The sequence below is a fragment of the Marmota marmota genome, unplaced genomic scaffold (genome assembly GCF_001458135.2).
Source record: "Marmota marmota marmota unplaced genomic scaffold, marMar, whole genome shotgun sequence".
NCBI lineage: Eukaryota > Metazoa > Chordata > Mammalia > Rodentia > Sciuridae > Marmota > Marmota marmota.
The window spans coordinates 1,450,782-1,522,623 of NW_025999899.1; the positions used below are offsets into that span (position 1 = coordinate 1,450,782).

At 48.4% G+C, this 71,842-nt stretch overlaps 1 protein-coding gene across 1 annotated transcript; it reads left to right on the plus strand.

The window, feature by feature from the left end:
* Positions 1–2,591: 2,591 nt before the first annotated feature.
* Wscd1 (WSC domain containing 1) lies at positions 2,592–45,854 on the plus strand. The gene is given in 11 exon segments (XM_015506010.2): positions 2,592–2,613; positions 12,193–12,659; positions 12,661–12,716; positions 12,718–12,833; positions 19,318–19,432; positions 20,918–21,102; positions 25,374–25,495; positions 37,930–38,089; positions 38,969–39,133; positions 42,169–42,369; positions 44,841–45,854. Coding segments are annotated over 10 exon segments (1,656 nt in total). The 5' UTR covers positions 2,592–2,613; positions 12,193–12,476; the 3' UTR covers positions 45,194–45,854.
* The last annotated feature ends 25,988 nt before the right edge of the window (positions 45,855–71,842 follow it).

Here is a 71,842-nt window from a genome sequence, read left to right on the forward strand (position 1 = left end):
CCGCATGCTGATGGGCCACGTGCTTCTTCACCCCACCACAAGTCCCTGGCAGGGGGGATAGGGCAATGTCCTGCAGTGACACCCACACTGTCCCTCAGGGTCTCCCTGGTGGCCGATAGAATCCTATGGACAATAAGATGACGGCTCCATATAACAGGGATCTATTTTGTGACCAGAGCAAGAGCAAGAAGACTCCGGAGTTCTTGAAAAGAAACATGGGATCCATTGGGAACCTGCCTGGGTTCATTAAAAATATTTCATGCTAGACACATTGCATCTTAAAAATCAATTATTTATTTAATAAATGTTTAGTGAGCATGCCTATGTGCCAAGAATAAGCTTAGCACTAAGGATATAGCTCTAAATGAGATGGAAAGTTCCCTGGCTATGTGGGGGCTCAGAGGACTGAGGAGGAGAAGACAGACAATAAACCAGTATATGCACAAGGTGCTGGTGGGGGGGACAAGTATCATGAGGACTGAGAACTGGACAGCAGGGTGGGTGCTGTAGCTGGAATGTCAGGGAAGGCCCCTTGGGGAGGTGGCATTTAGAGAAAGAGAAGGTACCCTGAGCCTGGTGGATCAGCATTGGGATGAATCCCTCTTCCCTAGCAATGGTGACAGGTAAGAGGACTTTGCAATGTATGAGGCATCTGGATTTCAGCAAAGCCTTTGGAAGAACCCCTCCATGTAATATTTACTAAAATATGTGCTTGCTCTGTGGCACATGCTGTTTTATTTATGCACTCATCAGCTCAGACTTTGGGTCTGTTTTATGACCAGTTCTCTACCCTGGGAACTCCTTAAGGGTTCTGGTTCTTCCCATCAAGAGTCTCCTGTGTTTGTGGCAAAATATGACACACAGTGGGTGCTTGCTCAGTGAATAGATGGAAGGATGGCTGGAAGAAAGGAAGGAGGGAAGGAAGGAAGGAAGGAAGGAAGGAAGGAAGGAAGGAAGGAAGGAAGGAAGGAAGGAAGGAAGGAAGGAAGGAAGGAAGGAAGGAAGGAAGGAAGGCAGATGGGCAGGCCAGCCAGCAGATGACCTAAAGTTAGGAGGTAGTGTAAATTCTTGAGATCCAATGATCAAGGTCCACCAAGAGATGAGATGATGAAGTCAAGAGCCAAACAGAGAGATGGACGTGAGGTAAGATCAGATCCATCTGATTCTTAGACCCAGACTTGCAGGGAAGGCAGTGATGGGTACATTACCCATTTGTTACTGGACATATCAGAACCATGGTGGGACCACTATAGAAGCCCTGGTGACATTAGAATCTCTTCCCACAGGAGCTTTTGGGATATAGACAGGGGTAATATGCAAATGGTCCTGGCTATGTAGAGAAGAGATGGGGTCAGGGAGTTGGTGTGGCTTGGGAGCAACTCTGTTATCAGCCTGGCCCATGTGTCCTCCTCACACCCTCTTACCTGTCACCATCGCTAGGGAAGAGGGATTCATCCCAATGCTGAAATGCTCCTGACCATTTTGACACCTAAGCTACCTTTCCCAAGCCCTTCTCAATACCCCATGGGTCCCTTCATGTGTCTCCTCTCTCAACATCCCTCCTTTACGGTCAGCAGGTACACCACCTGTCTTCCACACAGAGGTCTGTGCAGGTGCTTCCCTGGAGGACTTTGCAATGCAGGTGAAGTGGGACATCAGGTTCTGTCCTTGAGACTTCTCTCTTTCCCTGGTGGCAACCCCATGGACTCCTCAGCTTGAGTCCTATGTCCCAGATAACTCTCCAAGGTCTCCTCGCCCAAGTAGCAGCCGTGGGGCTGCATCTGACCTCCCAGAGAAACTGGGCTTCAGTTACCCTGGGCTGTCTTTGATGCAAGCCTGGGGCCATCATCTAACTTTGGGTGTCAAAAGTTTCATCTGTTAAGTGGATACACCAAGACAGTTTATTGTGAGTTTTAAGTGGAACAATGGGAATAAAGTGGTCAGAGATGGCTTCATAGGAATGAGACTATGCAAGGCACAGGAGTCTGCACTCAGAAGGATCCTGCACTTTCATATCTTGAAATTCACGATAATTTTTTAACATGAGCCCACATTTTTATTTTGCATCGGGCTCTGCAAATTATGTAGCTGGTCATAGAGAGGGCTTTGAAAACCCAAAAAGCATTGTAAAGCACAGTTAGTGTTATTGATTACAATGATACAAATATGTCTGTAAAGGATATGTATATTTATGGCAGGGAGGGGTGTGTACATTTCTGCAAGCCTGGAATGTTGGGATAGCATAGAATTTGTCACTGTGTCCTCACCCAGGTCCTCCAAGGACTCCAGAAAACTCAACTTTCATTCCCAGGCCATGGACACTGTTCTAATTCTAGATTTGGCTTGATTAGCTGTGCAAACTTCAGCAGTCTCTTCCCTCTCTGAATGTCACTGATCTGCACCAAGCCAGCTCCCACTAGTCCCATCTAATCCTCTCCCTGCTGCCCTGCACCTGTTGAAAGCCTGCTCTAAGCCTGGCTGAGCAGCTCTGCCCCTAGTGGGAGTTGGAGGCATGAAACTCCCTTTCAGGAAGCCCCGAGTTAGAGCCACACCACCTGCTTCTCCACCTCTACTGTCCTCAGACTCTGGGAGCATCTTAACAGCCTGCCCTGGGTGAGATCTGGGCCCACTGGTATAGCTGGTGCTGTGACTTGAGGGTTCTGGGGAGCTGTAGGGGACTCCTTAATGGGGGTAATTCCTTAAGAGTGGATCCAGCCTTTATCTGAAGAGAAGGTTGTCTAAAGAACTATGGGAGTGTTCCACATCTGTCCATATGTGTGTGTCTGTGAGGCAATGCCCAGTATGTCCCTCTATACAAGTGCGTCTGCTTGCTAATGGACTCCATTTAGTATGTGGCATTGCTTCTGTGGGTAACTATATCAAGGAGTGAGTGGGTCTGTCACTGTGTGTCAGTGTGGGGCAGTGTAATAATAAGCTAATGGCAGAGCCCTGAACGCATAGGCAGATGGTGTCAGTGATTTGTCTGTGGGGCTATCATTCTGTGTGGGACTGTTTCAGATTCTGTGGGTGGGTGTGTTGTAGCATGTGCTTGTTTCTGAGTGTTTGTGTGGGTCTGTGCCCGTGTCTATGCCTGTAGATGTGGTGATCAGTGTCCAGCTCTGCATGGGACAGTGATCCAGCTTGTGCCTGACTNGTGCCTCAGCTGGGACCCCCGCGCGGGCTGCAAGTCGGATTTCCCCCAGCCGTGGGCAAACAAGTTTTTGTAGCCCGGACTGGGAGCGCGCAGGGGCTGCACCTGCTCGGGCTTCGGGGCGGGTTTTCGCGGGGTGCCTTTCCCGGGGGGCTGGGGAGCGGGAGCGTGTGCGTGTGTGGGGAGCGCTTGGAAACAATCGGGCTGAGCCGGTGGTGCTTTAGCCAGTTGCACAAGACGGGTCCCTCGCCAGGGTCCGGAGAGACAGTCCGTTTCCCAGGAGGGCTCCGCGGTCCGGGCCCAGGGAGGGGGCAAGGGCAAGATTTGGGGTGCGCACTGTCTCCCTCCTAGTCGGGGACGTTCAGCAGAAGCAGCTCCCTCTCGTTCCGCTACCAAGCCAGGCTTCCGGTCAGCGGAGGTCCCCCCCACCGCTGCCCCCAGCCCCGTTTCTTGGTGAACTTGAACAGAGACGAAGCAAAGGCAAAAATCAATCTAAACGTATGTATTTTGTCTGGAAAATTACCCAGCATAGAGCTTTGCATCTTCCTAGGTGTGGACGGAGACTCACGACTGGACGCTGTTTATTGCGTCTTTCTTTGATACTCAGAAGCATCCCAGGTTTGGGTCCCCTGTCTCAGGACAACCCCGATGACTGCTTTACATGAGCATATGGGCCCCACAGAAGATACCTGGTCGTGGCTGGCTCACTGGTGGGGAAGTGGGGGCAGGGACTGGGACCTCTGGCCCTTCTTCTGACTCCTAGGAGAGCTGATGAAGGGGTTTCGCCCCACAGCCCTGCCCTGTGATCCAGTCTCTTGAATGACAGGTCATTCTTGTTGTCCCAGATGCTCCCAAATGGACAGACTCAGAACTCCACCGTACTTTTGTGACCCTGGATGCTAGCAACCCTCCTGTTGCTGGAAGAGGGAGGCATTTGGGCCAACCCATGTTGGGACCCATGGTTGGGATCAGAAGTAGGGGCATTTTCTCCAGAGAATTACTGGGTTATCCGACACAGGAAGTGAGGGCTAGTGGGTAGTTAAAGAATTAGAGGAGGCCTCAAGCTGGCTGGCCCTGCTCTGACTGCAGCCTCCCCCTACTTAGCTACAAGTGCTGGAGGAGGGCAGGGGGAAGGTTTCTTTGGGGTAGGAAGACATTTATTTCTCCTAAGCATGCTCCCCCCCACCACCACCACCACTACCACACACAGTCAGCATGGCCCCTGGCGGTTGTGTGGAGAAGGTGCCTTGCGGGCTGCCAGAGCTCCGGGTTTCTGTAGAGAAGAGCAGGACCTTTCCAGAGTGCAGTGGCTGAAGCTAACTTGGCAGGCCACCAGGCTGGTGGGCTGAGCCTGATTCCCTCATCTTACCCACCAGAAGCCTCTTGGCCCTCATCTGCAGCTGCACCCTTCAGGTCTCAATAGTATGATTCCCACAGCTCCTCTGGAAGACCTTATTTTGGGGGTGAGGAGGTCCTTCTTTTCAGTGGGTGATGGAGCTCTCAATGGTTGCTATCATGTGGCCTGCTGCCCATCTGGTCAGAAGTGAAGAGAAGCCTAGATTGAGCAGAAGGCTGGTCTCACCAGGCAGAGGGGATATTATGGGTCACCAGTTGGCCTCCTGTTAAGCCTGAGTCTCCAGCCCAGCTGGTTCAGCCCAAGCACTGCAGAGCAAGTCAGTGATTCGCAGAGCTGGGTTCCTTGTAGAGTCAGCTTAAAAATGTGACTGAGAGCCTCCAAATTCAGAGCCTCCAGGCCCAGACAGAGTCTGGCCTCTCAAGAAGGTGTATTTCTCTTTGTGGACATTCTCATCTGGCTTAGACACTGGTCAGTCTTGTTGAGACCAGATCCTCTCCCTGGAGCTTCAAAGAGTTCAAGTTCAAGGACTTTGGGGCAGCTCTGAGTTTATGCCTTTAGGGCTTTATCCATAAGATGTGAGTGGTAATCCTGAGAAACAGCAGGGCCAGAGCTGGGTCCTAACATCTGGGGCCAGGCTGGGCTAGAGGCTGTTGCTGCTCATTTGGGGAAGGAGTGGGTGAGCATGGCCTTCCACTACCTTCTCCCTGGGCCTCACAGGCACACCTTCTCATTGCTTCCCCTAATCTTTCCTCCTCTTGGCTTTTATAATCACCATTGTTGATTTATGGCCTACAAAATTATCACAGGTGTGCCACTTTGAGGGGAATGTGGTCAGGGAGGAGCTCTACTTCTACACCATCTCCTTGCATGACTGTGAGAAGTGTGTGAAGGAATGGGCTGGATTTATTTTGTAAGCCATACAATACGGTGCACCTCTTGGTGGGTGTTAAGACCCTTTCCCTCCATTTGGCTTCCCTTTCCTTAGAAAGTCCTGGGGATATGAGCCCCCTTGGCATGAGGGGATAGGAGGCTTCTGAGGACAGGAATGCCCAGGGTTTCTTGGCCCCCATTCAACAGCACCAAGCCCTATCCCAGGGGTACGAATGGAGCCAGGGAAGGGGAAGCCTGACTTTGATTCAGTGTTCCACTCCCTGGTCCATATTGATCCAAGTCACTCAAACACCTGTTTACCTGCTACCCTTTGAGCTAGACCCAAGACAGTCTTTAAGGATTCACCACCAGGTGGAAGAAACACAAATGAATAAATTAGGATACTATTAGAGGAATAGTTCAGCAATAGTTCAGAAGAGATTATGATTGGTGGTTTTAAGAGTGGACTCGACTCCAAATCAATCAACCCAAACAGGGAAACGCCAGTCCCCAGCCCCCACAACCATTGTCAGCCTCTAGCACGGTGCTTGAAAGTCTCCCCATCTGGTATTGAGCAATGAAGGCCCTATGATCCAGCAGATCATACCACACACTTGGAATCAGAAAACTTGAGTTCAGTCTAGCAAAAGCTGTTTCTTTGTTCAAGTTAATTGGTTTGCTTTCTTTCTCAGATTCTGCATCTATATAATGGGGATCCTAATTCATAATATAATAACTTTGTAAGTTTATAGGAGGATTACTCATTTACTGTTCTGCTCATTCATTCACGCACTTGATAGTACATGAAAGTGCCTTGCGCTCTTTAGTGTGGTATAAAATATTTATTATTTATATGAACTTCAGCAGTAGGTTTACTGAAGGGGTTTTCCAGGTTGGCATTAAACGTTTGGGCCTTACTATAATTTATTTTTATGTTTTTATTATTTATGATTGACAAAGCATAACTGTATACACTAAGGGGGGGTGCAACTTGATGTTTGATACCTGTACACCATGAGGAGTGGTTACACTTATTGACTATTATGTTTTGCATCTCTTTAAAGCAACATTTAAAAAAAATTGAACCCTTTCTTTTTAAGTTTTAAAGTTCAGAAGATCAAAGATTTGACTCTTCAAAGACAGGGACCCCAAGCCATTTCCGTTTCCTAGAACTTGTCCCTTTCCAGGGTCCAGCAGGTTTATATTTAATAGGTTCCTTGTTCCTTTTCTCAGCCTTTAAGACCCAGGGGTGTGGACCCTGGAGTGAGGGCTTCATACACAGAGGACAGAGGCACCTCTGTGCCTGCAAGGGTCTGGGCAGGATGGGGAGGAAGTTGGGATGACAGCAGGAAGCCTAACTCAAGGGAGAACACAAAACCCAGGCACAGGGCAGTATCCAGCTCACCATCAGCACTGGGGAATGGCTCTGCTCTGGGGACCAGAGGAGCTTCATGGAAGAGGTGGCATGGGGGGCTGAGCCTTGGTGGCTAGAAAGCATTTCAGAGCTCTGAGATGAGGCACAGTCAGAGGTGACTATGGGGAGAGCATGCTTAAAAGGGCTTGAAGCTTCTCAGGGAGGGAGCAGGAGCCTAGAGCAGGTGGGACTCAGAAAATCTGGGTCTCAGGGAGGAAGAGGTTGAGGGGAGGCAGGTGGTACCTGGCCAGGGACACAACACTGGTTGGGACACAGGGTTCTAGAAGGAATAGTCAGGGAAGACCACTGAATACTGGGCTAAGGAGCTTAGATTTGTTCATTCAAGCCCAGGGCACTCACTATAGGCAGTAGCAGTATGATCTTTACATCAGAAAGATCATTTTCTTAGGCTGCTGGAAGGGGACAGTCTCTTAGAGAGGAGATGAGGTCTGATGACAGGCGGTGAGCTTGAGCAGGTGCTGAGGCAGGGGATGGAGAGGAGAAAGTAACCAAGGACCCCAGAATCCAGCTGGAGGCTCCCATACATGGCTTTACTGAGGTCCCAAGGCTGAAGACTCCCTGGCTGCCTGTCACTGAGGCTGGGGGCTCTAAGCTGTTGGGACATGGGTGCCCATTTTCTTGTGTGGAGAGCAACAGGCTGGGCCATGTTCTTTGTCTTCAGAGTCCCTGTCCTGCTCAGAGCTCTGAGTCTTAAGAGCTCTGAGCATTGCTGCAGTGGCCACCATGACTGAGATCCTTTTTGGGGAGCGGGGGTGTCAGGAGTGTCATCTCTGGGCAGGCAATTGAAAGGAGAGATGGTCACGTGCCTGAACTCCAGTGGCCACTGGTCAGCCAGCTGCAGAGACTGGCTCTTGTGCTGTCTTCTCTTCCTGCTGCCACCCCTCAGTCTCTAACTCCCAGCTTAACTGTCGAACACCTGTCCCCCACCTCCTCCTTCCTGGGGCTCAGGAAGGAGACCCACTTGTTCTAGGCTCCTTCTTACTCCTTGAGGTTTCCAGAAACTCCTCTGTTTGATTATTCTCCCATTCCTAAGAGGGAACTCAGGGTGTCCCTCCTTAGGCCATGCTTGAGTAATCTGAGACCTCTAGAAGACACTAATGGATGGCAAGTGTGCATTTTCGTCCATTCTGGATGTCCCTTCCCAGCGGGGCTGAGCCTCAGGCAGTGGGGGGAGTTGGAGAGAACTCACCAACCTCCTACCGAAGCACTTTGCATGGTTACAAACGGGAGTGCACCTGGAAGGCGGGCCTTGGGGAAGAAGGATGGAGACTTCCAGAAGAGGGGAGAGACTCTGAGGCTGTCTCTCAGCCAGCCCCAGAAGGCTGGAACACTTACCCACATGGCTGTGTCTGGAAGGTTTGGCTCAGGAGATGCCATGTGTCGCATCATCTCCAGGAGCTTTGGCCTGGCATGATTTCAAAAAGGTGCTGACGGAGGCACACTAAACTCCTTTCAAGAATAAATCTTGCCTGGGCAAAGCCAGGACCGAGGGGGAGAAAACAGGCAGGGAGCTCAGTGGTAGCCAGGTGGGTTCTGGGAGCTGGTGGGCTGAGCCTGTAGGCTGGCCCTGAATGTCTGCCCTTAGGCACTGAGCTTCACCTGGTTGACATTCAGGGACAGATCTGAGCTCTCAAATGTGGGGAAGCAGAGCCTCTGCCTTGGCAAGCGGCAGGGAGGAAACGAGATGGTGCCGGTGAAGTACACAACCCATGTAGCCTATTTATTAATGCTGCAAGGGCTTCATAAGTGATGGCATTGAGAAATAAAGCAGTTGCTAACGGCAGTCTTAGCTGAGATCAGCGTCAAGCTAGAGTGGGATATCGGGCCCATCTCGGGGAGCAGGGGGCTAACAAGGAGACTGCCTGCTACTTGAGACTGATTCTACCAGTGACAGAGCTGCTATAGGCCTGTCTTCCAACTGCTCCTTTTTTGCCTTTTTTTTTTTTTTTTTTTTTTGGTACTGGGGACTGAACTCGGGCACTCAACCACTGAGCCACATCCCCAGCCCTATTTTGTATTTTATTTAGAGACAGGGTCTCACTGAATCACTTAGCATCTCACCATTGCTGGGGCTGACTTTGAACTCGAGATCCTCCTGTCTGAGCCTCCTGAGCCACTGGGATTGCAGGCATGTGCCACTACACCTGGCCTTGTTCACCTCTTTTGCATTCATAACCAGAGCATTACATAGTCTGTAGGTAACAGAAGTGTCACATCCATTCCCCTGCTTCAGTCCCATAGCAATACCATCTACCCACATTGAACAAATGAGAAGCCTGAGGCCCTGTCCTGGGCAATGATTTGCCCATGGTAGATGTGCTCCCCCGGAGGGCCCGCTGGCTCTGGGATGCACTGGGCACCGCCGATAGCCTCACAGGCCTGATGCAGACAGGCAGTGGCCAGACACCTGCCCAGGTATCTGCTGGTTTCACTGTGGCTCACCTGTGAGCCCCCTCTTTGGAAGTTAGTCCCTCAACAAACATTTCCCATCACTGCCCTGCTAGCTGTGAGTTGGGGTTTGGGGGTGTGGAGGTCTATTAGGCATGATCCGTGTCCTGAAGGGGCTGTGTCCCTGTGGAGAGGTGAGCGTGGCAGAGTGAGGGACCATTGGCAAATATTGTTGGTCAAGGATGGCTGAAGTCTGGGGTAAGGGAACAAGTTTCTGATGCTTTGGGCAGAACGTCTTCATAGCCCACCTTCAGCAAGCACCCTATCCACCTCATAGTGCCCAGAAGCCTCTTCCCCAGGCCAGGGGGAGACCTTGTGGGGTGGAGGAGTGCCGGGGAGGGTGCTGTAAGGTCTTGGGGAACTGAGAGTGAATCCTGATTGGTTCTGAGGCCCTACAGCACCCCGGTCCTTCTTAGTGCCCTGTATCCCAATCCTATCTCTAAAATGCATGTGCAGTTCATGCCATACCTGGCCTTCAGAATTTGAATCGTAGAGCCATTGCCCACCTTTCTGCTCCATCGCCCCAGGAACTTCCTCTCCACGGCCAAGGTACCACTTCTCGCCTTTTATTTTAGTTGTGTGGGATTTTTCAGTGATCCCAACCTCCTTTCACCAGAACCTTTTGCATACACATCTGGAAAGCCCTGTCTGTGGCATTAGAGCAGATAAAAGGCTCAGGTACTCTAGTTCATATGCCTGTGACCTCAACTCTGCAAAGTTGCATCCTTTGATGACCCATGCAACATTCCATCTCTCCCACCTTTCAGCCTTCATCTCTGGCTCTGGGTAGGTGGAATGTGAGCTTTGACTGCTCCAGGATCCTATAGGAACAGGTTTCTGGTAGTCTATCCGTTCATCTAGCCTCTTGCTTAGTATAAAAAGTGTATTCATAAACAGGATCACTGAGCAGTTACTGTGCCAGGCTTCTGGCTGGGGACCAGAGTTACAAAAATAAATAGGAGACGGCTTTCCATCACTGAGGTTGATGGGAAAACACAGGAACAATGCTAATTGTCACAGGATGGTGAATACTGGGATAGGGGTCAGCACAGGCTGTGAGAAGACCAAAGAACTCTACCGGTAGGTGGGTGATGGGCAGGGAAAGCTGCTTGGAGGAGGTGACATCTGGGCTGATCCCTGGAAAAATGCAGGGATTCTCCAGACATAGAGGGAAGAGAAAACAGGCAGCATGTGCAAAGGCACTGGGGCTCGATGTGCTGTGGCTACTGAGGCTCTGCTGGAAGGTGATTGTGTGTGTGTGTGTGTGTGTGTGTGTATGATGGGAAAGCGGAAGTGGAAGAAAAAGGCTTGGCAGAAGATGAGTCTGGACAGGCTGGATCACGAAGGGGGCCTTGTATGTCATGCTAAGGAGCTTGGAGTTTATCCCCAAAGCCTCGGGGAGCTATTGAAAGGGGTTTTAAGCAGGGGAGTGCCGTGATGAGATTTGCGAGTTAGGAGGATCACCCTGGCGGCCTTGTGGAAGATGGATTGGAGGGGCCAAAGCTGGAGGCAGAGAGATCAGTCAGGATTTGGGGGGATTTTCTCTCTGGTTTTACAAATCTGACGAGAGAGACTGGGTGGGGTGGGCCTGGCAGACGCACCAGCTTACAGAGAAAGGAAAGGTTCTGGGGCATCGGAATGGCTTCCTGACTCAGGGCTGACCCCACCTCCATTTGCTGATTACCCCGATCTGGCAGCCCTCACCACTCCATCAGGAAGGGCCAGGCTGGTCTGGGCCCCTTTGAAGTTTCCCTGAGCCCCCAGCCTCCCGGGGCCTGGAATGCAGGCCTTGGAGCCCAGACAATGTCTCTCTGCTCACACCGGCTGACTGTCCCAGGCACACAGATAGGCCATTGAGGGGCCCTGGCGGACCTGGCAGGAGTCCTAGGCCATGTTAGTTATGGGCAGTGGCTTAGTCATGCTTCTGGGGGCCTTTCTTCTGGGACAAGCCTGTCCTTGTGCTAAGGGCCTTCCTCACACGCAGCCCAGCCCAGCTGGGCAGCTGCAGAGCCCTCGGCCAACCCTAACAGAGCACTTCAGAGGCACCGCCAAGGGGAATCAAAGCCCGTCGGGAGCGCCCGCGTCCCTGGGAGTGGAAGGCACCATGGAGGGCTGCTCAAAGGCCCCTCCACCTTCTCCACACCCCGTGCCCTGGCCTCTGGTGCTGTCCCCGCCCTTTGGCCCTGGAAGGAAGCCAACTGAAACACACTCCCTCCCCTGGGGCCCCTTCTTTGTGAAAGGCAGTGACCAGCTCTGCAGGAGCTCCTTCCAGAACATAGTTCACAGTCCCATGGCACCCCTGGAAGTCAGCTGAATGCATGCATGCATTGAGTACCTGCTGTATGCACCTACCCAGGCTAGGTGCACTTTATATGACGGTGACTCATCACAGGTTGGACCGTGTAGTAGTTGAGGGGATAGGATCTGAATAGAGACTGATCAAAGGCTTGGCTCTTGTGTTTGCCGACTGTGTGACTTTAGGAAAATTGCTTTGCCTCCATTTGCCCATTTCCTCACCTGTAAAGTGAGGATGTTACAATATCCCCTCTATTGGATGGATGCAAGGTTAAATGAGATAATGCACAATGAACTTTGCCGAGTGCTTGGCACATAAGGACTCAATAAAAAGCTGCTGTTGTGTTTCCTCCTGCTGTTTATTGCTACTGCTATTATCTCTGGATCTTCACTGCTCCTCAAGAGCAGAGTGTATCCCTATTTCACAGAGGAGGAAGCTGAGGCCAAGAGAGGTTAAGCAACTTGCCCAGCATCACACAGCTGGCCAGTGGCAGAGCTGAGGACTGAACCCTGCCCTCTGCCATACCTACAGCCCTTCTGATAAGTTAGTCCTAGGGTTGGGGGTATCCTGGATCCCAGGGAAGGTAGTGGCAGACCCTCCTATTGCATCTAAGTGCCCTTTCTCCATTTTCCCAGATTTCCAAGCCAGGAGAGGAGGGTTGGTAGCGCTCAGCGATGGGGAAGACGGTGCCATCCGCACAGAAGCTGCAGCCTTGGGGCCCTGTGGCTGCTGGAGATAAGTGATGGCGCCATTTGAACACCTGCTAGAAATGGTGCAGAAACCGTAGCCCCAGGAGAGCACGGGCAGGTGCTGGGAGTCAGGATGCGAGGATGACGCCTCCGGAGGCCCCAGCCTCCCTCCTGCCCGCGCGCTAGGAGCCGTCCCCAGGCCCCAGCCGGGAGCCCAGCTGCCCAGGGGCATGGCCAAACCTTTCTTCCGACTCCAGAAGTTTCTCCGTAGAACGCAGTTCCTGCTCTTCTTCCTCACGGCCGCCTACTTGATGACCGGCAGCCTGCTGCTCCTGCAGCGGGCCCGAGTGGCCCTCCCACCGGGCCCCCGGGCGCCCGGCACCCTGCAGGCCCTGCCGGTGGCCACCGTGGCCGCTGGGCGTGGGCCTGCCCGACGGCAGAGCCCTGCGCGACCCCCGTGTCAGCCCGGATCCGCTGCNGGAGGAACCGCAACACCGAGCTGAGCCAGCTGCGGCGCCGCTGGTTTCACCACCAGGGGTCGCCCACCCTGGGCCCCGAGGCCCCCAGGCCGGCCGCGCTCAGCCGAGGTAGGTGCTCAGCTGCATCTTGGGGGGCTGCTCCTAGGAGCCCTGCTCAGGCTTCCAGGTTTGATGTTCCCTTTCTCTGTCGCTAAGGCAGCTGGAGAAATAGGTCCTACCGGCTTATGGCCTTCCCAGATCACTCCTTTACTCCTGCAGAGCCCGAGACAGAGAGGAACTGTGATGTGAAGTCCTTTAGCATTTTGCTCACTCACCAGCCGGGATTTCATAGGGCTCAAGGTCGAGATGTGTGAACCCAAAGCTCCAACTCTGGGTTCAGAATAACTTTCTCTATTGGCTCAGTCGCACCCTGCTGGGCACCTTGGGCAGATCAACTTAACTTCTCTGGATCCCCCTTGAAATGGAGATAGACACCCACCCCAGGTTTATTGTGAGGATTGTGGGTGTTAGTATAGAGCAGCGGGTCCCACGCCTGCAGCACCAGGCACCTGGATACCTGTTCCTGACGCAGATGCTCAGGTTTTCCCACACTCAGTGAGGCCGGCCATCCATGTATCAGCACTCTCTCTCTGGGATCATTCTGATGCATGCTTCAGCCAAGAGCCACTAAGAGAAGGGGCCTAGTATATCCTTTGTCACTCTCCCTCGCAGCTTTTGCTATTCAGTAAAACTAATTTATATAGCGCTTCCTGGGCATCTGTATATCTACCATGTACAGGTACTAGAATTATCTCCAGATGTTCTGATGAAGAAATTGAGGCACAGGGAAGTTCATTAAGTCACCAAGGTCATTCTCTTTGCTTGGGTTCCCTGGAAGCAAACCCTGAGACCGGGATTCAGATGCACACAGTAGATCTGGGGTGTGATCCCAGCAAACACTGGTAGGAGAGTGGGAAAGAGACCAAGAAGAGAAGCAGCCATAAAGGTGCATTATTGAGCAGGTTACTACTGGGCAACCAGAGCTTGACCAGCTCGGAAGGGTCTGGAGTCAGAATAGATCACACAGCTCCTGGTGACCTGGAAGCAGCAGGCCTGAGAGACAGGGGAGGCACAGCAGGATTGGCCATGGTTACAAGGCTGGGTTTCCCACCTGGGGACACTGAGTTATGCAGACTGTCTGTGCAGGGCTCAGTCAATTGTTGGGTGCTTGGTGAGTAGCCAGTAAGTGCTGAAGTTGCTCTTGAATGGTGACTGGGCTCAGTCATTTTCTCAGCATCTCTGATGCCTCCTCATTTGGTCCTGTGCCCTAAGTTACAAGAAGAACTGCTTTCTTGACTGTAAAAGGTGTAGTTGGAACATCAGGTCCTATGTGGAAGCGTGTAGAAGGAGATAGGTCAGGGTGGGCACCAAATCTGAGTTAGGAGAGCTATGAGTGCCAGGCCTTGGAGTTAAGCTGTATTCTTTGGGGGAGGGGTGCTGGGGTCTGAGGATGGTGAGAAGGGCCCAAGAAAGAAAAAGGGGTCCAAGGGAAAGAAAGGAGCCCAAGCTTCTCTTGCCTTAGGAAGATGATTCTGGTAGCCCCAAAGATTGAAAACTAGAGGAAAGAAGTTTTCTCAGAAATCATCTATAGGATTTAGGATTTCTCCACAAGGCTTGCACATTAGAAGAAAGAAATAGCTGATGGTTCCTCATTAGCTTATTTTACACAGGTGTGCTTTCTGTAAACTCACCCAAACACACCAAGAATCTGTCTCTATGCAGTTTTCACTGATGCAACTTGTTTAGACTAAGGTGTAAACGACTGACAGACGGCAGCATAGACTTCTTGAGAGGAAGTCATGATAAGAGCATAATTCTGAAAACAGACCTGGGTTTCTTTCTTGGTATTGCCATCCATTGATCCTGCAACCTAGGGAAAATTGGCCTTAATTCCTCTATTCATTTCTCTCTGTTCTCACTGTGGATCTTCTCTATGGGTCTACACATGTGTTTTTCACTGTGCCCTTGAGAGCCCAGTCTGGTGGTGGAATCAGACTTGTGCCCAAGTGATTACTACACACCATGACCCAGGTATGATAGCGGCATGGCAAAGGGCTTGCAGACTCATTAGACAAAAGTGACCTCTAGCCTGGTGTGGTGGCATACGCCTGGAATCCTAGCAACTAAGGGAGGCTGAGGCAGGAGGATCACAAGTTCAAAGCCACCCTCAGCAACGTAATGAGGCCCTAAGCAACTTAAAAAAAAATGGTGTGGGGATGTGGCTCAGTGGTTAAATGTCTCTGAGTTTAATTCCTGGTGCAAAAAAAAAAAAAATGTGACCTCTGCTATTGACCAGCAGAAAAGAGGGCTCAGAGTGACCAGCTATGACCCTGAGTATAGAATATGTATATCCAAGAGAACCAATAAGCATTCTTTAACTTACTTCTAGTAATAAAAGCTGAAGAAATTGTGGCTAGATATAAGCAGGACTGATGTTCAACTGTTATCTAACAGCATGGTCTTATTGAGGACTAAAAAAAATTGAAATACTTCCATACCTATTGATAGTTACTGCCCATAGCCTCTGGGGTGCCCTCTGTACTCTGGCTGCCTCCCCCAGTGACCATCAAACCTCCTCATTATTCAGCAAAGAAAGGATTAACTCCTGGGACAACAGGAGGTATTCGGAATCCAGTTCCAGCAGGATGGTGACAATTTTGAATGGTCTGCCCCGCACCATGGGTTGTTAAATATTTTGAATATGCCCCACAGTTTCAGGACTCATTTGCTCTCCCTGCAGAATAACAAAATCGTCTCTGTTGTCCCTTGGCTGGAGGTCTTCAGTGAAAGCAGGGGAAGCCAGGGCACTGGCCCCAAGGCTCTCTGGGAGCCCCTCCTGCTCCCTTCCCGTTGTAGGGCTCGAGAGGGCCTGCAGAGCCAGGCGGGCCTCACTGATGGAGAGTGGTCACAGTGCAGCCCTCTGGACAGCCGCTGGGGCCACAGACAAAGCAAGCATCTCTTTGCGGCCTGGGCATCCCGCCATCCTCCTGAAAGGGGATCCTGCAAGGCGCGGAAGCTGCAGGAGGCTCCATCAATCACTGAGCATTTCATTATACCTTGGACAACATCCATAATGGAATAAAATGTCAGTAAGTTTACTGGGGGAAAAAATAGTAACTTCTCCATAGCCAGTTTGTTTTTTTATTGATAGTAATTTTCAAAGACATTCCAATATCTCCAAAGCCATCGTTAATAGCCTCACGGCTTGTCCATTTTGATGTGCAAATGAACAGATGCAGAGTCACAGACAATAATGCATCGCCTCCATTTCAGCCGAAAGTAATAAATCCGCGGCAGGATGTGTCCCAGCACATCCCTCGAAAGTTCTCTTCTTTCCTGCACATTCTCGCCTCTGTCGGCGAGTTAGAGAAAACATTTGTGGTGTTTTGGGGATGAAAGAGCTCACCTGCTCCTCTCAAACCAGAGTGGCCATCTGCATCTGAGGCCGGGGCTTCCTCTCTACGTTGATCAGGTCCATAACTGGCCAGCTGGTAACTGCTAGCCACTCCTTGTTTGAAGAAGAACTGGAGTCTGACTCCTGGGAACCAGTTTTTCCCCTCCTCTTTTAATGGCATGCTCATTATTTGGCTAATATTTATGGATCCATTGTCACGCTAGGTCCCAGGTTAGAGGGGAGGATCAGAATGATAATAGCTGTTGCTTACTTGAACATCTGTCAAGTACCAGGCACAGCTCTATACAGGCTACATCTGTTTTCTCATTTAATTTAATCATAGCCTTCTGATGGCACCCTCACCGTTTTCATGGCAAAGAATATGAGTTTCAGGAAAGAAAAGTCATTGAGAAATTTTCATTATTAATAATGATCTAGAAACCTGGGTAGTTCCTGTGTCAGGCCTTGCATTTGACCTTTCATATGTGTTATCTTCTGCAATCTTCAAAACCAGCCTGTGGAATTGCCACCCTGTGCCCATTTTACCGATGGGAAAGCTGAGATTCAGAGAGGGGAAGCTGCACATCCCAGGTCACATAGCCAGGTAGTGGTGGAGCAGGGATTTGAACCTAAGTCAACCCATTGCCCAAAGCTGTTTCCATCCGGTTGCCCAGAAACCTTGGAACCTCAGCCTTGGAAAGTCTTGAGATGGGCCACTTTTAAAACCCTGTGGCTAATGTCCCAGCTACAGTGATAAATGTTTAACATTCCCTGAGCTCATGTTTTGGATTTTTAATTGAAAGCTTTAATGGACGTTTTTCTTTGCTGGGCAACACATCAAAAATTTCCCAGATAAGAGATTTCTTTTGCTAAGTAGGTGGGCAGAGGAGGGAAATTCATGCCTGCTGTCCTGGGAGAAAGTTCTCTGCAGTGAAGCATGATGGTTGCAATCGTCCTGAGGCTGACAGGACAGAGAAGCTTGCGGGGCCTGGGTCTCAGAGAAGCACGCAGTGCCCGTTGCCAGGGGATGGCCTGCTGGGAGTGACCGCGGGAGGCTTCTGGCTTGGAAGATGGCCAGACACTTTGGCGGACATTGAAGATGCCTGTCAGCTTCTTCCTCAGCCCTGTGTCCTCTGACCCTAAGGCTCTTGGGGGTCCTGGCGTGGTGAGGAGTGCAGTCTACTCTCGTCTTGGTCATTCTCTGCTTCCTCTCTCTTAAACTAGAGCCTCAAGAATTGCACCTTGGTGCCGTCAGCAGGACCATCCCTCCCTGTATCTGAGCTCTCAGCTCCTGTTCTTGCACCCATAGGGAACATCCGTGGGTTTTTAGGAGCCGTAATCCACTGTTGAGAGTTGGGTGTTGACATTGTCACTGTGCCTAACCCTGCTGAGTCAGGGTGGGTCATCAGTGGGGGTCAAGGTCTGGCCCCAGTGCTCCAGGAGGCTTCAGTCATGTAGAGACAAGACCCACTGGCTTGCAAGATGGTGAAGGGCAACAGTTAATGACAAGAACTTGGCTAACAGATGAGTTTTCCAGGTACAACTTGTAAGAATCCAAAGAAGCGACATGTCGCAGTGGGCTGGAGTGGGCAGGTGTGCCCTTGGTCTTCAGGACAGGCAGGGAGAACAGGGTGGATGTGTCAGGGGAGCAGTGATGGAGTGGGGCAGGAGAAATGAGCTTGAATAAGGGGAGGCAGCGAGGGTGGGTGACTATCCATTTGACAGTTGGGGAAACTGAGGCCCAGTTGAAGTGATTCAGCCAGATCAGAGATGGACAGAAAAGCCACTTTGGGTTTCAGGCCTCAAGCATGAGGTTGGTGGACCCATTTCTCCAGATCACTTAGCACAGGGCCCCTGAGTCCCTGCTTTGGACCAGCTCCTTGCCCAAGAATAAAAATGAGTCTCCCCTGCTCTGGGGGAGCCCGTGAAGCAGTAGACCATCAGGACTTTCCATCGGGGAGCCAGCAGGCTGGCTGCTGGAGGCCTTGGGTGTGCAGCTTCCGGAGAGCCTCATTCCCTGGAGGTGGTGGTGCCCGCTGCCAGTGGCATGGGAGAGGAGCAGGATGCAGGGAGAGGTGCAGCTTCTTTATCACAGGTGCCCCATCCAGATCTCAGCACAGCTATTGTGGGTGTGCATTCGCAGCTTGGGGACCGGGCGATGGCGTGTTTGCAAATTCCCAGCATTCTGTTCCTTCAAAACACGGTGGTGTGTGTGACATTCACCTGCCCAGTGCCGCGTTCGCATGGTGTTTTTGATCTCTGTGTTGCTCTGTGCGTCTCTGGGAGGCTTCTCCTTCCCTTAGCGGAACAGAATAGGCTGTCACAGACTCCCACCCACCAGTGGAGCAGTCCCCCAGTGTCCCCATCCAGGGATGTGCCGGAGTGACCAGAGAAGGCTCCGTGGTCAGTTGGTCCCATTGATTGCCACACAGGACACCTAACTTATTACCCCCTTAACAGAGCTGCTTGCACCAGCAGAGGACAGTGGATTTTTTTTTTTTTTTTTTTAATTTCTTAGCCTGTTGGAAAGCTCTTCCTTATGTAACCTGACATCAGATTTTCCTGGAGTCCTGTCTTCTCTCTGGCCTCACATGGAAGCAGCAAAACTTTCTCTTGAGACCTTGTGGAGGCAGAAGGGCCTCTCTGAGCCTAGAGAGACTAAGGATGGGGAGGAGGGGGTAGTGGCCATGGGAGGTCATTAAACTATTCAGTTACATTGCAAGTCAATAATTTTTAAAAAGTTTAATGAGATGGAAATGCTCACTACCCTGATTTATACGATACGTCCTATATGTCTATTGGATCATCACGCTATAATTATAATGTATAATGTATAATTAAAATCATAATAATGAATAAAAACAAATCCACATGTGGGTAGTGGAGAAAGCAGTAGTCAGCATGAGCCAAGCTCCTCACAGGGCTGCCCTGGTGGACAGTGGGCCATTTACTAAAGAGGGGCAGGCGGTGAACAAGATGGAGCTGTCCAGATGCCCACTTGGCTCCTGCACTGAGCGGGCATTGGGCTGCAGCCCTCACCCCCTGCTCTTCCCTGGAGAGGTGACTGAGCCAGACAGGACTAGAGACTCCTTGGCTTTTCCTAAGCATGGCCCCATGGTTCAGACCTCTCCCTCCCTGATCTTATCCTTCCTCCCACAGGAACCTACCTTGGCTGCTTCCGTGACGAAGGCCAGGAGAGAACTCTGAAGGGGGTAGTGTTTTATGACTTGAGAAAGATGACCGTCACCCACTGCCAGGACGCATGCGCTGAGCGGTAAGTGCTGGGACCCTGTGCTATTGACTCCCCTGGAGATAAGGTCAGAAGAGAGTCCCAGAAAGAGTGATGCCGTGGCTGCCAATATATTTAGACCTCAATTGATGAGATCAGATCCCCATCATCCAGAAGTAAGGTGCTGGGCCAGTGTCCAGAGACCTGCTTTCTAATCCAGTTGTGCCAGGGACTTGCTGTGTGACTTTGGTGAGATTTTTTTTTTCCTTCCATGAGCCTCCATTTACCCACCTTTTAAAAATAAAATGAGACGTTTTAATCTAGATTTCTCCAAGGATCTTTCCAACTCCATTAGCAAAAGTGTTTCTATTTGCGTTTATAACAAGTTTTCCTTTTTCGGATACTGCCAGCTCTCTTAATAGTTAGCAGACATTTGTCATGTGCCAAGCAAGGGTCCACTGTGCATGTGTGCTTGTGCACGAGTAGAGGACAGGCAAGGCAGCATGAGAGGACACTGTCATCTATTTCTATCACCTTAGATCCTCTTACAATTTTGATGTCACACAGAGCCCCACAATGCTCTGTTAGGTAGCAAATTAATTTGTCCCCTTTTTCACATGGAGAAACTGAGGCTGAGGAAAGGCAGGACAAGACCCTCCTGCATTGGATGCACTTTGCAGCTTAGATAAAGCTGAAACTGAAGATGGCAGCATCTCATTTTAGTTTCTTAACAATGAAAGAAACTGAGACTTGGAGGTAGGAAGTGATGTCCAGCATCTCACAGCTACTAAGTGGCCAAACAAGGTCTAGATGCTTCTGTCTGGGTTTTTAGTATGGGGCTTTTTATTCCAGGATCCACTGAGAGGGGAGTTTGAAAACACTGACCACTTTCTGTGGTTGCAATCCCATGTGAAACTTAATACATTCCATTTCCAATCTCTTTTTGTTTACAGCTGCAATTACAACGGGGGGAAAGGAGGTAGAGAAATGACCGGAGCCAGGGACTGGGCAGACGGCCCCTTTATAATATGACAAGTGGCAGGTGCTTTGGGCCTGGGACACACTTAAAGTTTTGACTTGTGCAACTGTAACATTGCTAGCTTGACATTGTCTGCAGTGAGAGTATTTACACCACAAAAATGGGCAAGCACTCCATATCAGGGCTCTCCCTGTCCCCTGCTGAGAACTAGGTTCCCAGCACATGGCTGATCCAGCCCCATGTATCTTATGACGTGAGGTCACTAAAGCTCAGGGATGAGGACAGAACAGTGGGGCTAATGACTTATTACAAAGGGAAAATGGTCCCCTAGACTTACCTAGATGACTTTTAATTCTGGATGAACACTGACTCCTCAGGCCAGCCACAGGCTGTGGGCCATCCTCCCTGCCTCCTCACCCAGACCTAACCTCGGCTTCCCGTCCAACTCTTATCCTGGCTCAAGGCCCATCTGTTGATGCCTGACCCGGACCTTTCTGCACCTAGGGCTCTGAGCCAAGGTCTGGACTCACCCAGTCTCCGTGTCCCTGCAGGTCCTACGTCTACGCAGGCTTGGAGGCCGGTGCGGACTGCTACTGCGGGAACCGGCTGCCAGCCCTGCGCGTTGGGCTAAAGGAGTGCAACCAGGAGTGCAAGGGAGAGAAGGGCACCGTGTGCGGGGCTGTGGACCGGCTCTCTGTGTATCGTGTGGACGCATTGCTGTCCAGCTCCAGGAAGCGTGAGTGTGCCCGCCTCTCCCTGAACTGTGCATGTCCCACGTGCTCCAACTGTCCCCTACTTATAGCCCCTCAACCTCACTATGTGGGGCAGATCCTGTGTCCTCCCTTCTCTCTCATCTTCATTATATGGTGCTATGTCATGGTAGGTGTCAGGGCCCATTGAAGACTCAACTGCTTGAGTTCGTGACTGAGACATGCCTTGCAGGAGGGAAGGATTAGGAGGCCTAGATATGCCTCATACATGCTGTGTGACCTCAGACAGCTCACTTACCTTCTCTTGGTTCTAGTCTATTTTGTAAACTGCCACTGAGGAGACCTAGATTTCTAGCAATAGGGCGGACAGAGAATCTCAAAGTTCTCTAGCTAGAAAACATCTGGAAATGTTGGGTAAGGTTAGCCAATATCATTTTAAATGGACAGCTTTCATTAGCAGGAAAGTAAGAACCACGGTGGTAGGAGGAGGGGATGATGGTTGCAGCCCTGGGTCTCAGGGCCCTGGGTCATCAGTCTTGGTAAACTTACTAAGGTCTAGGTTTTTCCTGTTTGAGCAGAGCAGGAAATGAGACCTTGGGCCTGTCATCCAACAGGGAAGTGGATTAAAACCTCTGCATCAAGTGGAACTCCATTTCACTGAAGTATAAACCAGTGGAAATTTCGATGAAAAAAAATAATTATTAATAAGTCACCCACCAGTTCAGGGAGATAGAAAGGAAGCTTCTCTATTTTAACTTGAACTTCAGTTGAAATTAAACTTTTTCAACAAATGAGTCCTTATACATTTTTACAAGTTCTGGGATTCAAATTTATACTGTGTGTTTCTAAAAATTCTAACCTTAAAGTTGGTTCTGGGATGCATGGAGTATCTGGTAGAGACAAATGCAAAATCGAGAGAGAGAGAGAGAGAGAGAGAGAGAGAGAGAGAGAGAGAGAGAGAACGCTGGACCATCACTCAGAGTTCCCACAGGTAAATTCTCACTGAAGATGAATTTACAATTCAAAATTACAGAACTCAAGAGAAAATAATCAACCATAAGGGAGAATAAGCTGATAACTCCAAACAAGAATTTCAAGGAGAGTACTGTCAATTAGAGATGACACCTGAGGGGGCCCAATTAGATAAAGTTGAAACTCAAGGTTGTCCTTATTATAAGATGATGGGCCTCAGATTTACTTAACCAGATAACAAAAGGTTCCTCTACAAAATATAACAGGGTTGTGCACATTCACATGTGCTGGGGGTGAGTCTTTTTTTTTTTTTTTTGGTACCAGGGATTGAACTCAGGAGCACTCAACCCCTGAGCCACACACATCCCCAGCCCTATTTTGTATTTTATTTAGAGACAGGGTCTCACTGAGTTGCTTAGGGCCTCACTAAGTTGCTGAGGCTGGCTTTGAACTTGCGATCTTCCTGCCTCAGCCTCCTGAGCCGCTGGGATTACAGGCGTGTTCCACCGCACCTGGCTCTGGGAGTCATTTTTCCTGTGACTGGAAGGGCCAGGCCGGGAAGAAGTGAGCCTTCTCCCACAGCATGGATGGAGACTTACGTTACCACTGGCCAGGGTGGAACTACAGATCATGGTGGCACAACCCAGACATGGTCTGCTTCTGTTCATGGTCTTGCCTCTGTCCATGGTTCCATGAGGTCAATGGATCAGTTCAGGAATGGACAGAACTCAGGAAATGAGGTGTCAAGTCAAAATCCAAGTCTGTAGAGGGGTTACTGGGGGGATTCTCTAGCAACAATTGAGTTTTCTAAGCAGTTCAGATGCCCATCCCTGAGAACCACAGTGCACCTAAAGGTCAGCCCTGGCCACCTTGTATGGATCAGAGTGTAGGGACAGCAGCCCAGTGTTTGTCCCTGACAGCTGGGGATACTCAGGTGTTCCTTGCATTCAGACAGGACATGTCTGGAAGCCAGGAGGGCCAGACAGAGCAATGGGCACAGGATGGGGAAACTGACAACATGCTCTTCCGCTTAAGGGTCCAGCAAAGAGGCCATTACCTCCACAGGTGCTTACTGCCACCTACCCTGCACCAGGCCTTGACTTGGCACAGAGGTTTGCCGTCACCTGGACATCCACATGGGCTTCCTGAGGACCAGGCTGCCCTAGGCTGGCTTTCTTGGATCTTTTATTTCTTTGGATTCAAACATTAGCCTGACCCCTTACCCTTCACCTCTGACCCCCAGCAGGACCAGTCCTGTACGTGGACTCTAGGATGTGCCACCCACTCTCCTCTCTGCTGTCACTAACTCTCAGAGACAGGTGTTGTACTTCTCTTGTCCACTGGCTAAGGGGCACATGGCCCAGTCATTTGGGCCAGCCCCAGATCTCAAGTCTGCCAGACCTGCTGTCATGGTTCATGTGGAAAATGGTGTCCACACCTCCCCTTTGGGCAGGCTGTGAAGCCCTATGTGGTTGACCCTTGCCTTCCCGCTCCCTTCTTGAGAGGACAGGCTGACAGGATCTCTCTCATAGGTGACCAGGTGACCCCACTATTGTAACTAGCAGCGGTTTCTGGCTAACAAGACTCATGGACCAGCTTCCAGGTCAGACTCAGGGTTCAGTCCTGAGAGCTCATTAATGTCTTCCCCTTGATGATGTCATTCTGTCCTGAGTGGCCCTTGGGTTCTCACCTGGAGAGCCACGGAGAGGCTGTGGAACAGGCAGCTCTAGGCAACAACCTGACTGCTCACAGTCGCATCTGGGGTACCTGGGGACAGCTGGTGTGACCCCTACAGCCCATGTGTTGCTCTCCTGTCATGTCAATGCCGTCCCCTCATGTACCTTGTCTGCTCAGCTCCTTCATTTACTCAGCTCTTCCTGGGAGCCTGCTCTGTCAGGGTCAGCTGGCTGAAGGCCACTCAGGGTGCCAGATGCAGATGCCCTTTGATTCCCTCTCTGTGACCTGGGGACTCACTAGGATCCTGGTCACTCTACCCTCCCTGTGTCTTCCTGTCCTACTGACATTCCCCTTGCCTTGTCCCTGTGCCTGTCCCACCCTAGCACCCAGTGCATCTACAGGTTGGTTCCTTGGGGACCAGCCATGCCACAGGACAGTCTTGTGGGACCCGTGTGTGTCCTCACCCTCCGCCTGGACACACCCAGGGCAGGCTTGTGGGTGTGGGAAAACACGACTCAGCCATGTGGTGCACTAATAGCCAGCCCCAGCTTGGTGGCATGTAGAAGGAAACAGAGTCTCTGGGCCGGTGACACAGGAAGATGGCAGAGCTAGTTAGGAGCAGTGACTGCCCATGAACCCAGGCCTCGGGGACTCTAAGTCCCTCTGTTTTCTCTGCAACAGGCTGCTTTCCTGCATTCATGCCTTACTAGGTCTAAGTTCTGACTTTCCAACCACCGCTGCTGTGGTCAGCCAGGATGGGCTTCCAGATCCCGGGGTTTGATCCTGCTTCGGCAGTTTGGCATGGAAAGTGCTCTCTGCCATGGTCAATGCCAGCGAAAGGAATTCTGCTGCTGGACAGGAGGTGTGGCGGGCAGAGCAGCCTGGTAGAGAGACTGAGCCCTGGGAGACCTTTTGTTCAAGGGAGTGTGGGATGAGAAACAGGATGTTTCCTAGAGAAACTCTGATGAGTTTGGAAGAAATAAGAACAGTTGGTGCCGGAACATTCCAGAAGGTTTGTTCAGCACCAAGGGAGCCAACGAGGGAGCTGGGCTTTTCCACCAGAAGGTCTAGAGAACAACTTGGCAGGAAGCTTCCTCGGTGACACAGGTGTCAGGAGTATTCCTAGAATTCGGGTGGGAGTTCAAGGTCAGAGGGAGGCAAAACTTGCTCAGAAGCAAAGCAGCCTTGTGGTCCCAGTGGCACAGCAGGATTGCGAACTTCCAAGTCTGCTTTTCTTTTAATGCCTATATTCAGAGGGCATAGAGTTTTCTAGAATATCAGCTTCTCAGGTCACCTGTCATGGACTCCGACACATAGTAATTGCCCAACCCAGGGAAGGAAGGAGAGAAGAAAGGAAAGACTGATGGACACCATCTGCAGAGATCTGGTAAAAGCAAACCCTGAGCTTAGCAGTTTCAGCCAAATGGTCCCTTGTCAGTGACCCTGGACAACCAAGGTCCTGTGCCTGGTTTCCTTCAGGATCTTGACTGCACCCTCTCCAGGACTGTCTCTCTGCCTGACTTGAGTTCTGCCCCTCTTGAGTATGCCTACACCTTTCTCAAGATCCAAAGTCAACATTTGCCCTTGTAACAGGCATCAGCACCCGTGGACACCATTTCTCACCACAAACCCATTTCCTTCCTCCCAGGGCGGACTGCTACCTACCGAGGGTGCTTCCGACTGCCAGAGAACGTCACGCAAACCTTCCCCACCTCCCTGGTGGAGGCCAATGTGACCGTGGAGACGTGCTCAGGATTTTGTTCCCAGAAAGTAAGATCCGTGATAATTTCTCAGCCCTTTAAGGATCCAGCATGTGTGGTGGTCTGCGGGGAAAGGACAGGTGCCCGTGCTGAGCTGCCTTTGTCTGCTCTGGCCCAGGTGGGAGCTAAGCAGTGGGTACAGGAGGGAGGCAGGCCACGCACCTGTTGCACAGAGGATGCCAGTTGTTTGAGGCCAGGTAGGGAATTGTCGGTGAAGGCTATAAAGCTGGAAGGAATGTGCCTTTCTGGATTCGAGCTCTGCACAAGTGTCAGATGTTAAATTGACTTGGTTTGGATGCGTGAAGATGCTGGCTTGGGACTTGGGGATAGCTGATGGATTTTCTGTTGTTGGCACCGATGATGTTGGGCTGCAAATCTGACTGCAGGGGTCATGGTCACACCTGCTCCTTTGGTTGGATCCAGACTGAGGAATGGAGGGTGATTCTGCTAGCACTGGACCAAGCACGCAAGGCCACTGTCCCCACATTGCATGCTAGCTCAGGAGTAGAAGGAGTTGAACAAGGACACAGGGGGCTTGCAAAAGGCAGGGCCAGAAGTGTGTGACAAAAGGCTGGGAGACTCAGCAAACAGTGTCCAGAGAACAATGAGGTCTTGGGCTGGGGTCCAGGGCTACCTGGGTGTGCTGCGTTTCAGTAGTCTTGACAGGACTGTGGTACTTAATCTACATAATAGAACAGGACTAAGGAGAGAAAAGGGCTGTGTTGGGTGACTTTTTCATTGCTGTGACCAGAAGACCTGATGAGAACAACGTAGAGGAGGGAAAGTCTATTTGGGGCTCCTGATTTCAGAGGTCTCAGTCCATAGATGGCCAACTCCATAGCTCGGGGCCCAAAGTGAGACAGCACAGCATGGAGCAGGGGCATGGTGGAGGAAGGCGGCTCAAGGAGGCAGAGAGAGCACTTTGCTCACCAGGGACAAAATAAAAGCCCCAAGGGCACAACCCAGTAACCTACCTTCTCCAGCTCCACCTGACCTGCCTACAGCTGCCACTGGGTTAACCCATATCGGTGTATTGATCCCCTGATAAGGTTACAACTCTCATACAATCATTTCACCTCTGGACATCTTGCACGTGAGCTTTGGGGGACATCTCATATCCAAACCTCGCAAGGGCCTTCACTATGACGATGATGGTGACAATGATGATCAAGAGAAGGGGACATTTACTGATCATGTATTTCATGCCAGGTACCATCCCAAGCACTTTATGTGGCTAACTCCTTTACTCCTTCTAAGAATCCTATAGGGTAGGGACTGAGGTCAACTCCATTTTCCAGGTGAGGAAACTGTGGCAGAGAGCCCAAGTAGTCTGCTCAAGGTCACCTAGCCAGTAAGCGGTGGAGCCCAGGCTTGACATCAGCCAGCTCCGCAGTCAGCTGTTGGTTCAGTGGGTACGGGGGAGGGGCTTCAGTGAAGCAGATGTCCTCGGGCCTATATGAGCACATCCTCTGCTGCACCCCACCCCACACGCCCCGGGAGCTGCCCTCTTCCTGCTTCCTGTGTTCCTCGGTTGCCTGGAGAGCTTTCCTCTGAGGCTGCATGGAGAACAAAGCTTCCACTGGGGCTTCCCTCTTGCCTGAGTGTGTCCTTTGAAGCAGCTCTACTGCATCACCAGCATTTCTAAAGCCACTGCCAAGGATGCCTTGGGGATCAGAGTCCACAGGACACAAAAATTCACCCAGCTCTGCACCCAGTTTATTGATTTGCAGACATCTGGCCTGCGGACCTGTGGGAGGCAGACCTCTGGGGGAGGCAGTCGGGATGCATGCTCAGCCGCCAGCTCCTGCCTGTACCCTCAGGGGAACAAACCACCCCCTCAAGGTGAACCTCACATCTGCAGTTCTGAGTAATTCCCCAGAAGGAACCCTCCACTGGGATCAAGGAGCTGCACTGGTCACACAGGCTGAGGCTGGCTCCCTCCATCAGCAGCCCTGCAGGGCTCCTGCTGAGGGCTGGGTGCTGGGCATGAGTCATCTGCCTCAGTCCTCCCAGGGGCTCTGCCAGGGAGACATTCTCCTTTCTGGTTGCTGCAAGAGGCAGCACAGGCTTGCAAGGTGGGAATGTCCACACCCAGGCACCAAGCAACTAGCTTCACAGCCCTGTCTCCTGACACCAGGGCCTCGCTGCCACTCTGTGTAAGTGGCAGAAAATATGAGAAGAAACAGGAGAGGGAATGGGCTGTCACCATGGCTGTGTGCCCTGAGCACTTCAGATGGCTTTGAGTGGATAATCTGTTCACATGTAACACAATAAAAAGATACCAGAGGGCCTGGCGGGAAGCTCCTCACTCCTGAGTCCTTCCACTCACGTCCATCCTCCCAGACAGCCCACAGCTGTCTGCTTTCCGAGACAGAATATTCAAGCAATTGCATCCTCTTCAATGTCATTATGAACCCCCCGGATGGTATAGAGCCCCGCACACGATTCTGCACCAAACCCGTTCCACTGGACTATCCATCTTCAAGATGGTTCCATATCAGCAGAGAAAGTGATTTCTCCATCTTTTTTTTCCCCATTACACAGATGGCCTATAATTTATTTAACCCACCCCTGCCTGTTAAACATTTAGGTTATTTCTAGTCTTTTGCTGTTACAACAACATGGCATTGGCTATCCTGGGGTCATTTTGTCTGAGTGAATCTGTAAGGAAATAAAACAACCCTAGGAGAGTTCAAGAGTGTGTCTGTCATTGTAGTCAAGAGTTGTCAGGTTGCCCTTAGCAAAGGTTATACTAATTGTATCTCCCTTCCAGTGAAGAGTGAGGACAACTGTGCCACCCTGGTAACCCTCATCTATGGGAAGGGTGGATTCCAATCCTAGGCAGATACCCCAGGAGCACCACTGATTGGCCAGCCCCTTAGAACCCAGAGGGTCCTGCCTTGTGGTCACAGGCAAGACTTTCAAGATCTAGAACTCTTCAAACTTCTATTTTCAGCTTTCCTTCCTATTTACTGGCACAAATCCAGGTTGCTACAATTTCACAGCGGAGCCTGTGCCAAAAGATACCCACAGGCTCTTGGGGATCTTAAGCCATTTGAGACCTTAGCACCTTGTCCAGTTCCCCTTGTGATACATTTCAAGGACGAGTTACCTGCTCAGCTCTGGCACATGTGGCTGGGAATCATTCTGGTCAGACCGTAGGGAAAGGCATCTCCTGTGCCTGTGCCCTCCGTGCCTGCAGCATTGGATTCCGCGTGACAGCGTCTCCCTCATCTGGCCCATCTGTATTGTCGGATGGGAGGGTGGGTGTTTCCTCGGGTCCCATTGTTTAGAGCTGCAGGATTTTGCAGCTGTAGGAAGAGTCACTATTTCCAGTTTGAAAGTTGAAAGCCCGACTTAGTAAACGCACGTGGAGTGAAATTTGGCAAAACACATACGCTGATATTTATAGTGGGTGAAGCCAGATGCTGGGTGCCTGCAGAGTCTAGTGATCCGTAATCACTGGCCCCACTCATCACACCCGGCTCATGTCTGAGGAGGGGCTGGGATGGGAACTCAGGGGACTCACTCCTGGCAGAGTAAGGCCAGTGCTTGAAGCAGGTGAAGGAAACTGAGAGGGAGGCTTAGAAGGGAGGAGGATGGCCCCTTTTAGGGAGGTGGGAGCTGGAGCAGTTGGGCAAGGTCAGCAGGTTGGGTGAGTGGAGCAGGGAGTGCCTTGTGAGAGGTGGCACCTGTGGAATGGGACCAAGATGGTGGGGAAGCTGCCCAGTCCTGCCAGAGTGGAGGGCTACCTGGGGGTGGCGTGAAACGTAGGGTGGGGACAAGTTGCAGAAGACTGAGATGTCTGCTTTAAAATTCAGACTTTTTTTCAGGGGGGAAAAAGAGAGGGAGTTCCTGAGGGTGTGGCAGGGAAGGAGTCATATGACCCACATGATACTGCACAGCTGCCAGAAGGTTATTCTGGAACACGGAGAGGGGTAGAGCGGATGAAGGAGGAAGTCGATCGGAGAGATGCTCCAGGAGCAGAATCCACATGAGACGTGGGCATCAGCTGGGGGGATGAGGAGGCATGTGGGGGGTAGGGGGAAACATCAGGCCAGAGGAGAAGGGGAGTTTCCCGTGGATCCCTCTGGAAGGCAGCATTCCTTTGTGCCTTGACAAAGCAGCCACAGAAGTCAACCGATGATGACCTGGCTATAAAGTGAGGGATTCCAGGAAGGGCATGAATGGTACCCAGATATCGTGCATCCCACTACAATGACCGCTGACCCAGCAGAGTCAGCCTTTGGTTCCCAGACCAGCTATCCCTGCTCCCTTGTCTAGCCTTTGGATGTTGCTATAACTTAGACTCAAGCCTTCTGGGCTGGCAGCCCCTGAGCCCTGCAGATTCCTGGTAGGGGCTTTGCTTCACCCTAGGCAAGGTGGGGGAAAGACATTTCAGGTTGGAGAATTCTTTGTTTCAGGATCTGCCTGTGCATTAGAGGATACTTAACAGTCTCCCTAGCCCCTGCCCACTAGATACTAACCGCAACTCTCCTCTCACTTGTGACAATTTTAGACTCCAGACATTGCCAAAGGGCCCTGGAGGGGAAAGCACCCCTGATTGAGCCCCATGGCTTGCTTGAAGACGTTGGTTAGCAATGCCCAGGCCTGGCCCACTTTACCCCAGGTCTGAATTCTACCTCTAGCCTTGAGGTCTGGGCATGTGAAAGCAGTTGGAAATTCATCTGACCTTGGTCTCCTGAACATTGAGGGTGGTGAAAGCGGTGCATTCTGGGATGTCTGGCAGTGCTTTCCTGTTCTGAAGGCCAAGCCCTCTTCTCCAGGAAGGCCGGTGGTACGGAGGCTGCAGGGCAGTCCCCGTGGAAGCTTTATCTCATGCTCATTTGGCCAAAAAAGCAGGCTCCCAATACCCTGTGAGGTGGGAATGGCTAAATTATGCCAGGGTCATACCGTGGTCTATAATAGAGCCATTGAAAATGTTTTCCAAAGACTTGCGTGAGGGAAAATGTTCGCAGCAGAATGTTCGGTCGGGGTAGGGGAGGGGACCAGAGGCTTAATTGGGGCCAGCTGGGTAGAAGGGCTGCTGGGAGTGACAGATGTAGAGGTGGGGCTTGGCAGCAGGCAAAGAGGGGGAGCCCTCCTTGCAGCACCCCCACCTTAGAGCTGCCCTCTGAGGCTTCTTTGTGGCCCCCCCGATAAAAATCTCTACTGTGTTTTTTGCTTGTTGGTGAAAATGGATTTGGGGAGCTCCAGGAGTGCAGTTGAACAAAAAAAAAAAAAAAGAAAGAAAAAGAACATTTGGGGCAATATTAGCATCTTAATGATCTGATTCTCTGCCAGCGAGAGGGACTTGACCAGTGTAACGTGTTTTTAAAGCCTCCTGAAATGATCCTGCCTAATTTCCGGTGGTGATCATATTGAGGTGGGAGGAGACCTGCTCTCCCTCTTTCGCCTTCAAGATCCTATCAGCTCCTTCGTTGGTACGCAAAGTTCGAATGAGCAGAGGGGCAGGTAGATATTTGCATTGCTACCAGTTCGGATCTCGGGTCATTGATTTTTGAAGCCTGATATTTGTCCACAAGCAAACGCATAGACCATTTGTGGGAGTGAGCATTCCAAAATGGGGCTGATAGGTGAAATCTCACACCCTTTGCAGACAGGTCACCAAGGAGGGAGGCTTCACCAGCTAGTACACCTTGGGACCTGAGCTTTGTTCTCAGTGGCTGTGCTGATAAAGGAATGGGGGGTGGGTAGAAAAGGGATCACATTTTTCTTTTACCTTCTTTTAGCCTCTTTTGATGTCTAGGTTTGCTTGCAGAATATTAATCACCTGGATGGTTTCCCATTGACATTTCTTAAGGGCTTTTTCTTTGGCCATTTAATGGTGGTGCTAACAGGGCCACCTGTGAACTGGAAAGGCACGCACTCACGTGGAGCCTGCTTGTTCTCCGCTAGGTAGCTGCTCTCGCTAAGTCCACGTGGATCTGGGCAGATGCAATCCATCCTGGATAGACGCTTGGTCTCTGGGGGTGGGCACCCTATCTCACATCTTTCCCCGGGGTGGGGTTTTCAGAATTGCTACCTTGATGTGAAGAATCTTCCCTTGTTGAAAGACTATCTTGCCAATAGGTGGCTGAAGTAACACTTTGGAAGAACCCATAGAGAAGCTGTCAATATTGAACCTTGTGTGTGCTCTTAAGAACACTGGTTTGTGTTTTGGAATATCTACTTTAGAAAATTTGAGAGCGTAAAAATAAAAATAAAATTCATCCGTAACTTTACCACCTCAGAGAAAACAGCTAACATTTTACAGCCTTTGGGTCTTTTATTGTAGGTATAGTATAGGGAATTTGCGTTATGAACATTGACTCTTCCCTCCTTACATCTGTTCCCTTTTCTTGTGTTTTATGTCCAGGACATTTTTTATGTTTTCATGCTTTGCCTCCCATGACTGTATGCATTCCACTCTCTCCTGGTGGACATTGAGTTCACTTCCTCTTTTCTTTTCCTTTCCTTTTTAAAATGCTCATTATTTATTATTTCCTTGGACTGTGCTAGCAGATATGGAATCGTTGGGACTCAGGATATGTACGTTTTAGGTGTGTGCTTCTCAGACTTCTGATACATTTTTTGGAGTACATCTCTTAGCTTCACCCTTAAGTTGATAGAAAGGAGGATTTGGACTTATAGTATTCTGGGTTCATATCCCTGCCCTGAACCTTCGTTTTTCTCATCTGCTAGGTGGGACTGTCAGAGGTGAAACTGCCTCACTAGATTAGGACAAGGACTCTGTGATTTATGTTCTTGAGTGTCTCTTGAGTAACAAGTGTTCCAGATGTGGATCATGATGATTCCTATCATTCAACTTCCCCTGGTTCTTTTGCTCTATGGGGGGATGTCTGAGAAACTGCCTAAGATGCAGAGCTGGTCCTTTCCCAGGTCGGTGGAAACCCAGGTGCCCTGGGATCTCGATGGTGGGATGGGTCCATCACAGAGCGTTTTGTGGACTTTTGTCTGATGGATGGGTGGCTTTGATGGGAAGGTGTTCCCTGGAAGTGGGATTGGCAGGTCAGCTGCCCAGGGGGTTCAGGTTTTCAGAAAGCTACTCACCCAAGGGGACAATCCTATATGGTACCTGGAGACTCTTTAACCTTTGCCCCAAACCATCATACTTGACCTTTTCTCCATATCCAAAGAACAGATGGCTCAGTATCTGTTTAAAGTGAGGCTGGACACATGGAAGGGGAGTCAGCTCTTGACATGGAGAAGAGAAGACACTGGGGTTGTGAGGGCAAAGCTTCTGGCCCTGTGCATTTGATTTCACCCAGACTCAGACCATCTAAGCTGCTCAGTATCTACTGTATGAAAAGTACCCGAGAGCATTTCAGTGCTCAAATCCCTCTTTGGAATGGAGATATCAACTCAACCCACCTAAATTTAAATGCACAACTGCATTCCCCAGAGCCCTCATCGCTAAACCCTGCCCCTTTTATAGATGATAAAGCCAAGACTCAGAGATACCCAGTGGCCTTTTTTGGAGACCACATACGGGATTCAGACCTGAGGTTCCTGATGGCAAGCCTTGGGCTGTCTCCACCTCCCAGAGCCGCCTCTCGGAGCCCCACAGCCCTGATGTCAGTCACAACATCACTGGATGCGTTTTCCTTCAACCTGTCATTTGCCTGACAGCAGAAGTCCGCTCGGCATCCCTCATCCCTGCAGCTACCCTTGCAGACATCTTCTTTCCTTCCCACATCTTAAATGTTCAGAGCTGCCTCTGGAATGAAGCGAAGGCCCCGGAGGTGAGAGAGGGGCTCACAGATTTTCTCTGGGAATCCCCCGCCCTGCTCTCCTTGGTTCATCCCCCAAGGAGTCAAGTCACGGTGATTGGGCAAAGCACGGGTCTTGGAATCCGGGAGGCTGACTCTGTGCCCACTCACCTGACAGACTGGAGATCGTGGGCTATGGGTCACCTGCCTTTTTTGCCTCCATTTCCCCTCTGTGCTCTCTCAAATCTCTATAATTCTGCACAGTTTGAGAGATCCTGAGAAGGGTGCTCAGAGAAGGATGGAGTTGGAGGAGGCAAGGCCTGGTCAGGCCTGCTGGGACCCTGGCTCCATGTGTTCTGGAATATCCACTCCTCGATCCCTTGGCCATGGGCTAAGCTTTTGCATGTGGATCCTCACGATCTACAGGGCCCAGCCTTTGCTGTCTCATGACCTGGCTCCAAGCCGAATGCCCACCCTCCTGTCAGGCTCAGATGCAGATCCCCCAAACCCCCAGCTGAGCTCCCATCCTGCCCCCTGCCCTGCCTCCAGCCGCAGGTGCAGTATCAAGGTGTGTCTCTGCCCTGCCCAGGATGGGCGAGGTGCTTCCATTGAAGCCCCCTCTTGGGTTTGTTTGAAACCACCCCACGCCTGCTTTCTTTATCTGCTTTCCTTTCTCCGAATCCTCTTCTCCTCCTCTCTGCCCTTTCTCTCCTCACTGAAGCTTGGAATGGTGGCGGGGTGGGGTGGGGGGAATGTAAGTTGGCAGAGAGATAAGATTCATCAATATTTAATTTTTATGGAAATCATGTCCTAGAAATCCCCAAGGGGCTGAAAATTGTTCTGTGTTTTCAGAATCCAGTGATGTTGCTGAAGCGGTTATGTTGTAAATAAAACCACATTACTGTCTGCAGTTCTCCCGCCGCTCTGCAAACACCCGGAAACTTGACAGTTTAATCCACTCAGGGAAGCAAAAAAAGGTTCGGGTCACTGGTGGGGGCAGCTCATTCTGCAGCCCTGGGATAAAAGATTGTGAGGCATCAGCGCTGGCAGCGCTGGTGCTGCTGGGGAGGGAGACGGAACCCGTGTGCGCACAGCGGATTTCCCATGCCTGCCTCTGAACGGGAATCCCAAGACAGCACAGCCCCCAACCCCAAGGTTCCTGAGCTTGGGGAGGCTTTGCTTAGCAGTAGCAGGATTTTTGTCTCCTCCTTCACACCCAGTGAGGCTACTGGCCAAACAACCAGCAGAAAGATAGTATTCGAGGTGGTTGGAATGGTGTTTGAGGGGCTTGGGATCTGGAAAGGAGTTTGGTCATCCATCCATCCATCCATCCAGCCATCCATCCATTCATCTATCCATTCATCCATCCATTCATCCATATATCTATCCATCCATCCATCCATCCATCCATCTGTCCATTCATCTATCCATTCAACCATCTATCTATCCATCCATCCATTCGTCTATCCTCCATCTATCCATCCATCCATCCATCCATCCATCTATCCATCCATCCATCTATTCATCCATCCATTCATCCATCCATCCATCCATCCATCCATCCATCTATCTATCCATCCATCCATCCATCCATCTATCTATCCATCCATCTATTCATCCATCCATCCATTCATCCATCCATCCATTCATCCATCCATCCATTCATCCATCTATCTATCCATCCATCCATCTGTTCATTCATTCATGCATTCATACCTCAAACATTTATTGAGTATCTGCCACAGGAGAGATACCACTTTAGGTGCTGAAGATATAGCAAAGCATACAAAGCTCACAAGAAACCCTTCCCTGCTTGCATCCTCCTGGGTAGAGGCAGGCAGTCAACCAGATAAATATGTAAAGTACATAGTATGTTGTGTTGATAAGCTCAGGAAAGAAAAATGAGGCAAGCTTCGTAGGTGTTTACCCATGAGAAATGAAAACATCTATCCACTAAAAGCCTTGTATGAGGATATTTAATGCAGCTTTATTCACAATAGCTAGAAGCTGGAAACAGCCCAGATGTCCATCAACAAGTGGATGAATCAACACACTGCCCCGTCTACACATAGAATACTATGTGCCAATGAAAAGGACCCATCTACAGACACGTAAAAAAACAGGGATGAATTTGACAAATATTTTTCCGAATGAAAGAAGCCAAACACACAAAAATAGGTACTGGGTGATTCTATTTGTATGATATTTTAAAACAGGTCAGTGGTGATAGAAATCAGAGGAGTGGTTGCTTTGGATGAGAGAGGGATGAGGGCAAAGGGGCAGAGGACCCTGTGGTGTGATGGACATGCTGCCGGTCTTGGTGTGTATTCACCAAAACTGATTGAGTGCTACACCAGGGGGGTTATTTAACAAAATTAGAAAGCAGAGCATGGGAGCAGGGTGTGTTGAGGAAGATGGGAGGGGCACTGCAACTTGTAAAGGGGTGGCACTGTGACAGTGACTTGAAGACGGTGAGGGGGAGAGAGCCACAAGGGTATCTGGAGAACATTCCAAGAGGATAGAACAGCGAGTGCAAATGTCCTGAGGTAGGAGCCGGAACAGAGTGGTCAGGAACAGCAAGAAGGCCATTGTCTGAGTGTGCACAGGCTGCTCTGACACAGGTTGGGTGGCTTAAATGACACACATTTACCTTCAGAGATCTGGAGGCTGAGACTCCAAGATGGAGGTATCAGAAGGTTTCTCCTGAGACCTCTCTCCTTGGCCTGTAGGTGGTCGTTTCTCACTGGGTCCTCAGGTAGTTGTCCCTAGGTCTGTGTGCCGTCTGTCTTAACCTCTTCTCTGCACAAGGACACCAGTCATATTGCATTAGGGCCCCTCCTAAAGGCTTCATCTTAATTATCTCCATTAAGCTCATCTTTTCAATAAGGTCATATTTTGAGGTACTGGGGTTAGAGCTTCAGGGCTTGAATTTGGGGGACACAGTTCCACTCATTATAGCTTAATATGGATGGAAGTGTGGGGGGCACAGCCAGTCCCCTGTGTGAGCTCTCAAGTTGTACCCTGGGATCTAGGCTGCTGGGTTCTGCAGCTCCCTGGGGAGGAGGTGTCCATGTGGGACAAGGTGTTGTTGTTGTTATTGTTGTTTTGGGGGTTTTTTGATTGGTTTTTGTTTGGGGTACTAGCAATCAACCCCAGGGCCGGTGCATGCCAGGCAGGCCTCCACCACTGAGCTCCATTCCCAGCTCTCAACGAGGTCTCTGTGAGAGGGGTCAGAGGTCACACTTCTTGAGATCTCTTTTCATGAATTCACATCACAGTGGACACTTGCTTCCAGCAAAGCCAGCGGTGTACTGGTTGAGGGTCAGGTCCCAGATGGCGCTTTCCGTTGGGAAGGAAGTAGCCGTGGAGTCTAGCTGCAGAGACAGTGGGGCTCCATGGCCTCTTGTACTCTCCCGGCGAGCGCAGAGGCCTCCTTGGTTTAAGGAAGGGTGAGGGACGTGGGGGACCTTTCCCAGGGGCTGCCGGGCCTGGGAGAGGATCCAACCTGCGGTTCAAGAAGCACTCAGCAGCATTTCCTCCTGCTGCCTGGCCCTCCCTGTCTGCATCTTCTCTATTGTCTTACGGGAGTGCTGAGCTCCTCAGCTTTACCAAGCCGTGCATAGTAAATGCTATCGGTTTTCTTTTATTTATTTATGCCGCAGTCTGGCTGGGCACAATCAGGAGCCAGCAAACTTCCAGCTGCCAATTTATTTATGAGATTTCTCGCTGTGGGCAAAAAAATAAATAAAAAGGTTCGTGCAGCGATTCCCTCGGCAGTGAGCAGTTCCCTCCACCCACTGCCTTCTTCCCTTGCACACGCTCATGGACGGCTCCCTCATCCCTCCACGCTCCAGGGGACCCAGCATCTCTGGTGGAAAGACACAGGAAGGAGTGGAGATGAAACAGGGCTAAATGTCCCTACCCAGTGCCTGGTGCATAGTAGGTGCTCAAAAAAAAAATAAGTGGAAAAGGTGGGTAGATGTATTTTTGAGTGAGCTGTGGCAGGTGCCCAAAGGGGTGAGGCTGAGGATGGCTCATTCTCATTCCTCGGTGAAGCGGCTCCTGTGGACCAGGCCCAGTGCTGGGCAGTTTGTACCTGTCCTGTCTAGCCATCACCATATACCTACAAGATGGATTTTATTACCTTTTCTCAATGGTGAGATTCAGAGAGGTTACGTTTCTTACCCAAGTTGCCCAGCAAGTGTGTAAGTAGCTTTCCAATCTTCAGGAGCCAGCCCACTCCACTGGATGGTGCAGACACACCAAATTGGAACCAGAACCCCTTGAGAGACTGCCAGGAGCTGGCTGGGTCCCCACAGGCAGGCATTTCTTCTCTCCTAACTCAGAAGGGTCCCTCCTTTTTCAGGAAACCCCCATCACATGGGCCACCTTGGGCAAACACCTCTGAAATCTCACTTCCGGGCCCTGCTTCCTACTTCCTGCCCTTCACCCACCCCTCTGCCTGAGTGCCACTTACACTGTGCTGACAGTTGTCCTGTCACCCACTCAGAGCTCCTGGCGGGCAGAAGTCACGCTTGTTGGGTTTGTCTCCCTGGATCTGAGCACAGAACCTGCTCATGGAAGGAGGGCAGTCACCCCTGTTGACCAAGGCCTCAGATGGTCCCCACATCTGTCCCACCTGGAGCCTGAGCTGTGGGAAGACGGGGCCTTCATGTTCACCCCAGTTCTTCCTCTTCTCCTTCCCGGGCAGGAGTTCCCCTTGGCCGTCTTCCGGGGCTGGGAATGCTACTGTGCTTACCCCACCCCACAGTTCAATCTGCGGGATGCTGTGGACAGCTCGCTGTGTGGCCAGGTCCCCGAGGCGCAGAGGCTGGCGGGTTACTGTGAGGTCTACCAGACGCCCGTGCAAGGTGAGATCTGCAGCCATCACTGGGTGTGATGGCTTTTGGTCTGGGGTGGGGGAGAGTTCCCAGGATTGGAAATGCCAATGATCCCCCGGGACTGGGTGGGGAAGGTGTGTGGGTTGAGTCTCCAGCATCTTAGCCAGTGAGACATGGACGCCAGGGCTCAGTTTCAGGAACCCCTGGCCCTTTATCTGAGTCTCTGGGGATGATGGTGTAACAGGAGGATGAGAAGAGTGGGGAAGAAGGGCAGGCCCAGAGGGACATCAATGGCAGGTGGTGGGGTTGGGGGGCTTGGGGAGAAGAGAGCTCCATCTCTAAGACCTCTAGACCCTGGTATCGTCCTTGGTGTGAGCATCACATCTGCCCTAGCTGACTTTAAGAACTGAGAGGGGACAAGCCGGTGGAAAGGAAGATTCCCAACTTCTGGAGCATCAGCTCGGACTAGGACAGCCCTGAGGGCCTGAGGGTCTGGGGACTTTCTCCTGGCCATTTCATGTGCTAGAAAAGGAAGATGAGCTCCAGAGAATTGCTCACCTGAAATGAGGCCAGCCCTGGTTCCCTGTGGTATGTGACATGGCTCATCCCGGCTAAACCTCCTGTTCACCTCTGCTATTAGAATCTGGAGTCATCTGGGCAATGCTACAAGCCAGAGTTTGGCTGTGGCCATAGACATGAAGTGGGGTGAAAGTTGATAGAGCAGCCTTGTCATGGGGCTTTCTTTGGCCAGCTACAGACCTGTGCACCCAAGGTTCAGGTGGCAAATGCCTTCACCTCATTGGGCCTTGGTTTTCCCATCTGTTGAATGGAAATCTTGGACCATCAGTTCTCATCCTGGGGAATCTGGAATGGAGGGGAGTAACCCTGGGATGACTTCTGGACTTTCAGATACTCGGTGCACAGACAGGAGGTTCCTGCCCAACAAATCCAAGGTGTTTGTGGCTTTGTCGAGCTTCCCGGGAGCCGGGAACACGTGGGCCAGGCACCTGATCGAGCACGCCACCGGCTTCTATACAGGGAGCTACTACTTTGACGGGACCCTCTACAACAAAGGCAAGTCAAAGCTGCAGGGAGGGGCAAAGTAGCTCCCAGAGGTTAGACTGTCCCCTCCTGGGGCATGAGAGCAGTGCCTGTCAACCTTGAGCATGCATGAGAATCACCTGACTGCCTTTCTAGAATACAGATTCTTGGGCCACACCCCAGAGTTTGATTCAGTTTGTCTGGGTTGAGGCCCGGGAATGTGCATTTCTAACCAGCTTCCAGGGGAGGCTCATGTAGCCAGTCGTGGGACCACTTAGGGTGGAACTTCATGAGACAGTGCCAGATTCAAAGGGTCAGACTCACAGCTTGGATTCCCTCTCTATAAACATTTTTTGAATTTCCCTTTTTTTTTTTTTTTTTTAGGCAAGGGGTAGCTCATCAAAATGCAATTTTCTTTAAATAGGTCCAAAAATCTCAAAGAGTTTTATGATTTCTAATCTTTCCCTTGTAGAAATAAGAGGCCTCATTATGCCAAGTAAATTAACTTAAATGGTTCAAGACTGTGTGCTGTTTAAGAATGAAGAGCCTCAGACAAGTCAAGTGGCATCTAAATTTGGCAAAATGTATTTATCTGTTGTCAAGTGTTATGGCATTTTTGCTGGGTTTCTTAACCAGAGTTTGGTTTAGGAAAAGATGATTACTGTCAGTAACATCCTAGAGAAACAGAAACATCCTAAGCTTAGCAGAAGGTTCTGGAATCACTCATAACAATCTTTGTCTGGTTGGGGAAAAGCCACAGTTGCCCATATAATCCAGCCTCAGGAGTGCTAGGACCACCTGCAGATGGGGGAGGAAGTGGTCAGATAAGTTTGTGGTCCTTCCCACTCTGGCCTGTCACCTGTGCTCAGGCTGCTGTTATCTGAGTGTTCCTCTAGAAGGCCTTCCCTACCGGAAGCACCGTATGTTTTGGTCTACCTATGACTGTCTGACCCAAAGACTGGAATAGTGAGCTACGAGGGTTGGTGTAATATTGAATCGAAGATACTTTAGAGATACCCAGTGGATTTTTGAGCCTTTCAAGACTGGATGTGGCTGCTGACTTCAGAGCACTGACAGAGTGATGACACGCACACATTCAAAATTCACAAGACAGCGCCAATTGCCCGAATGCCCACCTGTTGTGGCAGGTGAATGTGGGTCTGAGCTATAAGGCAGAATAGCTGCTGATGGAATGGGCTAAAGCACCAAGGAAGGAACCCAGGGTCTCAGGATTGTCAAAAACTCAAGCTTATTTAGCTGCTGTTTTGATTCTTCCTTTTGTGGCATTTCCCAGCTACTTTGAGAAAACGAATCAAAGCAAAGGCTCTTGCTGTTTGACCCAAGGTAGTGATGAGTTTTGTTGCGAGCCACATGGGCCGTGTGTGTGATCTATGTGCATTTGAGGGGACTGGACTGACGTTGCTGCTCTGACTGGGCTGTGCGACATGTGTGTCCTTTTCGCTCTCTCTACCTATGATCCCCCACAGCAGCTGAGATGGGTGTGGCTTTCCAAGATGTCAGTCAATCTGATGACTGCAAGACATCACCAAGCAACCCCCTGAAACCCAATTCCTTGCCTTATTTGGGTGGAACTTTCTCGAGTGTCTTTCCCCCAATAAAGAGGGTTTCAGGCATGCACTCTCTCTCTCTTTGCCTGACTCTCTTGCCTCCTTTATGGAAGCTAGACCCCAAAAAAGGTTTTTTCTGTCTCTGTGTGGTTAGTTAGTAGCCAGCCCAATTCCTCTGGAGTGACCCTGACTGATTCAGTCGCATGTCGTGGCAGAGTTTGAAACTTGCGTTGGGTTTCATGGATAAACCCAGGCTTCCAAATTCAGGAGATTTACATTTCCCCAGCATCAGAGAAACCTCTGCTGCTCACTGTAGACATAAGGGCTTCCCAGCCATTTATGAGGAAGGTGCAAATGGAAGGACTCATTTAGTTTCTAAGAGCCCAAGATAAGTTCAGGTTCAGGTGAGATCTTTCTAGGAATCCTTCTATGACATCCTGCTCTTTGGTCTCCCCTTCTCCCCTACTCTTTATTATCCCTGTAAGTCCTTATGCTCTGTGCTTGGGCCATTTCACCTACTAAAGTGTAAGCTAAAAGACAGGGGCTGTCTTATCCCTATCATAGAGGAAAAGGCCAACACAGTGGGCAGCCTTCAGGGAATCATGTGACCCTCTGTGGGTGGACGGGTAGAGTCTTGTTTTCTCAGCCAGTTTTCATTGAGTCTCTGAGCACCCAAGCGGCCCCAGAGAGGTTGGTCAATGGGAGTAAGCCTCCATTTCTAGAAATTGAGCCTTATGTTCTTCTGGGCCAGGCTCAAACACTATGGACGAGACCTTGACCAGACCTGCTTTGAGTCCTAAGCTGGAGAATCTTCTTACTGCTAAGGTTGGACCTTGTTACAGGCTATGGCATAATGTCAGAGGGTGGGATTACAGTTACTCAAAGCAATTAAGCCTGATGGCATTCCTGCCCCTACTCTGGGGAGGTGGATAGAAGCTGAGGGCCTCACAGAAATATGCAAAGGCACGTGGAGAGAGCCATGGCACTGGTTTCATGTGCTGTGTGATCTTGGGTTCATCATATACCCACTCTGAGCCTAAATCTCTTCATCCAGCTCTGCCTGCAGCTATGATTAACTCAAAAGGCTATTTACAATGCTCATGTGAAGTTATCTCCAGGAAAAGCCCCGTATGTATGTGTGCATCTGAGAGTCTATACGGGTACATGGTTAGGCCTTCTGCCTCCTGACCCCTGGGGGCTACAGGAGGTGACTTGCTTCATTTCTTAAGCAGATATCATCATTCTCGACTCTTAAACACTTCCTGCTCCCTCGTTCCCTGGGATAGGGCTACTCCTGTAGATTCCTTTCCTATTCCCATCCATAGGTCCTTTCAGGGTCCCCTGTGGTGCCACCCATGGTCCTCTCTTGCCCCTGATGCTGGCTTTCCCTCAGAAAGACCTTTCCCTGCATCAGACCTTCTGCTGCCATGTACGTATGGTGCCCCCTGGGGAAGCAAAGGTGCCTCTCTCTACCTGTGCTCTCGCGCTTCTCCTGGGCAGGGTTCAAGGGTGAGAAGGACCACTGGCGGAGCCGGCGCACCATCTGCGTGAAGACCCACGAGAGTGGAAAGAGGGAGATTGAGATGTTCGACTCAGCCATCCTGCTCATCCGAAATCCCTACAGGTCCCTGGTGGCCGAATTCAATAGGAAATGTGCCGGGCACCTGGGCTACGCACCTGACCGCAACTGGAAGAGCAAAGGTAAGTGGTTGCTCAGGTGGGGGTTTCAAAGGTATGGACAGGATGCCCATAGGGATTCAGGATCAGTACATACAGTCCTGAGGACTTGCTGCTGTGCCTGGCTTGAGCTGGCCCCCTTTCTGTCCCCTCTGAGCCCGCTCAGTTCATACGTCCCAATGTTTTTATATGGATGCCAACTAGACGTCCAAGAATCTCTGCCCACTCTGAATGGGTAGTGGGGTAATCTGCACCCCCTTTCTATCCCTACTCATATCCTGAAGACTCATACAGAGCTGGAAGAAGAACATTGGCTTTGGATCCACCTGGGCCTGATCTGTGCCCTCCTCTGTGTTCAGGACCAGGGTCCTCCATTATAAAATGAGGCCAAGACCCGCAGCTCATGGGGATTTGGTGATCAGTGAGATAAAGTGCATGCCCACTCTGTGGTCAGTGCTCAGCATGCCAGTCGCCTCCTATACTGTCCCCCATGACTCTTCACAGTGTCCTAGAGGGGAAGAGCCACCCATCTGACTTTCCAGATGAGCCCTGAAAATGTGGCTAAGTGACTTGACCAGTGGGCCTGGGTGGTGGGTGGCAGAGATAGGTCACAAGCCCTGAATCTTCGTCAGCTGGGGCTGCCATGACAGTACCACAGACTGGATAGCCAAAATATCAGTTCTGGAGACCGGAAGTCCAAAGTCAGAGTGCCTGCCCATTCAGTGCCTGGTGAGGCCACTCTTCCTGGCTTGCAGAGGGCCACCACCTCCCTGTGCCCTCACAGTACAAAGAAGAAAGCTCTCTGGAGGCTCATTGCAGGGACTCCATCTTCATGACCTCATCTAACCCAAATCACCTCCCGAAGCCCATCTTCAAATACCATCATATGAGGGATGAAGGCTTCAACATACGATTTTGGGGAAACTACAAACTTTCTGTCCCTGGCACCCAGATTCAGAATGACTTATTTTTCATGGAGTCAGTCTGCCAACCCATAGTTACTGAAGTTGTACTATTCCAGGCCCTGGGGCCCAGGCTGAAAGGATTAGGATCTCTTTCCTGCCTTGAGGGACTTTCCAGATGAGCCCTGAAAATGTCCAGCCTTTGACAGTGAATAGTAGAGATGCCGGTCTGATGGTAAAATAATGCAAATGTAGTCAGAAATGAAACTGTGATCCTACAGGCTGAGCTCGGATCCCTTCTCTGCATCTTGCAAACCTTTTGACCCTAGGCAAGCGACATACCTTCTCTTCAGAACTGTTTTCCCATCTTAGAAACTAGGTTAGCCCCTATATCATAGGGTCACAGGGAAAATGAGAGAAAGCAAGCCCCAGAATTTGAGGTGTATCAGTAACCCAATTATGGAAATTATTTTTGTTGTGATGAAATTTGTATCCTCGCCCCCGCCTCCAAAAAATTAATTTCTTAATTTTCTGGAAAAGGGTATCTCATAGAATAAATCATCTGAAGAAGTTTGAGGCCACGTCCTTCTGTGGTGTCATTGTATGTGCTACTTCCCAGCAGGGTCACGGGTTCAAATTTTGGCAAACAAATTCACAAGACACCATAGGCATCCATCAAGTACCACATTAACCTAGCTTCACAGGAGGACCCCGCACAGGACACAGAGCTACATCTCACCGGGAGGCCCAGCAGCTTCCCAATGCTGCTCAGTCACAAAAAGGGTCTTTCTTTTTTTTTAATTTTTTTTTAAGTTGTAGATGAACACAATACCTTTATTTTATGTATTTATTTTTATGTGGTGCTGAGGATTGAACCCAGTGCCTCACACTTGCTAGGCAAGTGCTCTATCGCTGAGTCACAACCCCAGCCCTCCCAAAAGGGTCTCTCTTCATGGGGGATCTGGCAAGTTGGCCCTAGGTAGTGGGCAGTAGAAAAAACCTGGTTACCTCTTTCTCCTCGAGGTTGGATGTGCAGAACAGCCAAAGACGGGCCAAGGTGTTTGTGGTTCATCTGAACAGAGATGCCCTGCTTGGGTTCCCCATCAGCCTTTTTTTTTTTTTTTTTTTTTTTTAGTTATACCTGACAGTAGAAGGTATTTTGATGTACATAAAAGAAATGTTGCTGTGTCATGATAGCCTGAGACCTGAGGGTCCACCCACATCCTTTCCTGTCCAGATACAGTACCTGAAGTCAAAGAGCTCATAGTACAATAGAAGAGATAACCAGTTCTTGGCACACAGCAGGCCACATTTGTCTTCACTTGGTATGTTTCCAAGGAAATGCTGCTGGGCGAAGGCAGACTCAAGGTCACTATCCCTCAGGCAGACCTGGGACTCCTCCCTCAGAGCCCAGCTTGATATTAGCCCTTTATTCATGCAAGATCACCGAAGGATCTTGCTCCCACAGGGACCCAGGAAGGTGGGCCCTGGGCAGTGGGCAGTGGAAAATCCTGGCCACTTCTCTCTCTTGAGTGGGGTCAGCGACCCCTGGCAGGGCAGCTCCTGACTGTGTCCCTTCTGTGCCCATCCTAGAGTGGCCAGACTTTGTGAACAGCTACGCCTCGTGGTGGTCCTCGCACGTCCTGGACTGGCTCAAGTATGGGAAGCGACTGCTGGTGGTGCATTATGAGGAGCTACGGCGCAGCCTGGTGCCCACGCTCCGGGAGATGGTGGCCTTCCTCAACGTGTCCGTCAGTGAGGAGCGGCTGCTCTGCGTGGAGAACAACAAAGAGGGCAGCTTCCGGAGGCGTGGCCGACGCCCTCAGGACCCAGAGCCCTTCACCCCCGAGATGAAGGACTTGATCAATGGCTACATCCGGACAGTAGACCAGGCCCTGCGTGATCACAACTGGGCGGGGCTGCCCAGGGAGTACGTGCCCAGATGATAGGCCTCGGCCCCAGCTGCCTACTGCTGAGAATAGACTGCCACTCCTCGGGGCTCACCACTGCTCTGAGGCCCAGGCTGGAGGATCTCTGGGACACATGGCTGCTTGTACAGCCATCAGGGAGGCCCACTCGGATGCTGTCCTCCATGCAGGGAGACCTGGACACAGCGTCTGTCCAGACACACCTCACAAGACAGACAAAAAATGGGACACACTGCTAGCCAGACACTTTCGTTCTCAGACACACACAGACATTATGCTCACAGTGCCTGTTTTGATGAGACTGAACCACCCGTGCAGGGTGCGCCAGACACCCCCAGCCTTGCAAACGCAGCCAGAGATGTGTACACAGATGTGATGTGCCAGGGTGTGTGCCACCAGAGGTCATCTCTTTGTCTGTCTCACACACCCATGTGCAAACATACATGCATCCTGGGCTCTAAGAAGCTTAGGCTTCCTGTGTGCAGCCCCAGCACAGACTTGCCTGCCAGGCCCTTGACTGTGGAACGCCAGGCGGGCCAGGTATTTGTGCTCTGAGCAGCATGGACCATGGGGATGGAGGTGGACCTACAGATCATTGCTGTTGGGCCGTGTAGACCTGACCACATGTCTGACATCTCATAAATGTGTGTGCTGTGACTACCAGGCACCGTCAACTGTAGCCCTGATTCTCTCTGCTCTGTGGGTGGGCTGGTGGCACTGTGGGCAGAGTAGATCCCACCCCTTCCTCGGCCAGGGCACACATTGACCTCAGGCAGCTGCAACAGCTCCTGAGCTGCCACCCGCTTCCAGCTCACCCAGATCAGTGCGCCTTGGAGTCTTGGAGTGGGGCCCTCTTGCCCATCTTCCCACGGCCTCTGAGGAAGCTGGGGATTCATCCTGCCCCTGGGAAGTAGGGTGTGAGTGCCAGGGGGCAGGGCAGGGCAGGGCTGGGCCTCTAAGGGAGCCTGAGATCAGGGGGTTCATGTGCCAACAAGAGGGGGCTGGGGGCAGGCATGGGGACTTGGACTTGGGGACCCCTGGAACTGATTTCCCACATGTATTGACAAACTCCTGTTCTCTATGAGGATCATAAGGATGGTGTGCTATGTGACCTTTGGAGGAGAGGCTGTGGCACAGCTTCTGCCTGAGCCCTGGTGGCAGAGCCCTCCCTGTCACTCATTCCCCCCTGACACTTCCTGTCACTGTTGCATTGTGACAGCATCTTCACCACACCCTCTGTCTGTTTCTATGAGGCTGACATTGTTCCCACTTGTTCATCCGTTTCCTCCAAAAGGAAAGGAAGTCAGACACACTGACGCCTGCTGTGTGCTGTCCACCTGGGAAGGCGGAGGCCAAAGGCCCCCTCTTGCCCCCTACCGCCCAACTCACTATCTAATGGGGCAGAGGAGGCCCTGCCACAAGAGAACAGAGCACTGTCACAGAGGAGCACGTGTGCTGTGTGACTCAGAGGGGACTCAGCCCTTGTGCCCAGGGTCTTTGGGGAGTGCCTCATAGCTGCTTTGAAGTGTCTTGAGGAATCTGTAGGAATTATCCCAACAAAGGACAGGAGAAGGGCCCACCAGGCAGAGAGCAGCAGCTACAAAGGCTCGGGGGCTGTGTGGCCCTGGCCTGCGTGCAAAATAGGCAGATGGTTGAGCGTGGGGTGGGAGTGTCTCTCCACATCTGCAGTGGGGAGCAGAGGGGTGGTGAGGACATGTGGGGCCCTCTGTCCTCACAGCCACTCAGTGTTGTACCCTGCCAGCCTGAGACCAGAGTGTTGCTGATGCTAGTGACCTGCATGGCTCACCCTCTGCCACATGTCTTGGGCTTAGGAGAGGTTGGTGACTGGGTGCAAGGCACTGGGTGGTCCACGTGCTGGCAGGAGTGTGGAGATGGGGTTGCACTCTGGCCTTGGCAGGGAGAGGAGGAGGCCGGGTGGGCCTATCCTGGGAAAGCCATTGGGGAGACCTCCCTTAGCCAGAGCCAAGCTGCATCAGGAGGAGGTTCAGGATGAGGAGTTTGGGAGCACTGGGCACTGGAGCACTCCAAGTCTTTGTTCCCTGGCCCCTCTGTCTCCCAGTGAGAATAAGCTGGGGTACAGGACCCAGGGGAGCTGCCCTTCCCGCCATCAGGGGGGCTTGAGGCATCCTGGTAGTCTCCAGGTCTTTCCTGATGCCAGGCTGTTCTTGGTCCTCTCTCAGCACCCCTCAGTTTATCTGAAAATTTGGAACAGCAAGGTCTTTCGTTATTGGCTCAGGATGGCTCTGCCCATTGGGTCTGTGAAGGTTCCTCCTGAGGTTGATTCCCTTGGACTGCAGGAGGAGTTGAGGCCCACGGGACTTTCCATGCTGCCTGGGCCCGTGTGCATCCCAGAGCAAACCTGGAGTCTCACAAAAAGGAATAGGCATAGCATCAGACTGCCTGGGAATAGGAATGCTGGCCTCCTCCCAAGATGGGTCCCTGACTCAGGCCCTCACCTCCCAAGTCATCCAGAAGACTGAATCCATGGAGGCTGGGAAGGGCAAAGATGGAGCGAGAATACTTAACTGGGCCTGTAGCCAGGGCATGACCCTCTGTGTTTCTCCTACCACCACAGGAGTCTGGGACGAGCAAAAGCCCTAGAGGTTTCTCCTGAGTTAGTACATTCACTGTTGCCATATGCCCCAAAGCATCATCTGCTTTCAGGTGGCATGCCACCAGCTCGCATGGCCTATGGTTTACAGTGCACATAGCTAGTAGTACAGGTGAGTAGAGCAATGATGTCTGCGTCCATCCAGTTCACACTGAATCACTCCAAATAGCAAAGCACCTGACACTTGATAGATGCTTCTGGATGTTGGATGAACAAGGAAGCGCAAAGACCCTGCAGCGGCTGCTGGTCCTCAGTAGCCTTCATCCTAAGTATAACTCATTAACAGGATGGGGGATTTGCTCATCCTTTTGGGAAAGTTCATTTGACTCCAAGTTAAGTCTGATCTACAGCTCAATAAAGAAGACACTGTCCCAATCAGCAAGGGTAAAAGCTGACCTGTTTATTGGGCAGAAGTGTGGCAAATGCATCAGGATCCAATTAGAACAGAAGAGAAAAACACTGACTCTCTACAGATTCCATCTTCAACAGCAAAGCTATGGAGTGACACAAACCTGTGTTAAAACATGTAATTTTCATGGATTTTTATCTCCTGTTGTGGATCAATTTGGAAAAACCAAAATATATAATTTTAAAAAACTAAAACACATTCTGATAATCCCAGTGATGTGTAAATGAGGGAGAAGAATAGACAGACTCCCAAATCCTGGGAAGAAAGCTGCTTAATTATGTGAGCATCTTATAATGAAGCTTCTTGCAGCTAAAATTAGATTTTGAGTGCATGAATATGCGATAATGTTTGCACATCAGAATGCAGTTTTTCCTCTTAAAAGTAGCAAGAGCTACTTGGTTCTGAGGAGGCCTCACAGGGGGAGAAGGAAGTGTTGAAGTTGACCCTTATGATGGCAAGAATCCTTGGGGGCCCAGGTTTGTTTTCTTCCGACCTGGAAACTTAGTGAAGGCGTTTGAAAGTCAGTGATTCCAAAGATGTTCATGAGGGTTAGGGAGAAATCAGTTGGTCTGACCTCACACTGGTCCTCAATCGTGGGTGCATTGGCCTGAACAAGAGAAAAGTGGGATGGGAATAGCAGAGAGCCTGTGATGGCCAGACTGGGTTGTGGTTCTCAGCTCTGCTGCCATCTTGAACAAGGCCATCTCTGTTCCATTTCAGTCTCTCACCCACAAACCGAGGGATATGGTAGATATTGGTTGCATCCCCAGTATCCATTCTCCATTTTCTCGTTTATGCTGTTGCCCCATGTGATCTGGTAGAGCTGTCTCTCACCACTTTGGGGGAGGAACACTTGACTTGGGATAAGCCAACAGCACATTCCATCTCCCAGGCTGAAGAACAGGTCCAGATGTGACCAGGTGAGCTAAGTCTATGCCGCCAGAGGGAATTCTGAGATGTTTCTGGGAATGTTGGGTATCAACCTGCTGGGTGGGAAGAAGGAAGCAGGTAATCTTGGGTTGAAATGGTGTCATCGTGAGGAATCACTCTCAGCCTGAAGTTGGCAGTACAGGAGGGAGAGTCCAAGAAGCGGAAATAAACCAGTCCTTGGTGACACTGTTCACGTCCAGGGTCAAACCTTGCCTGAGAGTGGCCCTACCTCTGGACTTTTTTGATACATGATCCAATAAAGTCTCTTTATTGTTTAAGTGGGGTTGAGTTGGGCTTCTGTTGTTCACAACCCAGAGCAATGTACAAAGAGCTTGGATTGAAAAGCCCTGAGGCACTGACTTTCTCTGTCTCTGTAGCTAATGTAGATAACACCAAGAGCCGGTAGGACTGGGAGGTTACTTTCACAGGAATGGAGCTGGGTGTGAAATGCTCAATAAAAAGCCGTGCTCAGTCAGCCCAGACGTGTAAGACTTTTAAGTCAGTATGTGGATGTCACCCCAGGCACCCTCAGGAAATAATTCCTCTGGGTGCTCAGCCCCAATCATCACTTGTCTCATTCGATCTTTATCCACCCAAGGGTGAGGTTATTATTTGATCATTATCTTTGCTTGACAGAGGAGAGGACTGGGATGCCAAGCTTTAATGGTTATTCCAGTATGACCCTTTTGTATTGAACATAACTCCTTTCATGGAGGATACATGGTGGTGTTGGAAGGAGTTTGATATGCCTCTTGGATTGGGGGTGAAGAGTTGTAGGGGATAGCAGATACTGATGGCAGCAGATGAGCAACAAACTACCTTCTGAGGAGGGCAGTTATAGTGAACCACACAACTTTGATTTTTGTTTTGAATGGAACATGCAAGCTTGGGGCAGAGTAGAATTGTCACTGGAGGAGAGCTGATGTGGTGCCACCAAGGAGTCCCGTCCTGTCTTTCTTTCTCTAACCCCACTGTGTGCCAGAAATTGGAGGAACAAAGAGAGTTAGTGATGTGGGGTCCCTATCTTCAAGGTCTCATTGGATTGACTGTCATGTTGTATGCCAGGTGGAGGTCTGTACAATATAGAGAGATCGATGAGGATCCCAGGACATCTGTGTAAGTATATTTGCCAGTTACAGCAATTGTGGCTGAAGATAGCCAACTGTGGCTCCTCTTGAGAACTTCAAGTGTTCAGGAACATTGTAGAAACTCAGGCCTCTGCCATGGGAAATATGAGCAGATCCACCTTAAATTGTAAACAAGATTGCTTCTCTAGTATGAGGAAACTTGATGTTAATCAAAAGTGAAAAGAATTTCAGCAAAACCACAAACTGAATGAATTAACTTTCCAGGGTATCTTCAGTACCTGAGACATCTTCCCCCCCCCCCCCCATATTCAGGCATCACGGTGACAAATCCATACCTTAAAGGTGTGGCCCCTGATGATCAGTGAACAGTCAATAGTGTCCTATGGGTCACAGAGTTCCATGGGCTGATCATTCCACATGTGTCTCAGTGAGGTAGATATTATTATTTCCACTGGGAGAGAAGAGAAAATTTAGTTTTTGAGATTGAGTTGGCCAAAGTTTAGCGCTTTATTTTACAGATTATAAAAATGAGGCTCAGCATAGAGAGATCTTGTACAAGGTGATGCTGTAAGAATGAGTGATGGAGCTAGGACTGGAATATTGGCTCTATTAGACCACCTGATTGTCCCTGTCACTATGCATCCCTGTAACTCTTCACAAAATTGCTGGAAATGAGACAAATGTGAATGTTCAGCTCACTTGGAAATGACCCCATTAATTTCACTGCTAATTCTTTGCCTAAATACTTTTTGGTGGGCCCCTGAGTTCACTTTTTTTTTTTTTAAGAGAGAGAGAAAGAGAGAGAGAGAATTTTTTAATATTTATTTTTTAGTTTTCGGTGGACACAACATCTTTATTTTATTTTTATATGGTGCTGAGGATCGAACCCAGTGCCCCGTGCATGCCAGGCGAGCGCACTACCGCTTGAGCCACATCCTCAGCCCCTGAGTTCACTTTTAAAGGTCATTTATCAAGCATCCTCAGTACTTGGAATCCTGATCAGAAGTGAAGTCAAAGAGACAGACCATAGCTTGCAGTTAGTCCGCTTTCTGTTACTGAGACAAAACACATGAGATGACCTTTAAAAAGGAAAGGTTTATTTTGACTCGTGGTTTTGGAAGTTTCAGTCTATGGTAGGTTGGACCTGTTGCTCCAGGGACTATGATGAGGTGGCACACCATGGCAGAGGTGTGTGGCAGAACAAGCCCTTTCATCTCAGCCAGGAACGAAAGAGAGGGAGAAGGAGCTCGGGTGCTAATAGCCCCTTTGTGGGCCTCCACAATGACCATAAGACCTTCAAATAGGCCCCACCTCTTATAGTTTCCACTACCTCCCAACAGTGCTATGGGCTGGACTTGAGGGGAAACTTATCCAAATAATTGTATTTTTCCAGAGTTTTCATCCTGAGTCACAAACATCACAGGTGGCCTAGAGTCCTATTATTCCAAGATACTAGGAGGCAAACATCTCTGATGGAGCTGAGTCCAAGAGCATGTGTATGTTTACAGGTGCACTGGCAGTCTGGTGTGAGCTCCAGTTGCCAACAGACAAATGCCCTTTGAATCAGATGCCAGCCATCCGAAGCGTTACAAGTGACCAGAGCCCAGTCACCTGGCCTTTGGAATTAAGTCACTTGGATATCTAACCTTCCCACAGTCAACTGTGGAATATGGCATAGTAATCCACTCCCACTCTTGGAAGGCAGAGCACATATTTAGTGTGTTGGAGGAGATCAAGGAGAGCAGAGGAGTAGAACAAAGTGCAGATACTTCTCCAGCATTCAGCCATCCAATTGTGCCATGGCATTGCCAAAGGTTGGAATGGTACCTCACCAGAATCACCTGCACTCGTTTTCTCTTGCTGCATAACAAATGAGCACATATTGAACAACTTAAAACAACCTCCACTGATCATCCCATAGGTTCTGTGGATCAGGAGTCTGGACATAGCTTAGCTCTGTTCTCTGATTCAGGATCTCCCTAGACTACAATCAATATGTCAGTCAGACAGAGTTTGCATCTGGAGATTTGACTGAGGAAGGGTTCACTTTCAAGTTCACACAGAACCAAGTCACATGAGGTTATAGGACTGAGGCTCTGGGTTCTGCCAGGCTACCCAATATTCCCAGACAAGAGGTCCTCTCCATTGGCAATTAGCCACAAGGCTGTTTACTCATTAAGGCCAGCCAAGAGTGAGAGAGTTTTTATATACATAACAAAACCTTCACCTTTGCCATATTCTGCTGGTTAGAAGCAAGTCACAGGACCCACCCACAGAGAAGGCGAGGGAATGATACAAAAGCATCAATGCTAGCAGGGAGGGGTATTTAGGGATCACCTTAGGGATCACCTACTGTCTACCACAACACCAGTAAGGAAATATTCCAGAAATCAGGACATGCTTTATGGTCTATAGAGCATCACTGACCACAGGACTATTGAGTATGGTATTATGAAGCATCATCCTAATGGATCAGGTTATAGTCAAGTCATAATCATGAGTCCCCAATCTACTGCGTCAACATAACCAGAACCATCGATCTGTGATGCCAAAGGAACACCCCCAAATTCACATCAGCCACTCTATACTGCTTTTTTTTAAATGAAATTTATCCTGTTCAGCTCATAGTGCCCATTTCAATGTTTGGGTTTTTTTCTTTAATTTCATAACATTATTAATTATTATTTCTTCAAATATGGACATTTCTTTTCTATCTGATCTCCCATTCTGGCATTCCTGTATTCTGACATTGAAACATAAGAGTCCAGTTTCCACATAACGTCTCTTTTCTCATACTTTCCATCTCTCAATCCCATTGTTCTGGGTTCTTAGAGAATTTTTCACTTTGATAACCAAGTATCATAATTTGCTCTTTGCTGTGTACATTCCAGTCTTCAACCCATATTTTGATTTCCATAATGATATATTTTTTTTTTATTCCTGAGACTGCTAGTAGATTTTTTGTAACAATCATAACTTGTTTCATAGGTAAATACCCTTCCTTATCTCTCCGAGGTTCCAAAGTATTCTTCTGTTAATGTTCTGTGTTGTTTACTCTGTTAACTCAGTTTCCTTGAGTGTAAATTTTTCCCTTTGTCGATTCTGCTGTCTCTTCTATGTTTTGAATGCTTTAAATTAAAAACAAAAAAGATGACTGATAAAAGGTGAGGAAAATTATACAGGTGTCAATCATCCCGGCTGTCTTAAGTAGGGTGCCTTAATTAATAACCAAGTTAATTATCCTGGGCCACTCCATGCTCCCAAATTCTGTCAACTGTCTGCAGAAGGCAGCAATATTTCTGAGGTAGAATTCCCACCTGTGTCCTTGGTACTGGCTTTCTCCTAATTTTGCTCAGTTTGGGGTTCACTCTAGTGCCCCCCACCCCCTCATTTTTAAGCATGATTATGTCATTGTGTAGATTTGATTCAGGGTATAAAGGGAGTACTTGCCTTGCCTACCATCATGAAAAACACATCCTTGGTGATTAACCTATCACAAGGTCTATGCACATAAAAATCAGATCTTCAATGCTTTCAATGCTGGATTAGAGCAAGAAGAACTGGATTCTCTTCTGGAAGTGTAACTTACTAGGTGACCTTAGGCAAGTGTCCTTCTCTGATCTCAATTTCTTCACTAAAAAAAAAGAAAAAAAATTAAAATAAGAATTGTCCGAATCTTCATCTGGCTTGCTCATTCTAAAATTTCACTGATCTCATCCACATAATCCCATGAAAAGGAATGATTATTGTACCCTCTCCAAATAGGCCTTCAACAATGATATCAGAGCAGACAGAATTTCATGTCACAAAGATTGGTTTCCCAGTATTAGTTATGGTTCCCCATCTCCTGAATGAATAGTGTCCTGAGAAAAAGAAAAAGCCCTGAAAATATTTTTGTTGTTCTTTTCATCCTTGGTCATTTAAAAAATTTAATGAACAATTTCCCAATATTTTTTATCTGCTTGAAAAACTAGATTTATACATTTCCTTCATTAGAATTTTAAGTCAGTGGAGGCAGAGACAGTAAGGTGTTGTATATTTACCTGGGTAAATCGTCACTAAGGTTGGGGCTGGTGTACAGGAGGCATAAGAAAGGTCAGCAAAATAGGAGAGTTGGAGAATTCCAAATCACCTGGCTTTTAAAGTTTTCCAAGAAAATAATATTATCCAGGGACATAAATACCATGCTTTTTCTATTTAGGAAATGTGGCTGAAGACACTTGGTTGTGTTTTTCCATCAGCTGTTTATCGACTAGCTCAGGGACTGAGTTCAGCTGTAACTGTTTGGTGCTGCAGGTACAGAAGGTGAAGAAATATGGCAGCCACCAAATTCTCCTGGAGAGTTGTTCTGAGCCACCACTCCAGTTCTTATTCAACCATCTGCTCCCAACTCTTGGAGAAGAACAGGATACAAATTGGCAGGATGTCTGTCAAAATCCCTGTTTGTGGATGTTCAGAACAATAGTTTAGTGTTGCAATCCAAACCTTGGCTTATATCAGAGTCTCTACTGTAGATGGGCATTGTTCTGATCTGCCCTGGGGTAAGGTTGGGAAAAACAGATTCTCTACCTCCCCTGGCTCTGTAGCTCCTTACCTAAAGCTAACTATTAAGTCTATAGTGAAATTTGTTTTTGTTTGTTTGTTTTAACATAAACCACCCTTCTGTATTAGGCTCAAAAGTGAAACACAGACCCCACTCCCAGGTTTGGTGCAGAGAGAGCCTTGCTTTCTATGGGATGGAGCAAGGGTGAGAACCCAGAGACCCTGCAAGAAACACCTACCTACTGGTCAGCCTGGGGCCTCCCACCCGAGGAGCATCCAAAATTCTCAAACCACTTATGTGTAACAAGTTATCCTACAATTAAAAGAAATATTTATTAACTGAGAGTTTCTGTAGATAGAGTCCAGGCACAGGGCCCACCAGCTCAGGGACTCTTCTCAGGCTGCGGTCAAGGAGTTGGGCTGGGCTGCTGCAGTCTCATTGGAAAACTTGACTTGGGGACACTGACTCCCAAGTTCATGTAACATAGCTGCAGGATCCTATTCCTGGTGGGCTATTGGACGGAGGTCCTTACCTCTTGCTGGATGTTGGTCAGAAGCCACCCTCAGTGCCTTGCCATCTGGGTCTCTCCGCAGGGCATCTCCCAACGTGGCAGCTTGCCTCATCAAACTGAGCAAATGCCAAGAGCTAGAGAGAGTGTCAGCGAGATAGAAGTCACAGGTTTTTGTAACCGAATCTTGGAAGTGATGTCACTGTTGTGTTTGTTGGTAGCAAGTCACTCAGTCCAGCCCACATCCAGAGGAGGGCGTGAATCAAGATGAATCCTCAAAGGCAGGGAGCATCAGGAATTTTCCTAGCTGCCTTCCATATGCCCATTGAGGGTCTCTTCTGCTAGAGTTGCCATCTACCCTGCAGCTAGTGGCGGCACTCCCCAAGCCTGCACGCAGCCCCATCACAGCCTTCCGTGTCCCCAGCAAAGCTTCTCCAGACCTGTAGTGTGCTGGACTTCCGCCTGCATCAATGCCAGTCTCCTTTCTGACAATTGTGGCCATCAGTTCTTCATACCAAGAGCACTGTTCTGGTCCCCACATGCAGCCTGTTGAACAACCAGCAAGGTAGGAAAACTCTGGCCAGATATCCTAATGGAACGGCTCACTCCATGACCCACCCATGAAACCTGTTCTTCACAGAATCCATTATTCCCTCCTATGCCCAGGCTCTCCCTGTTCCATGGCCACATTAACCTCCATCAGATAATTAAGGGCTTGGCTTACCATGAGAGACTTTAAATGTCACCTTTCTGCCACCAATATGTCTTCAAATGACATAGACTCTAATGAGATGTTCAAATATAGAAAACTGAACGACTCCTTGCTTTCACTGTGACATTTATTCAGCTGGAGTGAACTGACTACACCACTACATTACTTATAATTTCTACCTGACCTTGGGTGGTGAAGTGTAATCTTTAAGGAAATTATCCATTTAATCTCACTCGCCTTGTTAGCATTTAATTAATATGACAAATTTCCAGATGTACAAAGGATGTTAGGATTATAATTCAATTTTCCCCTCAAACGGCCAGTAGCCAAGGGCAGTGAGGCCATCTCTGGCACTGTTGAGTTCTGAGCTGGGAAGTCACCCGGACCTGGTGCTGCTTCCTGCCCCTCGGAGCACTGAGCAGGGATCATTCCAACTTTTGCTCCACAGGGAACAGCCAGGTCCTCTGCCAAGACCTGTTCTCCCACCGACTCTCTTTCCTTGACCCCTCTCTTAGAGGTCTGAGTTTTGCTTTGCTGATCAAGGTCAATCTAAGGCTTGGGGCTACAAAGAGAATCTTCTATGCACTGGATGCCAGCCTGCAAACTCTCAGGTCTGAAAGCTGCACTGACCTGTAGACGCCATATGCAAAATGTTTTATGCAGATTTTCAATTGCAAAAGAACAACAGATGGAAATAAACCAGAGATCTCCTCATCTATAGTCACATTCTGCTTTCCCAGAATGTAATTTACTCTCCCATTTTCCCAGAGATGCCCTATTTTGATATCTCTGGCTCGTTCTAATCTCATAAGTCACTCAACAAGACCAGTCCTTAGGTATAGAGAATAATACAACTCCAAGGAATGGAAAGAACATCCAACCTGGGATCAGGGAGACTCTGGGTCCACAACCACTAACTGGCTGTGCATCTTTGGAAGACACCATCTCCTCCCTGAGAACTGTCACTCAAACATGGTAGTGGAGCTGACACCTGAATATGACCTCATGACTTTTTCTCGCTGGCTAGAGATCAATGGACCATTGGAGTCCCATGACCTAAGCCGAGGCAGTACGAATCTGAATCTCTCTTTTGGTCACTGGGATTTGAGCCTGAGAGCTCCTGACCTGTCTGCCGGGTGTGTGGAATGAAGACATGTGAATGAGGGGCCCATGGAGCAGGCACATGGGGCATGCTGAGGTCTCTGCAGAGAGCAACAGATGGCATCACTGTGCTGAGAAAAGGAGGACCAAGCAGTAAATAATCCAGAGAGAACGAGACAGTGTTTGTCAATATGAATGTTATAAGGACAACCACAATCTAAGAGGAAAGTTCTGATTAGGTAATCAAATCAATTCCCTCAGTTGTCTATGTATCTTCTGGCCCCTTTTCAGGCTCATTTACTTTTTAACCTACATAAGTGAATAAACGACTTTCATTCTTTTTTGACATGATACATCATGATTGTTTTCCCATTTTTCTAGTCTTTTTTACATATTTTCCTTCAATTTCTTTCCTTTTTATACTTTCCTTTCCAGGCCCCTGATATTGTATGGATATAAAATGTAGAGTACCATCATTTTTTCTTTTTTTTTGTAAAAAAAAAAAAGTGACCATACAATGCACAGATTTTTTTCTTTGTAGTTGTTTGTTTTTAAATGTCTTTATGGTAAATGATGCACTGTATTCATTTCTTTAGAAGGCAGCATAATATTATCCAGTAGGGATCTCTAAAATGGGCAAATATACCCCACTGCACAAGGAAAAATATATTTAAAGTCTATCTCTGTTTATCTCATCTTTTAAAAATTTCTATTATTTATTTATCTTATGCTTAAGATATTAATACATGCAAATAAATATCTGTATTTAGGAGGGAGATGCTATTATTAAGTGAGCAATCAAAAGTGCCTTAGAAATGACTAGTCCACAAACTCAGGAAACGATTTATTCATAGATTTTCCTTTTAATGAAGATTCAGGATATTTCTAGATGCTAAAACAAGCATCCCTACAAACTATGACACAACAAGCATCACTCTACATGGACATTTATATATTTCATGTTTTGAATTCTATAGGATAGATTTCCAGAAGTAAAATTTCTGATTCAAAGGGTGTGCATAGTTTTAATGTTAATCAATATTTCTGATCTGCTCTCCAAAGCATCTGTAGCAATTCACATTTCCACCAGCAAAGAAAATATGAGTCTCATTGAAATTCATATTTCCCATGAAATATGAATGCTTATTCTTCTGCATCTTTACAGACTTCAGGAGTTATTACTCTTATCAACTTTTTCCAATCCAACAGAAGGGTTGAAAAATGGCATACAATTTGAAAGCATCTTTAAGAGTATCTTCATCTATGAGAAGGGGCATCGGACAAAGTGACCTCCCTTCTAGCTGAAGTATTCATGATTCTCTAATTGCCTGTTTTCTGAGCTCACCTGTTAGCAGGTTGTGTTAGTCCCCCTTCACCAGGTGTTTGTGAATCCCAGAGACATCTTGGGAAAATTTGCTAGAAACTTTAACAAATCCAGGGCTAGAAAGAAAGTTGAATGTGGTCCAGAAGATCATCTTGCCAATACTGTTCAGCTTGTAGGAATCGTTGAGGCCAAATCCCTGTGATTTCATCCAGAACAAATAATAAAAAATAGGATGTAAAATTTCTAGGATGAGCATATTCATAGTAAATATTTTAAGATCAATGGCTGCACGAGAAGCATTTTCCTTAGAGGTTCACTTTTCAGAGAGCTTTGTATTAAAAGTGCTAATTCAATAAATATTCATGGGGAAATTCATTGATGTGTTTTACACTTAGAGCTAAAATTTCAAAGGTCCTGGAAAAAAAGATGCCTGATACATTTCTTACCCTCTTAGGAGAAGTGGTAAAAACATGATCTGCTTGGGTTTTATCACTATAAATCCTCCCAGGAAGGGATCTGCGTTTTTTTTCCCATTCCCACTCTTTTCTAGCTCATCCTGGGGCAAATCACAGCCTGGTCAGGACACAATTTTGGCAATAAGCACTGAGGGAGGAAGGGAGATGTGAGGTTAGGAAGGTTTATGTACTGAGCCTTTTTTCAAAGTCTCCAGAGCTGTTCCCAAATGTTACCATTTAACAAGCACTTTCTGCCGGATAATCCTTCTATGTACTCTCTCCCTAGAGCCATTCGATATAGGCGCCATTATTATTTCTATTTTGCAGATGAGAAAACCAGGCTTCCAAAAAGGTAAAGCTGTTTTCCCCCCAAGATCACACAGATAGTTCAGAGAGAGACAGATTGAAACCCATGCACATCTAGCTCCAGTTCACTCTATTATTAGTCCCTATGCACCAATCTATAATTACCCAGGTCTGCAGAGTTTGGAGAAATCTTGGTGTGGTACTGAATACTTTCTCCTTTGTCTTCCCTGCTTCGTGCCTACTCTGGTCATGAAGCATCCTACAGTCCCCGTGACATCATTCTTCTTGGCCCTTTTGCCTATGGCAGGAAACGAATCCACGCAGGCAAAAGAATTGGAGATCTGGCCACTTATTCCTGCCAATATTTCTCAGTCTTGAGTAAACGTATTTATTTTTAGAATGGCAAGTTTTACCCTTGGCAATGGTCAGATCCAATTGTTTCCTTGCTTAAGATGCTGAAATCACTTCCAGGGACAGAAGAATAAAACCCAAAGGGTTTGGCTTGGCTTTCAGGGCCCTCTGCATCCTGCCCATACAACCCTCCTTTCCATGGCTGTAATCCTCCATTTATGCTTCAGTCACTGTATATGATAGCTCTTTCATCTGCTTGGAATGTCTTTTCCCTCTCTGACTATTTGAGTCTTAAATAGCCTTCATGGCCAATTTGAATGGGCTTACCTCCTCTAGAGAGTCTTTGCTATTCTCCCAGGCAGAATTGATGGGCTTCTCCTTTTAAATCCCCACAGTTCCATCTCCTCATCCTTCTGCTGGGAGCCATCTTTGGTGATTCTTCCTATCTGCCTTTGTGACTGGACTGTGATGTGAGCTCCTTATAGCAGGGGGCTGTGTCACACTCCTTTTTCTATAGCATCCCACTTGTCAATTTTCTCCAAGTAGTAGCAACAGTGACATCAACCTCAGTAATAATAGTGAACATTTATGGAGGACTTAAAAAGCGATTTTACTCAATCCCCAAAAGAATCTCATGAGGCAGATTAACAGATAAGGAAATGGGTTTTCTGAGAAACATGGAAAAAATGGCAATTCCCAACCTAACCACGCTGACCCACTGGCTTTATATGGTGCCCATTAAATGTCTGTTGAATTAAAGAGTAAACACATTAATAATTAAATGAGTAGTAAGGGGGGAAAAAGTCATATGTTTCCAGAAAAATCATCCAGTCCATTGACTAAAATCAGTCCAATGACTCAAATAAAGCATTTCCTAGAATCCAAGCAATGATAGCTTTCTCTTCCACCAGTCAGTGGTTGCCTTCCTCCCTCTCAGGAAAACCCGCATGGCATACTTATTATAGAAGCCACACCAATGGGTGTCCTTCCAGACACATTTCCAAGAGACGCAGGACACCATTCAGGGTCCAGGACAAACTCTGACTACCTTCAGGAGGACAGGGCCTTAGAACTGCACCCAGGCCAGTGTAGGTGGGTGACCAGGCTCATTTATACCTCCTCACGTAGTTCTCTGGGGCAAACACTAATCCTAAGGCTGCCACTTAGTTCCAGCAAGCAGAACAGGCGGGAGATGTCTGGAAGAAAGCCAAGTGGATGCAGGAAACAAGAGAAAGGGTGGAGAGTGTGCAGGCCTTGGTAGGTGGATGCCAGGCTGCAACTATAGGAGTCACAGGTGCAGATAGAACTGAGGGCATGGATGAGAAAATGGGAGAGATCTAGCCATAACCAAGTGTCCGGCCCAGAGAAGCCGTGATGCTGGGAGAGCATGAGGCAGATGTGCTAACTCAGAAAAGGACATATCACCTGGGCCTCAGCCAGAGACAAACAGACAGGGTGCTGCCCACCCACCTGCTGGTGGCCACCCAGCCTTCCCAGTATTCTGAAGAGGGAGAGAGCCCCGCAACATCCCTGAGATCCCTTCTTCCTTCTTGCCCCTCCTAGAGAAGATTTAGGGACATAGGCAAACAGGGACACTCAGGGGCACCACACAATAAACACACTTTCTTAGACACACACAAACATTCATACATATACAAAACTTCACATGCACACTCACACTTACGTACACATACTTTTATCTCACACCTAAATACATACACACATTTGTTCCCACATTTCCCAAACACACAAACCTATACACACACACACACACACACACACATATATATATTATATATGAATATACACGAGTGTGTAAATGTGTATGCACATATGGAAAAGGAGACGCAATTTCTACCTCACACATACACATACGGACACATGAACATGCACACAGGACGCATGGACACATGCATAATCATACATGTATGCACACATACTTACACACTCCACATTCTTGACAGTTTGTCAGGCTTCCAAAGCACAAGTAAATGGATGGATTTCATTTCTGGAGAGAAACCAGCATGTTCCGAAGGTCAGTGAACTAGGTTCTTCCCTCTGAGGGACTGCTAATTAGCTCCTTAATCCTAATTTTCATTCTTGATGGCTTGCTGGCCTTGCACATGATAGGAAAGTTGACCTTGAGGCCAGAGGTCAATGAGGGGCCAGAGAAAAGAGTTACATGGCCAAAAGGGGCATGAAGGAAAAGAAAATGCATTTCATGCAGAGGATTTAATTTTCAGTTAGGAAGACTGAAATAATTTCCTAAAGTGTTTTTGGAAACACATGAAAGTATTTTTCTTTTTGAACTCAAGAGACAGCTCTGGAGGCTGTCAACTGTCTCGTGGGGTGTTCAAGAATCTGGTCCTCTCTCCAAAAATGCTGAGAACCAGTGGCAGTGGGGTCTGAAGTGTCTGCCAGAATCCCAAAGCATAGGATGGAGAAGTTTCATCCAGTTCAACTGAATTCATCTATCTGTCCATCTGTCCATCCATCCATCCATCCACCCATCCATTTATCCATTATCCATCCATCTAACCTTTCATTCACATGTACAGCCTCTGTTCATTCATTCATGTAGTTACCATTCATTATCCTTTGGCCTAGCCTTGGGGTCCAGGTCCCCTGAAAGGACTTCTAGCATCCTCTGGATTATCCATGAAAAGGGAGGGCTACTGGCTCATCCTTTCCTAATTCAAAGGCAAACCAGAGGATAAAGCCTCTCAGGTGTGAAACTCCCTGAGTTTGAGAATAATGCAGCAGTTAGCACTGGGCCTGGCCCAGCCAGACTGTCTGGAAAGACCTGCTGATTCAGGATTTACTGGTGCCCCATGTTTAAATGCCCTCAACAAAACTCCACACTTTCTGTCTTTGAAAGTCTTTCATGATGGAAGCCAGACTGAACGATTATGTAAGAGTGCTTTTTGCGACAAGTTTATGGGTGTACTCTGAAAGAAGCAAACATATGCCTATTAAGCATGGGGAGAATTATCAGCGAATGCGTTTAAATGACCAATAAAAATGAAATTATCATTGCTCATTGTTTTTTATGGACCATAATGTGGGTTTTTTTTTTCCTTATAGAAATATCTAACAAACTCCTTTCCTAGACGCAGGCCCTAATTACATAGTTAGCACACAGTAATACATGCAAGTGGGTTCTCGCCTGTCATAATTCATCTTCATAAATGTAATTGGTCCAATGAAAGGGACCACAAAATAATTCTGTAAAGAAGAGATGGATTCAATTTAAAAAAAAAAGGTTTTTACTCTTCTCTTTTCTGAAACTATAGTTTGGGATAGGACTTTTTAAGAACATATCAGATTTTTCCCCCCAGATTACCATCCCTACACCAATTCCTTGCTCCACGATTTATTGATTTATTGAGACCTTGCTCTATTCAAACCCATTGGCAAAACACTGGAGTAAATCAAAACTTGAAACAAACTCCCCGCTGCATGGACTTGGTAATCAACTGGGAAGTGGGTCTAAAAGCAGTAGGCAGAAATGGGAATGGGGGTGGATACAGGGTCAACAGTGAGAGATGCATAGCAGGGCTAACAGAGTTCAGAGGTGATGTGGTTGCTTCCTGCTGGGGAATCCGGGAAGGCATGATGGGAGAAGTGGAATCTGAGCTTAACTGTGAAGTATGAAGGGATGGGTGGTGTGTAGGAAGGTAAATGGTCACTTTGAGGAGCTGAAGCAGAAGTGGGCTCACTCAGACTGACATGGCAATGATTTTGACATGGTGCGGGCAAGGGAAAGATGGAGTGGATAAAGGTTGAAGGTTGCTATGAAGTGGGGAAAACATATTTAAAATATTTTTTAGCTCAAGGCTGAGCATGCCTTCCCTTCTACCTATATAGTAAAGATGAATGGACACAATCAGTATGGCACGCCCCCTTGCCAGACCCTGTGCTGGGGCTATGTAGAGATCCAGGTGATTTAGGCATCCAGCCTACCCCCAGCAACCCAGAAGGGTAGTAGAAATGATGATGTGGACAACACTGGCTTAAACTTACCTCTGTACTTATTATCGGGGGATGGGGGATGTCACTGTTTAAATGTGGCTGTCCATCCCAGATGAGCTCACCATCCCTAGTCTCTATCACAGCAGGCATCATTCGCAGGAGGCTCTAGTTGCTTCCAAGGCAAAGACTTTTGGACCATTTACTGCCAAATACTTCTTTTTTTTTTTTCTCTAACTCAGTCACCAGCATTTTCCTTCTTGAAAATCTGAATGAGCCTAGAAAAGATGCTGAGAAGAACTGCTCAGGAAGGCAGGAGGGGAATGCAAATGAGGATCACAAAGCAGAATTCAAGAGAACGGGAAAATTCAGGAAGAAAGTAGGTGACAGTGTCACAAGCTATAGACAATTAAAATAAGAGAAGGTTTGGGAAGTGTCCATTGGATTTGGCACGGAGAAAACCATTACTGGCTGGATGAGAGCCAGGGGTCAGAGGTCAGGGGCAATAGTATAGGAGTGAGTGGGGCTAGAGAGGCTGAGCCACACAGCGGGTGCATGGACCTAGTCAATGCCTGCAGTCCACACCTCTGCTTAATGTTTTTGGTCTTTATTCTCATTAATAGACCTAATAACTCTTAGGAAATTATATCAGCTTTTTACATTGGACGAGTTTTGCGATGGCTTGGACTAAGTCTACCAAGGTGGTTCCCAACCTTTCATGGGACACAAAGTCCAACTCAGTCACCTAGATGCAGTGTACTTTCCTTCTCTCTTTACCCTGCAATGTCTGCTTATTCTCTCTGCTTATCTCACTTTTCTGTCCCCGCCTTTTTATCTCTATGGCTTTCTTTGTGGTTGACTAAAATTTTGTTTCCAATTCAAGGCCAGGTAAGGGGTAGTTATACTTTTGAATGAGATACATTTCACCCCTTTCCATGACAGTGAAAGCCATATGCACAAATATTTACACCCCAAGATACCTGCCGTATTTCTTACCCTAATGCAAACCAAATGGAGATAAAATGATCATTCTTGCAAAATTCTTAACTGCTTTTTTTTTTTTTTTGGTACTGGGGATTGAACTCAGGGACATTCAACCACTGAGCCACATCCCCAGCTCTACTTTTGTATTTTATTTATAGACAGGGTCTCACTGACTGCTTAGCAGCCTTTCTTTTGCTTTTGCTGAGGCTGGCTTTGAACTCATGATCCTCCTGTCTCAGCCTCTGGAGCCACTGGGATTACAGGCATGTGTTACCTCTCGCAGCTCTTCACTGCTTTTAATAGGATTTTACTTGCATGCCCTTTCCATGGTCCAGTGGTCTAAAGAGGATCCTTTCCTCCTCCTTGACTTTTGGGTTGACTGTAGGACTTGTTTGAGCTAATGAGATGTTAGTGAATTGATGCAATCAGAGATTTCAAAGGTTCTTGTGTAATTGAATTTGCTCTTTTTATACTCTGGTAATCCACCATGAGATTATGTGCCAGGGAGATGCTGCTTCTTCAGACTAGGTCCCAGAAGAAACACATGAATAGACTCAAGTCTGTCCTATAGCCTGGAGCCATGTCAGCCAACCTGTAGCATGAAGGGAATCCACCCAGCTGAACCCAGCTAGATCAGCCATACTGTAAACCATTAAAAAAGCTGAGCCCAGCTAGATCAGCCATACTGTAAACCATTTAAAAAAAAAGCCATACTTATTTTAAGCCACTGAGTTTGGGATTGGTTTTTTAGGTAGCATTTCTGCAGAATCAGCTAACTAATCCATCTTACTTGAACCCTAGCAAGACCAACTATTAATACAGAGAGTTAGATAACTTCAACCATCATTACAAACAAGGAAAACCTTCCCTTCAAGGTTTTAAAATATTTATTCCAGAAGGTTTATTTCTTCTTCCACTCATTTGTTCATACAGTCAACAAATGACTACTTGTGTTAAATCTTAGCAAAGGCACTGGGGCCAGGTAAGGGGTAGTTATACTTTTGAATGAGGTACATTTCACCCCTTTCCATGACAGTGAAAGCCATATGCACAAATATTTACACCCCAAGATACCTGCCATATTTCTTACCCTAAAGCAAGCCAAGTGGAGATAAAATGATCATTCTTGCAAAAGCCCTTGTTTATACTTAAAAGCAATTATCTGTGAGTATGTTAAAAAATCTATAGTAATTATGAGCTTGTCTTTTTCTTTTGCACAGATCACATCAGCCAGTGAAGAAGTGCAATGCAAGACAGTCTTACCATATGTCAATATCAAATACATTTTCCTTTAAAGTGTGCTTTGTGCATCCTTCTGGAAGATGGGGAACGAAATGCACTTGTAAACAGGCAGAAATGATTCACAGGATCGTGATTGCTTTTCATCAGCTGCATCAATTATATACAGCAATGGGACTTGGTGAAATACATTTACAACTTGCTAAAAACACTCCTTGAAACAATTCAGACCTTGTTAAATCCTGGTGTGCTCAGCCGAGCATGGCTAGGCTAGCAATCGGCAGAACTTAGTCCAAGCTGACTTAACGCCAAGAGGAATGGCATGCTGGGCAGATTCCTTCTGATCTCTCTTTCCATTGTCATGAGAAAAAGGACCAGGAAGTATAGATTTTTATTAAAATGTTTATAAGGCATTCAAATCAATCATCAAACCAATTGACCATATTATCCCAGGTGATAGAGACATAGGGATGTAAGTAAAACAATAAATAAATGGTCCTGCCCTCAGGTCTCATAGGAGATACAGATAAACATGCCATTCCCAGCTCCTCTATCTACTAATGATGTATACTTTATGTGCAAGTACTTAATGTATCGGTCTCTCAGGTATCCCATCTGTATACCATTAATAATAACTATAACAAATGACTGCTGAGAGACCTAGATAAATTAATACATGATATGGCAGACCTCACTGGTTGTCCGCTCAATATCCACAGATTCCATTGGAGTGCAATGCACCCTGTCAAAATACTCACTTTCCCAAACTCCCTTGCTGTGATAGCTGGTCACATGTCTCAGTTCTAGCCAATGAAAAGTAGATGGAACTCTTGGTGAGCTCATCATTTCCTGAATAAAAGGACATAGTTTTACGAGGGACACCCCTTTTATCATCTCTCCAGAATCACATATATGGAAGAGCCAGCCAACTTGAGACTGTGAAGCTTGGGACAATGAAGCAGGAAACTGGAAGGAACTTGATTTTCAAATGACATCCTTGGGCACCTGCATAAACTCCATTTAATCCCAACTCTTTGTCTTTAGGAATAGCTCTCACATAAGCCACGTTCCTCCTTAAGCTACTCTTTGTGTTTCTGTTCTATACAGGAAAACACATGCATAACCCAAAACAAGCAAAGTGGCTGGAGTAGAGGAAGAATTTAATAAATGCCATTGATGTCACAACATTTAGTCACAACATTGATGCTGTGACTAAAGTGGCATGATGAGAGAAACACAGGGGACCATCAGACCCCTGAGGAGGGTGTGTAAGCCTTACTACATGTGGAAACCTCTTGGAGAAGGAGAGCACTGAGGCAGAAATATGGAAGGTCAGGCAGGGGTGATGTTAATTCTAATGTTGAAGTCTTTTAAAATAATTTCTTTTCTTTTTTGACCTGTCTTCCCATTCCACAGATCCTCAACCTAGAAAATGTTCCAACCTTTAGTCTTGCCCAAGCCATCTTTCATTCTTGTTTCCAGAGAAAGTTTTCTCAACAAAGCATGACACGTCTCACCTGTGAATGAGAACATCCTAAGAGTGACCCCTCTCTCAGGGCCTCTGAAAATGTCCATCAAAGATCCTGTAAGAACAAACCTGTGTCTCTAAGGAGGCTGTCGCAAGGCCTGAAAAGCTAAAAAATATATTTGACCTTTTATGCTAAAAAATATCATAGCATTTTTAATGTGTTTTTAAATTTAATGACATAGGCTTAAAAGTTGTCATTCTATTTTGTTCATGAAAAATTCAGGAAGAGATCCGCTGAGCAGTCTCTCCTGTAGTTTGCAGTCACATATCAGCTAGGGCTACAGTCTAGGAAGTGCAAGGTGGCTCCCTCACCTGGCTGGCAGGGAGTGCTGGCTGTCAACTGGAACATCTATGTGCATCCTGTCTTGCCCGGCTTCCTCAGGTTGCTCCTTCACAGCAAGTGTCCCAAGAGAACCAGGAGGAAGCTCTGTGGCCTTATCTGAGGCAGCCTCAGAAGTCATATGGTCTCACATCCAATCACATCTTGTTGGTTGCAAGGGAGTCCACATAGATTCAAGGAGTGGGGAGTTAGACTCCATTTCTTGCTGCTCACATTAGAGAAGGGCATGTGGGGCGGAAGCAATTATTGACACTCTCTGGAAAACACGGCCTAGCCTCGTGAGCATCCCAGCATTTATCCCAGTGTATGGTGAATGAATGGGATCCACGAGTCCTCCGAACTGCCACCGTTCCCAGGATAAGATTTTTCACGTGGAAGGGGAGTGAAATCACTTTCTCCTTTCTAAAACCCTTTCCAGCACTCATTCTGTCTCTTTCTACCTGAAGATGACAGTTGAAGCCAAGAGATCAAAAGAGCAAGAGGGAGGGAGAGACGGGGGGAGGGAAGGGAGCTGGAAGATTTCTAATTCTTGGAAAGATGAAAAATAAAATACCTCCTTGGTATTTCCTACTGCCAGCAAGCTTCAGTTTTTCCTCCCCACTCTCAAAAGGAAATGGAGTGGCTGGAATTCATTTGGAACATGGATTAATGGTCAAATTAAAAAATGCAAATCAAGCTGGGTTCCCCCACTGGAACCCTCTCTGTCCCTCTCACTCAGAGCCTCCATCTTCCACCTCCCCATTAGGGCAAAGAGGACTTTTTGGCCAGCTCATCTCTTCAAGCCCCTGCTGCAGTTAAACTCTGTGATTTCCTACAGAGCCACCCCCCACCCAACCTAGCACAGCGTTGGCCTCCTGGGGAGAGGCAGCCTGTCATTCAGAGAACTCTCCTTCTCCAAAATCTAATATCCCCTCATCTCCCATTATGAGTTCAGTTATGGGAGCCTTCATAGCAGGTGTCATTAAATAGACATTAAGACCCAACAGGGCATGTTTTACGGGACCATTACCATATGCCTGATGTTTGCTGTGACAAATGGAGATCCAGCCAACCACGCCATGTGATAATGGGCCGGGAAACACCCCCTGGGGTGAGGTAATGTGATTAGAAGATGAAGCTCTCATTGTTTAATGCCATCCATTGGAAGGGGACTGATTCCTCTTTGCTGACTTGCCTTAAAGTCGGGTTTGGCCCTCTTCTTCCTGGGTTCATCAGGTACTCGGGCAAGGGGAGTTGGAGACTATCTGGCCTGCTGTGGCCAGATTGAGCATGTTTTAAGGAAGTTTGCAATGTGATTCAAGGACCAAACTGTCTCAAAGTCCAAACGATTGGACTTTGGGAGGTAGAGGCAAAACAGCAAAAGTGAGAGAATTCCCTTCCACCCATTTCCCTAATATTATAACATCTTGCATAATCTTGCCAAAATGGAGACATTAATATTGGTGCCATACGAATAACTAAACTAGAGACTTTTATTTATATCTCTCATGTTCTTTTCTGTTCCGTGGCTAAATTCAGGAAACCACTGTTGTGTTTGGAGAGATTATTTTTGAAACCTGGACAGTCAAAATCAAGTCCAGAACACCTTGGGTTTGCAATTGATTTTTAGTATGGGTTTTGCATTATTTCCTCCCTGAGATCCCCTGTGGCTAATCCTATTCCATAGGAAAGGTCCCTGAGTTGTGAAGCCTATGGGCATTGCCAAGGCTCTGAAAGGGAGAAGAGCACAGTGTGTTCTCTAAGAATCATATCTCCCTCAGGGTCCTCAGAGTGGATGGTGTTCCACTGAACTGACTCCCAGGCACCTTACAGACTCCACCTCTCTCCTTTGCTCTGAGTCTCAGTCCGAAGAGGTGAGGTCCTGCAACCTGGCAATCTCAGTGCCTTAGGGGCACTGAAGGATGTATCTCCCTCATGCATGATGGCCAAGGAGGCTCATCTACCACCTTGCTCCATACCCTCCTCCCCTGAGACTCAAGTTCATGGGACAGTCACTTTTTGGAGTATTATATGCATGAAAGACAGCTCTTGTACCAGCGGTTAAATGCTCCAGCCCCAAACTAAAGCACATTACACCCATTCAAACTCCTTGACTGAAATTAATCTCAGAGCTGCGCCTAACTAAAAGGAACCAGGACGTGCAATCCTCCCATGAAACCAAAAGCACAGAGAATTGAATTGTTGGGCAAACAGCAATGATGACAACCTCTCTCAAGGATCATATGGAAAGGCAGACCTGCACACCTGTTTCCCCAAATACGGGCTGGGTGACTTTGGGCTCTGAAGAGTTTATATGCCACTTGGAGTTCCAGAGATGCTCACAAGGTTGGTGGGACACTGGGCTAGGAGAGACAGGAGGAGGCAAGGCAGAGATAGAAACCAAAACCAAAACCAACACAAAAAAACCCACATTAGCCCCTTCCCTCAGATGCTCTGCCTGAAGCAAGTGCAGAAAAACAGAACCAAATAATCAGGACCCAAAGCACTGATACAATCCATTTTGTCATTCTGCTAGGAGAGAGGAAAGCTACACCATTTATGCAATTTCTTCTACAATTATCCAAGTCCCTATCATGTGCTCCTAGGGTCACTTAAGATTGAGGATCTACCTGCTTGATGCTTTTACATTTAAAATCTCATTTAATGATGTAGGCATTTGTGCCTGTTGTGAGTCAAATGGTGACCCCCCAGGAAGGTATGTACACAGCCCAACCCCCATAGCCTGTGAAAGTGACCTTGTTTAGACAAAATTAATTAATTAATTAATTAATTACAAATAAATCTTGGCAGATGCAATTAAATTAAGAATCTCAACATGAGATTATCCTGGATTATCCCTAAATCCATGACAAGGGTCCAGGAAACAGAAGAGATGATCCATACACCCAGAGAAGTCTGTATGAAGACAAGGAAGAGACTGAAGCTCTATAGCCACCAGTCTAGGAATGCCAGGAAAACCAGGAACGGGAGGAGGTAAGGAACAAACTCTTCTCCAGAGTCTGGAGGGGGTGGGGTGCAGCCCTGCAGGCCCCTGGATGTTAGAGTTCTGCCTTCAGAACTGCAAGAGCATAAATGCATGCTGTTTTAAGCCTTGGAGTTTGTGGTAATTGCTATGGCAGCCCCACCCCCACCCCCGGAAACAAATACAGAACCCCTAACAAGCAGTTGAGAAAACTGAGTCACCAGCATCTTTGAGTATCTTGTCAAAGTCATGTAGGCAAGAACTGTTGGGACCTGGACTTGGAACTTGGTCTGGGTGGTTCCAAAGTCTGGACTCTCTGAGGCAGTGTGGGGATGTAGCTAGAATTACTAGAACTACTCAGTGTCTGGAACCAGGCTTTCTGGGTTCTAATCCCAGCTCTGCCGCTCAGGAGCTGTGTGACTCGGGGCAGATTTCTTAACCTCTCAAGTCTCGGTAAAAGACGTTAAAGATAGCACTTTCCACCAGAGTTGTTCAGAGTTGAAGGCAGGGAGGAGCGAAGCAAGGAAGACAACTCTAAACAGAGCCCCGAACAGCACAAGCTCAGAACAGCCGCAAAGCGATTGTTCCCTGTGCTCTTCCTTATCACACGCTCCACCCTGTCCCTTTCCAATTCAACACCCTTGACATTTGGAATGGAGAGTTCTAGGCTTGGGGGGCTGTCCCCTGCTCTGCAGGATTTTAACATCTCTGTTCTCTTTTCACTAGATGTTGGTAGCAACCCTCCCTCTCAGTCATGACAATCAAAAGCAACAATCAAAATCTCCAGATGTTGTCAAATGTCCCTTGGGGGATAAAATAACCCTTGGTTGAGGACACTTAGAGAGTGCCAGGCCCTGGGGACTTGGGCCTCTTTACTGAGCATTGTATCTTCCGTCTGGGTTTGCGTGAAAGTTCGGTTTTCACACCTGAAGTTGGTTCTGAAGCTGTCAGCAAATGTCCTTTGGCAAAGGGCTTAGAGAACCCCAGTCCATGAGGGAAGGGAAGCGGCACATCAGGAGAATGGTATTGAAGATGCTTGGTTTTCTAACTTTGTTTTTAGTTGTAGATGTGATACCGCCATTTATTGGTGAGGAGTCCTGCTTCCTTACATATTGAAGTTTGAATATTCGAGAAGCACGCTGAGGCAAGCATATAAAGCAGGGTTTGTTTAAACCAGACTTCTCCTGGGAGGGAGAAGGGGGCCATAGCTGGTATCCTGGTATCCAAGAAGCAAGGTGTTCTGCCCTTTTTATATGTCCTAGGCTTCCTTTGTTCTTGGGCCCTCT